Raw genomic sequence first — 72,089 nt, 5'->3', positions numbered from 1 at the left:
TTTCTCACGAGCGTGTGAAGGACTGTTTATTTTCCAGACCATTGGATTATTTTTTTTTCGCTATCACAAGGTATGTCAAGTAAGACACGGTTTTTTTTAAGACACACACTAATGTGGATGTAAGTTTGGAAATGACAGGAGCACCATATTTCTTACAGATGATTATGAAATCGGATGGTCAGCACCTGGTCCTGCTTTAATCAGGTCAGCTACATTCTATACTTATTTGAGGGTGTTATCGGAGAGAGTAAGCAGCACAGCACTTTTCAACTCAGGTGGCAATAGTACATTTGTTGATGTATGTACAACCATGCAACATTTGTATCAGTGCTCCCTTCACACCTCGCCATAGCCTTGTGCCCCAAAACGCTTGTATTGATCATCACGGGTTCAAACTGTGTGATCCTGGACACATCGCCCACCCCTCCTTTGTCCCCGATCTCTGGCAAAGGTGGGAGCGCTTAGAAGCAAGCGTATACCCGTGTTAAGCAGCATATATGGAACTGGGTCGGTACGTTGGCAGCTGCCGCTAGCGCCCCCCTCCAACACCCCCACAGCTCCCCCATCCCAGATGTAAGTCTCCCGCGCCCAGTATTGGCTACTTTACATGTCTCGGCCTGGGAGTTCATTCCGTAGGAACCCGGGCTCACTTAGCTGACGTCTCAGGGCAGGGAAGGATGTGCGCTGCCACGGTGCCACCCACATGTAAGTACGTGCCTGCGGTGGCCCTGTCTTTGCATTCCTATTTGCATTCAGTGCTCTTGTAAGGACATTTCATAATCCCACAATTTAAATCATCCCTCAAGGTGGAGCTTTGTGAGTTTATCAGGAGCCTGGGAAAGGGTACCAGCATGCTACAATAGAAGTCGGACAACTCGGTGGGTCAAGTGCCTGCTACAGAGATCTGAGTAACCTGCAGGGGTAATATTCGAATATAGACAGGGCCAACTTAGATTTCGCAGCACATTTCACTGTTGTAACACATGTGTGCAGCACCAGTACTATGAGCCTCTGGTGCTCAGTGCCACAAAGGCTGAAGCACAGTAACTTTCTAAAGTACAGAAATCCAAGCTTGTGAGCACGATGCTGCGGTCCAGTCCTAGATATTCTTACCAGCCTGCCAGTCCTCTTCAGACTGCAGCTCCTTTCCTCCCCCACTGGAGATCTAATGTAAGTATCGCGCCTGCCGCTGTCCATCGCAGAGTGCAGTAGAGTGCAGCGTGCAGTAGAGTGCAGCGTGCAGTAGAGTGCGGCGTGCAGTAGATTGCGGCGTGCAGTAGATTGCGGCGTGCAGTAGATTGCGGCGTGTAGTAGATTGCGGCATGCAGTAGAGTGCAGAGTGCAGTAGAGTGCAGCATGCAGCGTGCAGTAGAGTGCAGCGTGCAGTAGAGTGCAGAGTGCAGTAGAGTGCAGTAGAGTGCAGCGTGCAGCATGCAGTAGAGTGCAGCGTGCAGTAGAGTGCAGTAGAGTGCAGAGTGCAGTAGAGTGCAGTTGAGTGTAGTTGAGTGCAGTTGAGTGCAGAGTGCAGTGTGCATTAGAGTGCAGAGTGCAGTAGAGTTCAGAGTGCAGTAGAATGCAGTAGAGTGCAGTAGGGTGCAGTAGAGTGCAGTAAAGTGCAGTAGAGTGCAGAGTGCAGCAGAGTGCAGCAGAGTGCAGTGTGCAATAGAGTGCAGAGTGCAGCAGAGTGCAGCAGCGTGCAGTAGAGTGCAGTGTGCAGTAGAGTGCAGCAGAGTGCAGAGTGCAGCAGGGTGCAGTGTGCAGTGTGCAGTAGAGTGCAGTGTGCAGTAGAGTGCAGTAGAGTGCAGAGTGAGTGCAGAATGACTGCAGAGTGAGAGTGAGTGAGTGCAGAGTATGAGTGAGTGCGGAGTGCGTGCAAAATGAGTGCAGAGTGACAGTGAGTGCAGAGTGAGTGCTGAGTGCATAGTGAGTGCAGAGTGAGTGCAGGGGCAGAGTGAGTGCAGTTGCAGAGTGAGTGCAGGGTGAGTGCAGGTGCACAGTCATACAGTTGCAATATTTCAATAGATACATTTAATAATGTCTGATCTTACCTACAACTGTGTCAATGAAAACGTTTTCCTTTTCGAATATCAATAAACAACTTTTACTTGCAAAAAGTGTTTTTTTTTCACAGACTGTAAATCAAAGTTACAAACACATATTTTACGTATAGTGTGTGAGTGTGCAGAGTAAGCAGTATGTGGGATTAGTGTACAGTGAGAGTGAGTGCAGAGTGAGAGTGAGTGCAGAGTGAGTAAGTGTAGAGTGAGTACAGAAAGAGTGAGTGCAGAGTACAGAGTGAGTGCAGATGCAGAGTCAGTGCACAGTGGGTGCAGGTGCAGAGTGAGTGCAGTGTGAGTGCAGAAAGAGTGAGTGCAGAGTACAGAGTGAATGCAGAGTGAGTGCAGAGTGATTGCAGATGCAGAGTCAGTGCACAGTGAGTGCAGGTGCAGAGTGAGTGCAGACTGAATGTGAGTGCAGAGTGAGTGCAGAATAAGTGTGAGTGCAGAGTGTGTGTAGAGTGAGTGCAGGTGCAGAGTGAGTGCAGAGTGAGTGCAGGTGTAGAGTGAGTGCAGAGTGAGTGCAAGTGCAGAATGACTGCAGAGTGAGTGTGACTGCAGAGTGACTGCAGTGAGTGTGACTGCATAGTGACTGCAGAGTGAGTGTGATTGGAGAGTGAGTGTAGAGTGAGTGGAGGTGCAAAGTGAGTGCAGAGTGAGTGCAGGTACAGAGTGAGTGCAGAGTGAGTGCGAGTGCAGAATGACTGCAGAGTGAGTGTGACTGCAGAGTGACTGCAGCGTGAGTGTGACTGCAGAGTGACTGCCGAGTGACTGCAGTGTGAGTGTGACTGCAGAGTAACAGTGACTGCAGAGTGACAGTGACTGCAGTCTGTGAGTCTGCAAGGTAAACAGTATGTGAGTATGTGAGTATGCAGGGTGAACAGTGTGTAAGTGTGCAGGGTGCAAAGTGTGTGAGTGTCCAGGATGAACAGTGTGTGACTATGCAGGATGAACAGTGTGGATGTGCAGAGTGAGCAGTGTATGTGTGTAGGGACACTGTGTGAGTGTGCAGGAGACAAACATTAAAACTAAGTTCACCACACACATACATAGGACCACACACATAAAAACCACACACCACACACACATACACCACACACACATACCACACTCACACACACCACACACACCAGCCTCTCACCACCACACACTCATCACCGCACACTCACCACCACACACTCACCACCACACACTCACCACCACACACTCACCCCCACAGACTCACCCCCACAGACTCACCACTACACACACAACCACACGCCATCAGTGCACGCTTTCACCAAGCACAAACACCACCAGCCATCAATGTACGCTTTCACCAAGCACAAACCACACCATGCGTCAGTGCATACTTCCACCACGCACACAACACCAAATGTCAGTGCATGCTTTCACCAAACACACACACACACCACCAGCTGTCAGTGCACACTTTCACCAGTCACACACAACACCAGCTGTCAGTGCACACTTTCATTAGGCGCACTTGCCACCAGCCGTCAGTGCACCCTTTCACCAAGCACACACATTACCAACTATCTCTGTACACTTAACAGGCACACACACTACCAGCCGTCAGTGCACGCTTCCACCAGGCACACACACCTCCACCCGGCACTGCATGCTTCCACCAAGCACACATACCACCAGCCATCAGTGCACAATTTCTACAGGCACACACACCACCACCCATCAGTGCACACATCAATTGTTAACGCATCTACAATTAACTATTGTAGCAATCGCACTATGCTGCACTTACTTTTAAAAATATTCATCTAAAGCGCAGCATGCACCATTGCTACTAGTCCAATCCAACACACATATTTCCACTACACACCACATGCATACACTCCATAACACATGGCTACAAGACATTGCCATTTACAATGCCATTACCTCCAACTCAAAAAAATCCGAGACCTATTGCATTTCTAATGCTTGTTTATTTTGTTTTCTTTTCAAACATGTGCCTGGCACCTTTAGATTGCAAAATTTTTATTTACGTATTTACATGTTTTCATTTCTATTACAAGTGTTAGCTAAAAATATAGCATCCGTCGTCGGTCCAGGCGAATTGGCTTTGCCAATACTTAACATGAAGCAGGGCAGGTAATCACTGTCTCGTGGTATGTACTGTTGTGTATTTAAAGAGCCAATGCACTGTTGCAGATAAACACTGTCCGCTCCATTAAATGCTGGTGAAGTTCCCCATATATGTCCCCTTAGTCCTGTGCAAAGGAGGTACGCTGATTCTTCTAAAGACTCTACTGAATGACCTTAAAGGGACGATGGGGAAGCGCCTTCACTAGTGCCTTGAAGTGTTAATGCACTTGTGTCTTGATAGTGTTTGCTGAGTGATGTCAGATGGTCCTCTTAAAGTTCTTTTCAGTGTATGGAAGGAGAGGCACACTGTGCCCAAAACAATACTTCTTCTCTTGTGCATAGAAAACCTTTACAACTTTCTGCAGAGTGGTTTGGGTACCATCCACATATGTGCTCACAATGCGAGACTGATTTTATTATTTCAATTTTATTTTTTTATTTGGTAAAATGCATTTTAAACCAATAGACGGATCCTTCAGGCCCTGTCACAGCAAAGCTTCAGAGGAGGGGCCAGGGTCACAGAAGAGGAAAGACTTACAAAATCTTACAGAGAAGACTTGCAGAGTAATTTAGGAGCACATGAGGCGAGTCTTCAGATGTTTCAAGAATATTCTAATGTCTGGCCCCAAGGAAAGGCATAAAGGGAAAAAACTCAAGAGGCAGAAGTGTTAAATGTGCACAGATTTACCCCAGTACAGTTTCCCTCCTCAGGAATACTGTGAGGTGGTAATGAAGGGCCCTACTGCAGCCATGTTGACCAACAGTAATGTGTTAATAATATGAAACTACATTTAAGCACTCTTCAGTGCAACGCATTCTGAGGGAGAAACATTATAAAATCAGGCCGATTGATAGTTGTAAATCCTTTCAGTGGGAATAACAGAGTTTTTAAATGGAAGCTACCAACACTTCGCGGAGAGATTGCGCGCACTTATGAGAGGATGGTTATGTCACCTCACTGTTGTCCTCCATGGATTATTATCTGCACAGTATTGTCCCCACCTCCATGTTCGTGTGGTGATGGATGAACTATAAGAGGTGCTGTCCGGGATTGGATGATGGTCCTTCTTTTCAGGAATGGTTGAGCTTCTTGGTTCAAGAGTAAAATAGTAGACAGACTATAGGAGAAAATGCAACAGTGTACATGAACGTGTGTTGGAATAACTGGAGTTGATGACCTTTAAGGACTGTAATGTATGCAATTTTGATAGTCAGTCTGAGTGCTGGATCTAACTTATCCATGAAAAGACTCAGTGCTACAGAATGATTTGGAGTTTAGGGACGTAGATGTTTTACTTGACAGAAAAATTCTTATTGATTTGCGAGTTGGAGACCATATTGGTTAGGTGCAAGATAACTTGCTGGTGTGAAATGGAGGAGTACTCAGTGCTCCTCCAGACAGGAACATTGGAAAATGTATTGGGGCTTAGGCCATTAGAAGGTAATGGGATGTAACTGGAAGGGCTTAGAAAGATCATAGAGGATGTTTTAAGAGTTGATTGCACTACCTGCAAAGAGGCAGTGCAGGTAGTGAAGGATTTTGAATAATGTGATATGAGATACTACTGAATGAAGATAGTGATGAAATGTAAATAATGCGTTTTTTTATCGCCTGGTAGAAATATTCTGTGTTCTTAAAAATGTTCCAGACAAGACCAAAATGTGTCATGTCCTGTACAGACACCTGATAATGTCGTCATCCTCATATCAATAGTTCATCAGTGAAAAAAGTATAAAAATCTGTTCCTCAGACCATCCAACAGACGACCTCGTGGCAGTGACCCGTTGGGTCACTGGCGCCTGTGTCGTTTCCTTCAGCCTATCTATGCACCTTTGGCTGAAGCTCTAATTCTTTCTGACACTTTAAAATTGTATTTTTCTCTCTCCTCTGCTCTGCCTTTATTCTAAAAAACATTATTGCAATTGCAAAGCAATAACGTTGTTCCACCCACACTTGACAGGTACATTAAGAGCTTTGCAGTCAAGAGTAGGTTTCATCCCCTAAGTAATTTAAATTGTGCCGCCGTAATAATGCTGGCCCCTCACATTAAACTATTCAATCTGCAGGAATTATTCTCTTCATGAAGGCTGGTTTCAAGTTCTTTACATTTTCATAGAATATATTCTGTGTCTTTTCTGAGACTCTAGCTGATTTAAATGTGAATTTTAATGGCTCCTCACTCCAGCTGGCCTATAGTTCTCATCAGAAAGGCTTGATTCTAGGCACTATGTTTTCATTAAAAAAAATGCACTCCAGGTCTTGAGTCTCTGGCACTTTAGAAGCAAGTTCTATTTTATACTCCTGGCAGAGTGAAGCCAGACTGTCTTAAAGAATATTCACTAGAAATGCGTTTTATTGAAATACATGTGTTTTGTGCAATAAAATGTCATCCAACTGTAATCTTTGTTGCTTGTTCCTTATTCCTCAGTGAAGTATTGCGTCGGTGACATGTGCCCACGGCTCGAAACCACAGGGCAGGGTGGTTTATGGTTTGTAACTCGTGACCACACCCCTGAGGGCTTCAATTCACCCTTCATCAACTAGACATGCTTGTGATGCAGGACCTGGTGGAAGAGAGGAGGAATGTGTCAATCTTTATACTACAGTAGATTGCTGGACTAGGTGTAGGAGAGGTATGCAGAAAAAACCAAGCATACAAAGCAGTGTTTTTCCTCGGGGTGGAGAAACCAAAGAAGAGAATGGAATTGTACAGGATGTATCGAAGAAGAAGGATTAGAGGAAAGGTAATGACATTATCGGAAAATGATGCAGCACATAAAATAGGAGACAAGCTATACACCAGCAGATCTGAAATCAAAACTACTGAAGACTATGAAGTTAAGAGCACGGCTGAGCAGCATGGCCCGTATAAGAAGTGGGCAACGATTGGCGGTAATTTTCACTGATCTCGCGGCAAATAATGGAACTGGAGAGGGGTTAAGAAGGATATTATACTCAGTTGCATGAAAAAAATAGAGAAGCTCCAATGGGGAGGATGATGTGATTGAACTGCATAGAGACCAAGTCATAGGGGAATATTGGGAATGAAACGGCAAACGGTGCAGCATATGTAGCAATGGGTGGGGTCGTAGTAGGCATGTAAATGCCTTCAAGTAGTAACAAAATTGAAGAAACAACAAAAGTAATGTGAAGTTGGTCTGGCAAAAGTGGTGAGACGAGGGGCAGAAGGAACGATGGCGGAATGCACTCTAGGAGATAGTGCAAAAGGATTGGTTTCATGGGTAGGAAACAGACTGTAATAAACAGGTGCCCGGTAAAACACACTGGCCTGATTAGTTGGATATACAAAATAGGAACACATAAGAGTGGAATGGATGTGATGAACCAGAAGCAGCAGAGCACTGATCCTATGCAACATATTTAACGAACAAGGACAACTCTTGAAGGTGCAAGTGAGTGATTCAGGGTTGAGGATGATTAATTCTCTGGAAGCATTGTCATTTGGGGTAGGAAAAGTGCAGAACCACTGTGATGTAATGCTACAATATGTACAGGATCTACAAAGACAGAGAGGCATATTTAAGAGGAATGGATAGCTACCTACTGAGAACACACCAACAGGGCAGTTTCATCCCATCTTACACACCTGCAAATATTGCATGCGAGTACAATTTCCTATTTCAAAAACCAGCCCTAGCCAACACAGCTGTGAATAGGTAGAATTCCAGCACCCCAGACACATTCCAAACTAGACAGGATGACACTGTTGGAGATGGACATGAAACAAGAACATCCAAACTATTCTATGATCCATTTCCCATGCAGAAGATTCACTGGCATTCCAGGAATGCCAAGCTGGTCCAGGGTCATTTCAGCCAATGCAATTGCACAGCCCACAGCTGATCAAATTGATTTGAGTTCAAGGGCTAATTTCATAGATCAGATATTGTTAAATTAGATTGTGTGGAAGGCCTTGTTGCTATATACATATATATATATATATATGTGCTTGTGTTGGAAGGAGGTGTTTAGGATGGGAATAGAGTGTTGCTACATGGAGGCTGAAACTTTGCAGAAACCAATGATCTCCCCAGTGGCGGCTCGCATAGGGCGTGCTACGGGGCAATGGGGCGGGGGAGGGAAAGGGTGGGGGTAGTAAACTCAGACATACAACGAAACCGAGGAAAGTATTTATTACTCCGTTCCGTCATATGTCCGAGTTTACTACCTCCCCACCCTGCCCCTCCCTGCCTCGCCTCACTGCCCCGCAGCACGCCCTATGCGAGCCGCCACTGGATCTCCCTGAAAGAGCACTTGGCCTTTTGTTAAAAGATTTTAAACTATGATAATGCAGATATTCCATGCTCAAGGGAAACTCCATCCTAGTGAAAAATTACACACCTATCTGTCTGCTTCTTTTCCAGGGAGAGAAAATCATGCAATTGCTTTTTATTGATCAGAATCTGCATAATGATCAGATCAGGCTGATCATCTCTGAATCCAAGAAAAGTTGTGAAGGAAAGCTGACATGGCGGGTTCTCTGGAGTACTCTTATTTCAGTTTTGTACACCTAATCTGTTCTATGATCATCCTGTTGATCTAAACTCATTTTTATATTGTGCAAACTCCCCGTTCTGCTTTTCTCATTACCATAATGTGGTATGTATTTGGCTTTACTTGTACAGCTCTCTGAGTCCTATGACGAGGCTGCCCTTATTAATACTCTATATAAAAAAAGTAAAGTGAGACGGTTGGATTTACCCGTACACCTAACTTTGGACTTTACATCCACTAATTATGAAACTTTCTCTGAGGACATTTCTTTGATTTGTTCTTTTTATTTTATTTTTTTATATATATAAATCTTTCTGCGCTGTAATCCAACTTCTACTGCTAGGTTCCTAATATTCGTTTTTATGCTAATCTGGTTTGTTTGTATTGCTAAATTGTACATTTGACACTTGTATCGATCACTGGGCTAGGAGATTCTTATGTAAGAAAAGTTGCAACGTTCTACAGAAACTTGGTGACTACCGATGATACAGAAATGGCCAATGGGAGAAGTTGGTACTTGATGATATAGAAAGAGTAATGGGAGAGGTTGGTATCTTTCTAATACTGGTCTTGTTGAATGTGTTTTTGCTCTTTAAAGTTAAGAGACAAGAAACCTAAGTAACTGTCAAAACATTGTAAAATTTACCAAACAGTTAAAAAGGATGAAGGGTAAAAGGCCTTGTTGCGCCCCTTTGAAGAATCCTCAAACTCACTTACCAGGTGTTGGCATAAAAAGGCTCAAAGTCCTTGAAATGTTATGTAGTTCACATAGTTTTAGAAAAACTAGAATTCTCGCCTTTTGTTTGTAACTGTTTCTATGTTTTTGCTTAAGATAGTTTTACAGCACTTAGTGTTTGTTATACACATGTGGTTGTTAAAGACAGACTGAACACCCCATCTCCAGCTGTCTTATCTACTTTCATGGCTGACGTTGAGCAACAAGCTGCCAAACACTTTTACTGACTGTGCTTGAAAGAACAATTCTTGTTGGATAATATATGCCAGGATTATTCATTGCCTTTGGAAGTGTCCATTCTGTAGAACTCAGCAGAATTTCCCACAAGTGTGTGTCGGGTCACATTGCAGGAAAGCCATGGTCATTAATGTTGGATTTCTCTGCACATTCCCAGCAGCTCTGCCCTCGGCTGGGGTCCTGGCTTGAATCCATATTCATTAATCTTGCACCGGACCGCCTCTATCTCCCATATTCGTCTTGAGGATAAATGAAATGTTTGTGTATGTGGACAGCTCTGGCAAGGCCGAATGATCTCACTGGTAGGGCCTATAGAGTGTGGACAGGGGTGTTTCTTCCCAGGGTTTGCAATCAATTGTGGCCCTTTAAAAAGGATGTGGTAGAAAAGATGTCAGTGAAGTCCCAGGGGTGGAAACTAAGAGCATTTGCCAATATTGGTCTTAAAATGTCCCAGCTGTTTTGAGACTCAGTTGGGGCTCGGGCCGTGCAGAACTTTGTGCATACGTATGGATGAAAAGCATAGAGTGCTTCTGTCAGTCAAACCTAGCGGCAAATCTTTCCTACAGAGCAGAGTATTAATCAGATGGAAACAAAGTGTGGGGTACAAACGTGGAGAGGCTGACAAGTAGGATACAGGGGGATGAAACGGGGGGATGTATAAGGCATAGCAAGAGATGGGGATAATGCAATTTTTGTTAGGTGGTAGTTTGATATACTTTGGGGTCACATGCAGATAAGGCATAACTGAAGAGATGGGTTTTCAGTTCCTTTTTTCGAAGTTAAAGGAATATCAATGTTATCCAGTAAAGTATTTTAAGGTGCTCCAGCAGGCCCCCTTTTGGTACTGAATGTGCCAAATTGCGGGTGCTTCAGAAAATGTGTCATTTCCACAGTTCTAGTTGTCCTGCATTGGTGAAGATTGCTTTGCCCCTCTGTTCCCCAGGGCTGCAGTTTTGATAAAACTGTCTTATGTTGCCTTGAATTTTGGTCACTTGGAGTGGTGGTTATTCTGCAGAGTCAGTCTCGTTGTCGATGGCCTCTAGTACTATATCGAATTACAATTCTCAAAAGCTGGGGCGTTTGTAGGTATCCAAGGAATTCCAGCGGCGAGGTTCTTGTGCCTTTATATATTATTCACATGCTTCTTTCTTTTGAAGTTGCTCCTTTATCCATGAATTCCTGGATCTGAAGTTGCATCCTGGGTGACTGCATGAGCTGAACTTCTGAAGATACTTCAAGATTTTGCCAAAACTTTGATATTAATGCCACACAGAGAGCCTGGATATTTTTAAGGCTAGTGTACTGGGTCTCTTATCCTCAGTTCTGTCAGCTATTTGATTGGTTATGGACCCTTTGAATTTTGTGTACCTCCTTCTTGGGGAGTGCCAATGTAGACCATGTTGCAACTTCTGACTTAGACAGGACCAAGGTCTTATACAACGGTGTGAAACGTAATGTCAATGTCTGCTGGCAAGGGACACAACATTTTCAGCATAAACTCCAAGAAGATTATTTTCATGTAAAATCAGTATATTTACATTGATTTTATCTGAATACCCTGAATACTTGCATGCATTTAGGCCTCCTGACTTAACACAGAGTTCCATTCGGGATATGTGCATGCCACTAAACTGTACAATCAATTCCTTTCAACTTCTGGACCATAGAAGCGCATTGTGGAACTAGTCGAGTCCAGTGAGGAAACTGAGCGCTGTTTTATGAGGATGAGGTCAAAGGCAGCCCCTTTCTTACTTCATAAACAGGTATAGCACAATGTATTACCATAGACTTTAATGTATGTATAGCAGCATTTCCCAAATTGCGGTTCGGCCTATTTTTGGTAGTTCACGAAAGTCCAAGCAATAAAAAAAATGCCTTTAAATTCAGTATACATCTTACTACATTTGCTGTGCTTCAAAGGTAATGATCAAATGTCAGGTTATGTCTTCTTACCAAATGCTGCTTATGTTTTTTAACATGGGGATTCGTGTTTACAAACTCCTCTCACTTTGTAGTTAGAGAAAGAAAAGTAAAATGAATTATGTGGACAATTTTGCTGGGGTATGGGGGTGTGAAAGGAAAGGCTGCAATATGTCATTTTTTGAAACACACAACAAAAAGTAAACACCATTAAACAAACCTGTACACATTCAGCAGCTAGGAAAGCAAAAAAATGAAGCTAATTTGTTTTGTAATTCTGAAAAGTGACGGAAGCTAATACCGTGATAGGATTAAAACAAATAAAGAAACTTTACTCAGTAATGTAACAATGATACATATTGACTCAAACCCTATTTCTACACATTATCATTTGTGTGCATTATAGTGTTGTAAGTAAAACTATGTCTGTGCAAATTTAGTGACAATTTAAATGGAAAATTTGCTGTCTGTAAATGAGTGTCCTACCACATTGTGCTTTAGTTATTTAAAAACAAAATAGATCTCCTCATATCCGCTAAAGCTAGGTGGGTCGCAAATGTTTGTCGATCTAAAAATTTGGCATGATTCTAAAAAGTTTGGGAAGCACTGATGTAAAGCGTGACATTAACTCCAACTTCACTGCTCGCAGTCCTCCTCAAGATATTCTCTGTCAGGCCTGGTGCCTGCTGGACTCTGTGCCATTGTCATCTTGTAACCTGGTGTCAGGGTGGTTCATTGAATTAGGAGATGGCCTTTGGCCCCTAGTAAAGCCATCTTCACCAACATAATCAAGTGCTTGAATACAGAATTTTTTAGGTTTTGCCTGGCGAAAAGATGCGCTCTGCGCATCTTTTTCGCGCAGGCGAAATCCTGATGAGAACTGTAGTGTGGCTTTGGGTCGGCCCTCGTCATTCATTGGCTGGCTCCATAAATGGAGCCTAGCCATTGGACGAGGGGCCTGTCCGTCAATGCCGGACCAGATTCGGGGGCGTTCCCGAGATTCTTTGGCTTTTGCCGACGTCACGCGACGTCAGCCGAAAGCCGGGAACGCCCCCGAATCTGGTCCGGCATTGCCGGCACCTGCCTTCCTGGCTCTAAATTTCTGAGCATCTCGTAACCAAAGCCTCCTGTTTCCGTCAGTAGCGGTGCATTCGCCGATATTTCTGAGCATCTCGTAACCAAAGCCTCCTGTTTCCGTCAGTAGCGGTGCATTCGCCGATAATCGCTTCAACGCCTTGTTGGTGGCAGTCTGCGCTATATAATTAGTTGCTGTTACAATACAACACAACAATATTAGTATCCTAGTTTCGGCTAGCCTGAGCTAAGACCATGCACAATGCTTCAATGAGTGGCAGCGGGACACTCTGTGCGAGATGAGTCACGCATTTGTTAACTAACATACCTAATGTTTACGGGTTTAGACTTTCCCTTTGTGATTTCACAATTAAAACCTGGGGCAATGTCGGGCGTGGAGGGTTAAAGTCATCATCTGCAAAATCAAGAACTTGCAGACACGTGCTCTTCTAGGAAGTCTGACTATTAACTACGTTAGCTGTCTGTCTGGACGACCTGCCATCCATTCTTCAAAGACACCCACAGAAACGATGCACCGATAGAGCGGGCTACGGTTTAGCCCCGTTCAGCCGTTGCCTTCCACACAGTGTTCATTCTTTGCCATTGGGGGGAAGGGCTGTCATCAAGGCCGTGGCATTTCGTGGATGGTGACATTTCCATTAGGTTTTGGTGAAGGGGACCGGATTAGTCCTATTTATTGGACTACACATGTATTGTGACTCGGGCCTTGAAATTGAGAGCCAATAAGTGTTGTTTAACTAATTTACTTTGCTGAAACAACGACAACATATTAATTACTCGTTTTTAGTTATTAGCTTTTTTTGTTTGGAAATTGTGTTTTGTTGGAAGGCATCAACATTCATAAAGACCGAGTTCTAGTCACTGATTCCCCTTAACTTGTTTATGGATTTATGGCATTTTTGTTTGCAATGTAAATACTTCCATGTGTATAAACCTTCTTGAAAGTGCAACAAAAACGCTGGCACGTTGTAAAACATATCTACTCTATGCAACATTTGGATGTGCATGCCTTTGAAGTAGACCGTATCAGACTCTGTTTCATAACACTCTTCTTTGAAGGTACACCTTGAATCTGCTAATGCAATCTGTTCAGCAAAGATACCCTACCCTACTTCCAGCCTCCATACTGTTTAGCCAAAAATGTTGCTTTTCTGAGATTTTCTTTCTAGGACAGCTGGGGGCAACACACACAAAGTGGTACAAATATTACCAAATAATTCAGAGTGCAGATTCAGAGTGCAGAGTGCAGATTCAGAGTGCAGAGTGCAGATTCAGAGTGCAGAGTGCAGATTCAGAGTGCAGAGTGCAGAGTGCAGAGTGCAGAGTGCAGATTCAGAGTGCAGATTCAGAGTGCAGAGTGCAGATTCAGAGTGCAGATTCAGAGTGCAGAGTGCAGATTCAGAGTGCAGATTCAGAGTGCAGAGTGCAGATTCAGAGTGCAGATTCAGAGTGCAGATTCAGAGTGCAGAGTGCAGATTCAGAGTGCAGATTCAGAGTGCAGATTCAGAGTGCAGATTCAGAGTGCAGATTCAGAGTGCAGAGTGCAGATTCAGAGTGCAGAGTGCAGATTCAGAGTGCAGATTCAGAGTGCAGATTCAGAGTGCAGATTCAGAGTGCAGATTCAGAGTGCAGATTCAGAGTGCAGATTCAGAGTGCAGATTCAGAGTGCAGAGTCCAGATTCAGAGTGCAGAGTGCAGATTCAGAGTGCAGAGTGCAGATTCAGAGTGCAGATTCAGAGTGCAGAGTGCAGATTCAGAGTGCAGATTCAGAGTGCAGATTCAGAGTGCAGAGTGCAGAGTGCAGAGTGCAGATTCAGAGTGCAGAGTGCAGATTCAGAGTGCAGAGTGCAGATTCAGAGTGCAGAGTGCTGATTCAGAGTGCAGAGTGCTGATTCAGAGTGCAGAGTGCAGATTCAGAGTGCAGATTCAGAGTGCAGATTCAGAGTGCAGAGTCAGAGTGCAGATTCAGAGTGCAGATTCAGAGTCAGAGTGCAGATTCAGAGTGCAGATTCAGAGTGCAGATTCAGAGTGCAGAGTCAGAGTGCAGATTCAGAGTGCAGATTCAGAGTCAGAGTGCAGATTCAGAGTCAGAGTGCAGATTCAGAGTCAGAGTGCAGATTCAGAGTCAGAGTGCAGAGTGCAGAGTGCAGAGTGCAGAGTGCAGAGTGCAGAGTGCAGAGTGCAGATTCAGAGTGCAGATTCAGAGTGCAGATTCAGAGTGCAGAGTGCAGATTCAGAGTGCAGATTCAGAGTTCAGAGTGCAGAGTGCAGATTCAGAGTGCAGATTCAGAGTGCAGAGTGCAGATTCAGAGTGCAGAGTGCAGATTCAGAGTGCAGAGTGCAAAGTGCAGAGTGCAGAGTGCAGAGTGCAGAGTGCAGAGTGCAGAGTGCAGAGTGCAGAGTGCAGAGTGCAGAGTGCAGAGTGCAGAGTGCAGAGTGCAGAGTGCAGAGTGCAGAGTGCAGAGTGCAGAGTGCAGAGTGCAGAGTGCAGAGTGCAGAGTGCAGAGTGCAGAGTGCAGAGTGCAGAGTGCAGAGTGCAGAGTGCAGAGTGCAGAGTGCAGAGTGCAGAGTGCAGAGTGCAGAGTGCAGAGTGCAGAGTGCAGAGTGCAGAGTGCAGAGTGCAGAGTGCAGAGTGCAGATGCAGAGTGCAGATGCAGAGTGCAGATGCAGAGTGCAGATGCAGAGTGCAGATTCAGAGTGCAGATTCAGAGTGCAGAGTGCAGATTCAGAGTGCAGATTCAGAGTGCAGAGTGCAGAATGCAGATTCAGAGTGCAGATTCAGAGTGCAGAGTGCAGATTCAGAGTGCAGAGTGCAGATTCAGAGTGCAGATTCAGAGTGCAGAGTGCAGAATGCAGATTCAGAGTGCAGATTCAGAGTGCAGAATGCAGAATGCAGATTCAGAGTGCAGATTCAGAGTGCAGAATGCAGAATGCAGATTCAGAGTGCAGATTCAGAGTGCATAATGCAGATTCAGAGTGCAGAATGCAGATTCAGAGTGCAGATTCAGAGTGCAGATTCAGAGTGCAGAATGCAGATTCAGAATGCAGATTCAGAGTGCAGATTGTATGGGTGACTCTATGTGTGTGTGGGTGGCTTTGCGTGTGTGGCTCTGTGTGGGTGTAAAATGCAATAGGTCATGCATTTGCGAGCGATTAAGCTATTGGCATTGTAAATGACAAGGCCATTTATTTAACGTTTACGCTATTGGCAATGTAAATGACAATGCCATTTATCTATGATTTTTTTTTTAAAACACCCCAAAAAAAGTCATGAGCAATGCCAATAGCTCTACCTTTAATACTGCCGAGACCATTGCATTGTAAATGCTTGTTTACACTGTCACCCTGCCTCGGAGACACACATTTCTCAGTCAGTCCCTTCAACGCTCAGTTGGAAGTTGCCAAAACCCATTTTTGAACTTTAGACACGCAAATATCCGGTTGTATATTATTAGATATGTTGAGTAGCCCATCGAGTCTGTTTGTGTTTTTCCTTTTGCTTTTCATGTTAAAAATGCGAACTCGAACAGCGGAAAACCCAGAAAAAACGTGAACAGGTGGACTACTCGCTTGTAAAAAGCTTTCTGAACTTCCTAGTCAACTGCTATTAAACGCGTAAAGTGTATACATGTTGTATGTGGTCGTTTTTAGGGTGTGCAGGCAAAAATGGGGTTAAAATTGGGGTCTGCAGTGCTACACGGTGAGCTCTCCTAGATATCAAGTGTGTATGTTACTGTTTTAAACACATTTTTGGTCTGGCAATAATTGTCAGTATGGAACTAATTACGTTCTATCAAGCCCTGTGTGTGGTGAGGAGGGCCCCTCAGTGTTACACATGCTTTTACAGAGGTTTAGGGACCTTGTTGCTTCACTGCTGATTGGGCTCTGAGACGACCATCCTGCCTAGTTGCCTGTTGTGAATGGGTATAAATAATAAACGTCCGATTATGGTGCCGGTTGGACCTATCCCCCCTCAAGAACACAAAGAACCTACTGACATTTTCTACCTGAAATAGACCATCTAATTTGGAAAGACCACCCTGTGTCCTTCCTGATTTTATTTTCACCCAGTCACTAATCTCAAACTTATACTCCTTTCTCTCCATGCTCACATTTGTCCCCTTGCCTCCTACACCATTTCAACCTTTCAGCCATGCAGGGACCAATTTAGTACCAGGTAAGCATCACACATCTATTGAAATGGGGGTCGCAGTGTGTAGGGCTTGCAGTGTGTGTGGGGGGGGGGTCGCAGTGTGTGGGGGGGCTCTGTGTGGGTGTGTGTGGAGGGCTCTGTGTGGGTGTGTGTGGGGGGGCTTTGTGTGGCTGTGTGTGTGGGGGGCTCTGTGTGGGTGTGTGTGTGGGGTGCTCTGTGTGTGTGTGTGGGGGGGGCTCTGTGTGTGTGTGGGGGGGCTCTCTGTGGGTGTTTGTGTGTGTCATTTGCGAGAGATAAAGCTAGTTGCATTGTAAATGACAATGCCATTTATTTATGTTTTAAAAAAAACACATAAATAAAAATAATGTCAAGAGCAATGCCGATAGCTCTAACTTTAACAAAGGCAAAACCATTGCATTGTAAATGCTTGTTCTTTGGTTTGGGGAAGGTCGGTAGTTTCGTAGCAAGATGCATACCTGCTGACATCTGCCATCACATCTGCTCATCTTTGGTGCTACATTGTGTCTCTCAGTGGTACCCTGGCATTCCATGGTAACAATATATTTTTCATTGTAGATATTTGATGTATTCCTTGTGTTGGTCAGTAGCGACAGACAACCAGGTCTCGAGTTGGGGTAACGCGGGTGGACGGCGTCCCCCCACGTATTTTACCGAGAGCTCGATAACTGGAGCAAATGGAGCCACGCATTCACTCTTTGGCCTCTCTGGGGCAAGATCGGAGCCCATTCAGAACCCTGCTCACGCGCTGGCTTCTGTGATACAATCGCATCTAAGGGGTGAGCGAGGGTAAACAATGAGTGTGATGTGCAAGCCACCATTCGCGACGTCACTTCCTGTTGTGACGTCAGCGTCCCCCACTTCTTTTTCTGGGACTTGTGCCCTGCAGAAAACGATGAGTTAGTAGAATAGGCACCTCGACATTTAGGTGCTGCACATTAAAAAAAAATGCGTGTTACAGTTAAGGTTGGACTCCAGAAACAAGCACGTGGTGGGTGACATAGAAACGTTTAATCCATGCAACACCCTGTGTAGCTGACCTAGACAAATGTACATTGTTCAGATCAGAATTGCGATAAAGCTTTTACCAGAATCACACGATATGTTTGCTGAAGTATGGAGCCGAGACAAGATTCAAGTTCTTTTGTTACAAAGTCAATGCAACAATTTCCTTCTGGAGCACTTCTCCCCCTCAACACTCCCTGAAATACTGTAGTTAGTTGTTTGAGGGCGCAGTGCCTGAGAGGGCTCTCCAGGATTTACCCGGGAAGATGGTGTTCCTCTTGAACTCTGCTATTCTCTCAGCCTCCCGCTGTTTTCCATTCTCTCTCTCGCCTTACTGGGCCCCTCTCTGTCTCACAGAGCATAATTAGAGAGTTTTCGCCTCCAATAAGTCAAGGTGTAGTGTTTCCACAGACGCGCAATGACACCATGTCTGCCTCGTGTAACTTGGGGTGTTGCAGACAGCTAAGGCGCCCGAGGACGTCTCCAGGGGCCCCCGGGGGACGCGAGCCGGGCTTCTGTCTGTTCTTTTCAGCGTGTCTCTCGTCCGGGTGTTCTCTCTTGTCACGCAGGGCGCCAAAGTGACAGTTATAAGAGACAGCTCCTTTAGAAAGCAAATACAGAAACGCCGAGATGTGACGGTAATTACTTATCTGGACGCGTGAAGGCCTCTAATGGGGCTGCCAGGCCGCCTGGAAGAGCCATAGAGCCGGCCTTGGTTACCAGAGGAGCCCGGGCCGTTGCTGGGGAGGGCTCCAGATGCAGACACAAAGGGGGGGGGGGGGGGGGTTGCAAGAACACGAGTGCGCTGAGAAACGAGTTTTTTTTAAATTTATTTATTTTCTTTAATGCGATTTTATATAGCGCGAACATTACCCGAAGGTGTCAGAGCGCTCTACATAAGAACCAGTTGCGATACATAAGGATTTAGAATTACATGAGTTACAAAAAAGATACAAACGAAACAAATTGCAAATGTACAAGTAGGTAAGTCACTCAACGAAGAGATAGAAACAGAAACAAATTGCAAATGTACAAGTTGTAAAGTCACTCAAGGAAGAGATACAAAGGGCGCTTTATGAGAAGAATAGGACAGTGTTAAAACTGTAGTGAGACAATAGGTGGGAGGGGAGGTGGTTAGGGAGGGCTTGGTTGGAGTTACTGTAAAGAGAGGGCTCAGGGGCTTCGTGACAGTCGGAACCTCGCTGGGTGGGGAGGTGGAGATGCTTTGGTGATGGAAGGGCGAGATTTTGATCGATACCTTAGCACTATTGATCTAAACCTCGATCTGGTCGACTGAACCTTTGTTGCCTGTCTTTAAGGTAGAAAGTACATCCATTTCCAAGTTAGTTCACCCAATAAAGGACTCTGCTCCCAAAGATCACAAACAACTTCTAGCTTTCAAAAGTTTATTGTAAGGATATGATAAGCTGCAAATACAGGCATCTCAGAATGAGATTCACGAGATACACAGGTCCAATTACATACATGTGCTCTCGGAAAGCCCTCAGACGAGCAACGGAAATCACTAACACAAGTTCTAAGAATAATAAAGCTATCAGCATTGACGCATATCTCTCCTTCATTTAAGTTGGAGGAAAACGCACAGGTTAGGCTGTCCCTACCCTGCTCTAGATGGTATCCCTACTTAACCAAGTCCCAACCTAACAAAGGTGTCAGCAGTGAATGACCCCCAAGGGAAGTCACTCACTCTAAGTCTCTTGGTGAAAACCTATAGTTCTCCAGTCATGACCCCTCTCTGCCTACCCATCCGCTCTCTAAAGGGTCCTCAGGTATCTGCTCTAACCCCACCCAGGGGTGCTGTCCCTAATACAAAACAGTCAACAACATTTGAGACGCCCCTTGCGAGACGCCCCTCACGTGGTGTAGCTTCTGGCTTTTTCCATGATGCTTTGTATTGGGCCTCATACGTTAGAGTTGACCTTGCTTCTCAGACTCTTCTCCGGCCCGCTGATACCCCTTAAACATTCCGGAACCCTCCTCCATGTCTGGGCTGTCTACTGAACAGACCTCTATTCATATTATTTATAATTGGATTCCCCCTTTTCTCTTGCAGACAGCCATCTGTAGCCAAGATCCCAACTCTCATAGACTTCCAAAAAGGCTTGCAACATTTCTTGGCCCAGACATGTACGTGTAAATCAATGTTAAAACATTTCAGGCCTACAATATTTCTCATCATGATTATAGCATTCAACTTCTTCATTAATTAAAGCATGTTAATACTCTTATTCTATTATTCAGTAAACATATTTATAAATCCTGGCCCATTTAATGCAATGACCAAACATTAATACAATCTATGTCGTGAAAAAAAACACCTTCCCTTTCCCTCCAGCTCTGGCCCTGAGGCCTACCACATTCTGCGTTTAACCACCTACCATCTTACATTTTAACAGCTACACGACATGGATTCAGGAATAATCACATCTAATAAAATCATATAGTGTCACACATTTCTGTATTAGTTCCACTTCTACTTAAATCTCTATATTAGCTATACATTTAGAATATAATTGCAGATACTATTAGCACTCATGGCATTTCTCCTCATGATTTGTGCTTACTACAGGTAAGTGTGATGTACTCATACATTTAGGTCAGTTTGCGCTCTCTCAGTTCCCCCCTTTGATGACCTCTCGGGGTCATCACTAACATTTAAACTGCAGTTATTGCTGGCATGATTTGTCTCTGCGCTTCCAGAGCCCTCAGGCTCCTGTACTGATTATCTTGTATGGCAGCCAATCTCTGCAGCTGTTCTCTTTGGGCCCTTTCTGACCTTCTTGCTCTGTACCATTTGAATACCCTCACCAATCCCCACAATATAATCCCACAGATCAATATTATGATGATAGGTTTTAGTATATACCACACAAAGCTTTTGCCTAAGGTGGAAATCCACCCTCCAACTGCACTCATTCCGTGGCCCACCTTTTCCCAGACATTTTCTCTACTCAAGTCTTCGATCTCCTTGTGAATATTAGTTATGTTCCTAATAACTTTCTCAAGGGGCTTCGAATTGTCTGGAATGTAAGTGCAACATTCCTGGACCTTCAAAGCCTTACAGACTCCGCCCTCTTTTGCTAATAGGACATCTAACGCAAGACGGTTCTGAAGAACCATAGCCCTTATCGATTGCATCTCTCCTTCTACCAGCATTAAGGACTGAGCAGTGCTGGCAGACAACCTGTCGACAACTGTTGCCAGTCGTCTAATTTTAACATCATTAAGGATTACTCCCAAAAGAGGGAACATAGCTCCAAAGACATCTCCAACCATTTCTGCATCTCCTACATCTCTCCTTCCCCTCGAAGATGTCTTGCCCTCAATGATCACTAAGTCTTGTGCATGATATATTTTGGGGAAGACAATTGCTAGGTAACATGATCCATACCAGTTGTCAGGTAGTCTCACATAGGCATTTCTTCCACATACAAAATACACATTTGGAATCACTTGCATTCCCTTCAGGAAATCTTTAGTATAGTACTCTATATTGAAAGCATGTTCACAGTCGACTTCTCCAACGTATACATTTTCATAATACGTTTTGGCTCGGTGAAGACATAGCTTTCCTCTCTGCGTTTTATCTAAAGCTATTGGACCACTACTACCCTTTCTCTTGTGTGCCTTCTCTTCCTCGGTCCAATCTGTTTTCCATTGTCCTGATTTTTTCAAAATCTTTTGTCTCCTGTAACGATCATCCACCTGCCCTATGAACTTCTTCTCGACTTCTGACACCTTGCATGTCAGGTTATTTCTACGGGCATGTGAAGTATCTAAGGTAATCCAAGGAATGAAGAACTTGGCCAATCTGTCTTCACTCTTCCAGTAGTCCCATTTGTTCATCTGCTTATAATTTGGGACTTCTGGCAACACTGAATCATAATTGGAGAAATAGTATTCAAAACTATCTCTCTCATAAAATATACTAAGCAATAAGCTACATGTGATGCCATATGTCAGCGGGAGGTGATGATATCGAATGCCTTCATCTACAGACGCCGGCAACTGCATGCAGACGTAACAATCCTTAACCTCCATGGCATCCACGTATTCATATAAGAGTTTAGCATAAGCATTTGACCTAAAGTCTCCTTGGGACTCATCTACGTGTAACCTGCGGGCTTCTGCAGCTAATAACGCTTTCTCTTGAGTGTTTTCCCCTTTTTCACCAGCAACAGTAGATGTAAGCGTTTCTACAGAATTCACATCAGTTACCTTTGCCTCTTCCTCATGTCCCTTTACATAAGAAATTGTTACCACTAAAGCTATTAATATTATCACTCCTACTATTAGTGTACCTATTATACATTTAGCTCTGCGGTTCTGGGTGCCGGCCTCCATTTCGTCAGACAATATGGCTCTCTCTTATCTTAGCAAAAAGTTCTTTTCCTCTCGTTCCTTTACAGTCTCTTTTTAATCCTTTTGTCTTTAGAATCCACACAACTGGAAGCTGACAACCTTCTTCGCAAAAGTCCTTTAACAGTTCAATAAAGACAACCCTAGCCCTTCTCCATCAACTCAAGGGAAGTTCCCTAATATTCTCTGCTTCCTGGGCGCTAGGTAATCTTCTTTTTCTGCTTGCTTTATTTACAAAGTCCTTAACAGTCTACTATCAGGTTTGTGCTTGCAGCTTCAATAGCATAGTTCAGTATTTCCAAACGAAGATTGTGCTCTTCATGTGCTGTTATCGTTGTACCAAAGTCGGGGAATTGCAATTCTGAAAGAAACATGTGTTTTAACTTGCTGAGGCGGGGAGGTCTGGGGAGCATGAATGTTAGTGACCCTTCTTGTTCGACACCGGGTACCAACAGTCGTATTTCCACGGTGATAATGGGCTCAGAACTGGACACCACCACCGCTCGGATCCTCCCTGTCTCCGGTTTCACAGACATTTGTCGCCAGATATGTCCACTCAGGTGTGGAGTATCTTCTGTTAGGCACACGCACTCTTCTTGACCTTCTTCGGTCGGGTGCTTCAGTGCCCTGAGCACCTTCTTCCGGGTCTGAGTCTTCTGATATCGGAGGAAGGGTTACCTCTGGAGTTGACCTCAGGCTAGAGCTCCTTCTTTGCGGCCAATTAGCTTCTCCACGTGCCCTTCTACTCCTTCTCCTTCTTGTCTGTTCTCGCTCTCTGTCAGACCTGTCAGTGTCTGACTCGTACTCCCAGCTACTTTCTCCTTCTGTAGCGTCGTCTGTTTCGCTGTTGTACTGACCGTCCTCAGCTTGGTCAGACTCGTTCCCTGCTTCCGCTGGCACCTCTACAGCTTGGCTAGCCCCCTCTATGGCTTCTCGGTCCTCTGCTGGACGTCTATCCGAGAGAGGAGCTGTTTCTTCCCGAGGTGCTGGAACCCTTCGCGTATGTGACGCGTGGATCCAATTGGGCAGGCCTCCCACCTTCACAGCTGTGTTCGTGATCAGGATGATCTGGAAGGGCCCACGCCAACGAACATCCAGACAGCTTCTTCTCACATGTTTTTTCACCAGGACCCAGTCCCCAGGATACAGGTCATGGCACGGGCCCTGGCACGATGGAACCTCGGCGGCCTGCACCTGAAGGGACACAGAACGAATGGCGTCAGACAGCCCCTTACAATAGTCCAGGATCATATCATCTGTGATATTTAACAGTGCAGCAGTTGGGACAGATGGCAGCCTCATTGCTCTCCCCATTAACACCTCATGTGGTGACAACCCTGTTCTTCTGTCTGGGGTACTACGAAGGCTCATGAGAACCAATGGCAGGGCGTCAGGCCAACTCAGGGTCGTTGAGGAGCAAACTTTTGCTATTCTGGCCTTGATCGTGCCATTGATCTGCTCCACAATCCCTGAGGCTTCTGGTCGGTAACTGCAATGCAACTTCTGATCTATATTTAGTGCTGCACAAATCATCTTCACAAGCTCGCTGTTAAAATGCGTTCCCCTATCTGATTCCAAAAAGGCCGGCACCCCGAAGCGCGGAATGAGTTCCCTAAGCAGTAACTTGGCCACTGTGAGGGTGTCGCACCTACGTGTAGGGTATGCCTCAACCCATCTGGAGAACACACAAACAACCACCAGGACATAGCGGAGGCGGTTGCACCTTGGCATTTCAATGAAATCTATCTGCATTCGGTTGAATGGACCTCCAGACCTTCCTATGTGACTCAGTGTAACTGGTGTTCTTTTTCCTACGTTCAGCTGCTGACAGGTCACACAACGCTGGCACACTGCTTCTGCTGCTATTCTAAACTTAGGATTGTACCAAGTCTGTCTAAACACTCTCAGCATAGCATCTCTCCCTAAGTGTACGGGACCATGTATGAGTCTGGCCATTGGACTCACCATCTCATTGGGCAACACTGCTCTGCCGTCTGCTGAGACCCAAAAATGGGACTCACCCATTACACATCCTGCCTTTTCCCATGTTTCCTTTTCAATATCAGGAGCATTTTCTTGCATGTTTGACAGTTCATCCCAAGTATCAACAGTTTCCAATATCATGGCTAATTCAGTTCTTACATTTATTCCGCCCACTTCCACCTCTGTGAAAGAGTACCCTTGCTCCGCGCAATACCGCGCAACTTCATCTGCATATCTATTGCCTTTCGAAACAAAGTCCTCATTTCTGGTATGTGCGGTGCACTTTACAACTGCGATACCTGCTGGGCATTGCAACGCCTCTAACAACAGGCGCACAAACTCTCCATTGCGAATGGGAGAGCCTGAAGAGGTCATGAACCCTCTTTGAGACCATAACTGCCCGTAATCATGAACTACCCCATAACCATATTGGCTGTCGGTGTATATGGTGACTCGAATTTGATTGCTTGCTAAGCAAGCACGTGTCAAGGCAACAATCTCGGCTACCTGAGCGGAGTGTACTCCTTCCAGGCACCCAGCCTCCACAACTCCAGCAATTGTACAAACAGCATAAGCTGCTCTCAACTGCCCAACTTCGTCTCTTACACATGAGCCATCGACAAAGAAAATTTCGTCTGGGTCGGTCAGTGGCTCATCTACGATGTCGGGTCTGGGTTTGGTGCATAGTTCAGTCACATCGAGGCAGTCATGGTCTGTACATTCATCATCATCCTCGATATCATTTGGGAGTGGCATCAAGGTAGCAGGGTTCAAAACAGAGCATCTCTTGAGGGTCACATTCTCTGCAGCAAGAATAACTTGCTCATATCGCGTGAGCCTGCTGTTGGTCAGATGCTGTGTTTTGGTCCTGGTCATCAACAGTTCAACAGAATGGGGCACGCACACCTCTAACGGGTGCCCCATGACGATATTTTCACATCTCTCAATGCTGACACCCGTTGCAGCAACGGATTTGAGACATCCGGGCAACGCTGCGGCTACTGGGTCTAAAGTAGCCGAGAAATAAGCAACTGGTCTACGGGCATTCCCATGGATTTGGACTAACACAGACAACGCGCAACCTTCTCTCTCACAACAGTAAAGAAAAAATGGTTTATTGTAATCAGGCATTCCCAATGCCGGAGCACGACACAGGTCCTCTCGCAGCTGTAGGAATGCCATCAAACAGTCTTTGTCCCATGGTACCGGATCACTCACCTCCTTGTGCGTCAGTTTTTGCAAGGGCTTTGCTTTCAGTGAAAAGTTCACAATCCACTGTCGGCAATAACCCACCATCCCTAGGAACATCCTGACCTCTCTCTGTGTCTTAGGCGCATTCATTTTCATGATCGCCTCTATCCTGTCTGGTGACACCTTTCGTTTGCCTTTCTCTATTCTGTGTCCCAAGTACTGCACCTCTGTCAGGCAGTACTGCAATTTTCCCGGGGACACCTTGTGCCCATTGGCAGCTAGGTGATTTAACAAAGCAATGGAGTCCTCCCTGCAAGCTTCTTCTGTTTCTGACGCCACGAGGAGGTCGTCTATGTACTGGACCAGAACTGACTTCTGGGGCAGCACTAGACTTTCAAGATTTTTCTTCAAAAGCTGGTTAAAGATCGATGGACTCTCTGTATACCCCTGAGGGATACGACACCATGTTAGGACGCGATTTTCCAGCTTAAATGCGAAAAGAAAATGGCTTTCTTCGTCCAGAGGGATCGAAAAGAAAGCCTGACAAAGATCGATCACAGTGAACCACTCAGCTTGGAATGGAATCTGAAACAGTATCACTGATGGATTCGGTACCACTGGACAACACGAAACGACTATGTTATTAATCTTTCGAAGGTCCTGTACTATCCGAAATTTCCCATTTGGTTTCTGCAGACCCATAATCGGGGAGTTGCATGGACTACCCACGATTTCTTTCAGTATTCCCTGTTTAATCATGGACTCGATCACGGGTTTTATGCCTGCAATCGTTTCTGGAGTCAATTTATATTGGGGTGTTCTTGGGAACTCAGCATGCGGTTTCACTACAATTTTCACTGGGTCCACCCCTTTGACCAATCCAATCTCTTCCCCAGTGAAATCCCATACTTCTGGTGCCACTGTCTCTCTCAAGTCCCAGGGGAGCTCATCTACTGTTAAAGTAGGATACAGCTCCACGCATATTCTTGAGTTTGCAACTTTGAAGTCTGCATCATCATCATTGGTCAATACCTCCACTCCCTGAGGTGTACAATATATAGTACAATTCAATTTACACAACAGGTCTCTTCCTAGCAGACACACAGGACTTGAATCGCAAACCACAAACTGGTGCTCATCGCTGTACTTCCCTATTTTCACCTGCACCGGTTCTGTCAATTGGCTGGTTATTCTCCTGTTTGCGACCCCCACCACCTGTATGGTCTCTCCAGACATGGGCAGGTCTGGAACTGCAGCTGATCTGATCGTGGATCTAGTGGCTCCTGTGTCCACCAGAAATGTCGTAGGGCACCCTGCTACCTCTGCTTCCACATAGGGTCCCCTCTGGTCCACCTCCAAGGCTGCCCCGAGGGTGCAGTCTTCTCTTTCCACTCTCTGTCCGGTTAATGGGTCCACATAATAGCACTCTTCCCCTTCTACAAACAGGGGCATTTGTCTATAGGTCTTACCCATAGTCCCTACTCGAGGAGGTTGCGGGAACTGGGCTCGGGGAGGAGCCCCCCCCCCTTTGAGCACCTTTCCTTGGTATGGCGTCACCCCTCTTGTAGGCGCGCTCTGGACCTCTTCCTCCTCTATCTCTTGCTCTCCTATCTCTACATTGTAGGGGCACTCGCGTTTCCAATGCCCCACCTCGTTACACTGGTGGCACCTAGTCGTTTTCTTCAAAGCAGCTATGTCTGTTCTGGGTCTAAAGGTGGAACTCTCCTCATTACCCTTGTTCTGACTGTACTGCTTCTTTCCTCCTGTACCTGTCCCTTGCTGCTGTTGCTGCTGTCCCCCCTTTCCTGCTGCCTGCATCTGTACCACCATCAACTTTTCTTTTAGTTTCTTAGCCTTGGAGTCTATCTCATCACAGCAGTACCTGGCATATCTCAGTATTTCGTCTAGGGGTTTACTTTGCCAACAAATCGAGTGTTGCTGAATCATTAAACTAATATCCGGCCTCAGTCCCAGGACGAACTTGGACACGAATTGCCCTATGTCTTTTGGATCCATTACATCCAAGCCGCTATACTGTTTAAACGCCTTCAGCAATCTCTCGTAATATTCGTGAACTGTCTCTTTGGGTTCCTGTCTTGTTCGGTCTATTCTGACCCAATCTATGTCTTGCATTGGCACTTTCTCTTTCAGCCAAGTCATCACTCTCTCGAATTTTTCCATCACAATCTCGGACGGCCCATTAGTCTTAGCATCTCTCTCTGGCTCCGTTGTGGGCCACTCAGCGCTAACCTTGCATGCTGTCCACAGATCTCCTGGTACTACAATGTCAAACAGCGTGTTCAGATCTATCCATAGGACCTTTGAGATTTTTACAAATCTCTCCACTTGCTTGTACCACTCCACTGGGTTTTCCCGTAATTTGGGGAAGGAGGTGGTAAAAGCAGCTAAATCTCCCCTACTCCAAGGGACATGTACATAGTTCCCATTTGCGACTTCACGCAAAGGGTAAGCTTCTATTCCCTGCTGTCCTCCTGGTGTCATACCAAGCATGCTTCTCCTGCCGGTCCCTTTCTTGGACCACCTCTCTTCCCACTTATCTAGTGCCCTCCATGTCCTTATTCCAGCGATCAGTTCCCTTATGTGCGTTTTCAGCCCAATCGTTCTCCTCTCATCTAGGTCTCGATCTGTGTAATGTAGCCTGTGGTTACCCTGTAATGCTTTGGTTCTTGACAAGTCCACCATATATTTGCCTGCTAGTTCGACTAACTTCTCATGGACTGCTCTCGCTTTTCGAGTAATGTCCTTTGCCATATACAGTATTTCATCCTGTTCATACATTTCCATTCTTTCTAAAGGCAGGGTACCATCTACCATGTCATCCAGGTCTGACCTTAAGCTGGCGACATCAAGTCTCTTGGCTTTTATCTCAGCTCGCAATATGTCTTTCGAAGGGGGCTCACTGGTCTCCCTACCATCCCAACTTCGAGCTCTGCGTTTGGGCTCGGGAGAGTTAATGGGTGCCCTCCCTTGCTCCCATCTCTCCAGGTCCCATGCTCGGCCATCCGATCTTGGAAGGTGATGGAACACGGGCCTGTTACCCCTACTCTTGCTCTGCCCACTCTCTTCTTCTTCTCTCCTCTCACCGCACACCTCTCTGTTATTTTCCCTCTGGTCGCTACTCTCCCTTTGCCTCGTATCGCTCAGTATCCGATACGATCCTTCCTGGTTCCCCATATTCCCTGGGCTGCGCTCATTTCCGTCATCACAGGGTCTATGGTGCGACCTCTCACAACTCCCATTCAGTTCTCTGGTGCCAGGCACACAGTGTGGACACTTAAAGCTGTTTCTGTACTCTTGCGCTCTCCTCTCCCCTTCACTGAGTATTGGGCACGCCACCCCTCCACTCCCGGGGCCCCCGTTTTCCAAATCTATTCTATTTCCACTCCGGGCCCAATGGGTGACTCCCCTACTATCTTTCTCTCTACAGTCCCACTCCGGGCTGCTCTCCCCAGCCCCGCAGTGAGTCCGAGCTCGGCTGTCCTGACTTTCCCTTTCAGCTTCCGCAGCTATGATGTTCTTTTGAGCCTTCACTGCCTCATCCCACTGCTTCATGTACTCATTTAGCTCTTGAAAGGATTTTCGTCCAGATCCCCTCAGATCCACTGGCCATCTAGGGCCCCCAGGATCTCCTCCTGGGTCCCCTGCTGTGTGCATCGGGGTGCTCCACTCTCTCGGTATCGGCATCTGACTTGGGGAATTGATCGTATCGTTCCTTCTTGCCTTCTCTGCTCTTTCTCTGTCCTTCCGTACCCGTTCTTCCCCTCTTGCTCTCTCTTGGTCATATATCGATATTATAGGACCTATGGTAACAGGTACCTGTAGTGCATCTGGTAATGCGTAGGATGTGGCGCTTTCCGTTTCCGGCGCTCTTTGTACCACAAACCTCCCGACTACCTGTTGCACCTGACTAGGCTGGGACAGCTCTTTCTTTGCCTCAGGATCCCACTCTGAACTGGGAAGCGGTCTATGCTCTCCTGCATTGCCCCCCTTTTTTCCTTCTGTATGCTCGACCTCTCCCCCTGCTCTATTATACGGGGGTGGCCTGTCTGTCAACAATCTGTTTATCAGGCTGTCCTCTGTTTCGCTCTCATCATCTTCTTCTAGGGGGCTTTTATTTACGGGCACCTCTAACACTGGATACAGTTTATTTACTTCCATGTTATGCACTCTCCATCTTTTAGCATCCGCATCCCACCTGGCATCCTGTACTGCCCTTACCGATCGTTTCACCCTTTCTTGTCGTCTGTTCATATTCTTTTCATGCGCTGCCCTAATCCATGCATCAAGAGCTTCAAACTGGGTCGGTCTAGGCAAGGGTCTCATTGAGGTCATGACTGATTTTAATCGATGTAACACCTCTAATCTGAACGTCCCGTACTTCGGGAACGTCAGTTCCTCATTTCCTTCAGTAATCTTACTCCACTCTGATATCCACAGGATCGTATGCAGCCCAACATTCACTGCCATGTAACGAGCTGGCGTACCCTCCGGCGGGGCTTCTTCTCCTTCATACGATCCCCGCTTCTCTTTTTTAAACACCGCTCTAAGCCATTTAAAACACTTCATAATTATGCGCACAATATCCAGCCTCGCTACTCTGTTTACTTCCTGATGACAATCCACCAATCCTGTCGCGGCTTTGCTAACTTGGCCTATCGCAGCGCGGTCTTTCTCCGGTCGGCCAATCACGTCGCGACCCTGTCTGACGTCTTTGCTAGCTGGCCTATCACAGCGCGGTCTTTCTCCGGTCGGCCAATCACGTCGCGACACTTTCTGACGTCACTTTTCTCCGCTTCGCAGCAGCACCCCTCCTTTCTCAACTCGTCTCCCGGTTATGCATGCGTCCCATTCATACACCGAAAAATGACTACTTCCGACCAAGCGGTCACTTCTCTCGACTGTACGTCCACAGTCTATATGTAATTGTCAACACAACTGACGAGATGTCTATCGTCTCTCTGATAGGTTGCTTACACACACAGTAACTTCCGACCAGCGTCCGTTACTCACGCACTCACTCTTACGTTCCCCCTATCTCGGTCTTTCGGGTGATCAATGGTACCTCATGACCCCCTTCACACTAGTTGACAATTACTCTGGGTGTCCGATACACCCGAACCACTTAAGCTCTCCTTGAACTTAAGATTTCCACCGGTTGCGCGCGCTCACAACCTGTTCCACAGTCACTCTACAGACATTCAACTCCGCCAGACATTACAACATAGATACAATACAAAACACCGCAATCTAACACGCATAACCCTTTATACTCACTCTCGACCGATACTGCTGCCTTTTCTGTCTCACGTCATCCGGATCTTCTTCAGCGGGCTGTTCTTCCGATCATCGATCTCTAGGGGCCTTGGGGTAAGCTAACCTGGCCTAGGTCACCGTCCTCAAGAAGGCAACCATCCTCTATAGCTACCAACTGGAAGGGCGAGATTTTGATCGATACCTTAGCACTATTGATCTAAACCTCGATCTGGTCGACTGAACCTTTGTTGCCTGTCTTTAAGGTAGAAAGTACATCCATTTCCAAGTTAGTTCACCCAATAAAGGACTCTGCTCCCAAAGATCACAAACAACTTCTAGCTTTCAAAAGTTTATTGTAAGGATATGATAAGCTGCAAATACAGGCATCTCAGAATGAGATTCACGAGATACACAGGTCCAATTACATACATGTGCTCTCGGAAAGCCCTCAGACGAGCAACGGAAATCACTAACACAAGTTCTAAGAATAATAAAGCTATCAGCATTGACGCATATCTCTCCTTCATTTAAGTTGGAGGAAAACGCACAGGTTAGGCTGTCCCTACCCTGCTCTAGATGGTATCCCTACTTAACCAAGTCCCAACCTAACAAAGGTGTCAGCAGTGAATGACCCCCAAGGGAAGTCACTCACTCTAAGTCTCTTGGTGAAAACCTATAGTTCTCCAGTCATGACCCCTCTCTGCCTACCCATCCGCTCTCTAAAGGGTCCTCAGGTATCTGCTCTAACCCCACCCAGGGGTGCTGTCCCTAATACAAAACAGTCAACAACATTTGAGACGCCCCTTGCGAGACGCCCCTCACGTGGTGTAGCTTCTGGCTTTTTCCATGATGCTTTGTATTGGGCCTCATACGTTAGAGTTGACCTTGCTTCTCAGACTCTTCTCCGGCCCGCTGATACCCCTTAAACATTCCGGAACCCTCCTCCATGTCTGGGCTGTCTACTGAACAGACCTCTATTCATATTATTTATAATTGGATTCCCCCTTTTCTCTTGCAGACAGCCATCTGTAGCCAAGATCCCAACTCTCATAGACTTCCAAAAAGGCTTGCAACATTTCTTGGCCCAGACATGTACGTGTAAATCAATGTTAAAACATTTCAGGCCTACAATATTTCTCATCATGATTATAGCATTCAACTTCTTCATTAATTAAAGCATGTTAATACTCTTATTCTATTATTCAGTAAACATATTTATAAATCCTGGCCCATTTAATGCAATGACCAAACATTAATACAATCTATGTCGTGAAAAAAAACACCTTCCCTTTCCCTCCAGCTCTGGCCCTGAGGCCTACCACATTCTGCGTTTAACCACCTACCATCTTACATTTTAACAGCTACACGACATGGATTCAGGAATAATCACATCTAATAAAATCATATAGTGTCACACATTTCTGTATTAGTTCCACTTCTACTTAAATCTCTATATTAGCTATACATTTAGAATATAATTGCAGATACTATTAGCACTCATGGCATTTCTCCTCATGATTTGTGCTTACTACAGGTAAGTGTGATGTACTCATACATTTAGGTCAGTTTGCGCTCTCTCAGTGATATAGTGCTTAGAAACGGAGGGTGAGACGCTGCAACAAATGAGTTGCGATGTTCAAATATAATCACAGAATAATACGCGAGACACAAACACCTATTTTGTATTTTTTTTAATGGGCATATTGTGGAGTATGATGTGAGGAAAAGGCCCCCCTGAGGGGCCGCATCCTGGACACGGCCTGCTTCTGGGCAAGGTCTCAGCTCAACCGTGCAGCAGGTGCTGGGGTCTGATGCGGTGGGCCCGATGCACCCAGATTGTGGCTGTTTTACTGTCAAGCCAGTAGATAGGTATGACCCATTTACCTTACCTGCTCCAGGGCCTCTGGCGCCATTGGTCCACTCTAGCTTCTTGGTGCGTGGTGGCTAAGAAGCTCTTTGTGGACGCCGATCGCTTCTGAGTAACCTTCTCTGGTATTCTAGAATTAAAGTTGAGTTTTCTGCTCAAACAAACGCCTCCCTTTTCTTTGTGTTGTGTAAAACACGCTATTAGAATAGCCCCAGTCGTGATGCCTAGTTAATCCAATACTCCAAGAGATGCTCCACAGCGCAGCTAGAAGATGCTGCAGGTGGTACCCGGGATCAGCCAGGTCTGACGGACTGCACCTCCTGGATGGCTGAATGCTGCAGCCTGCAGAGATTAGTTGTCTGTCTGGTGAAGAATCTGTAACTTTTAGAGACAGTGCAGTGGGAATAACTAGAGGCCTCGCCTGATGTCAGCAGGGAGAAGGAAATTAGTGTTCAAGGTGTCAGAGAGGAAGCAAGCAGTCTTGTCATGATTGTTCCGTCATCGACACACAGGCAGCTCGCGTGAAGAGTACAGGGCTAGAGCGATGCGTGTTTTCTGCCTCCTGTAAATTTCATAAACACAGATTGTGAAAGTCCAACTTAGGCTATCACTATGGCCAAATCTCGACTGCAACACAGATGCAAGAATAAAACCCCAAACTCCAGGAGAGGAAGAACTTGGTAGAGACTTTGAAGTGGACAACAGGTGCAAATAGATATAAAAAGCTGGCCTGCAAGAGAGACCTGTCCCTGAGGGAACATAGGTCCTAACCAAAGAAGCTGCCTTCAGGTCAAACACCCATTGGTCTGGTTGGGTGCTGACGCTCATTGCATCGGTGTCTGAGGGGTTGATTTAAAGCCTGTTTAGGTGCATTCAAAATGGCCCCTGTTCAGGCAAGAGCAAAGTATGGATGCAGAAGGACCCAAAGCCTGGCAAGCAGGATGAGATGGGTCTTAGCAGACTAGAGCTTGCCACCTTGTTTCTTTGGCTACTGAAAGGCCTGCGTGGTTGAGGCCTTTCTGTAAAATAAATGGTTGAGGCCTTTCTGTAAAATAAGTGGTTGAGGCCTTTCTGTAAAATAAGTGGTTGAGGCCTTTCTGTAAAATAAATGGCTGAGGCCTTTCTGTAAAATAAGTGGTTGAGGTCTTTCTGTAAAATAGGTGGTTGAGGTCTTTCTGTAAAATGAGTGGTTGAGGTTTTTCTGTACAATAAGTGGTTGAGGTCTTTTTGTAAAATAAGTGGTTGAGGTCTTTCTGTACAATGAGTGGTTGAGGTCTTTCTGTAAAATGAGTGGTTGAGGTCTTTCTGTACAATGAGTGGTTGAGGTCTTTCTGTACAATGAGTGGATGAGGTCTTTCTGTAAAATGAGTGATTGAGGTCTTTCTGTACAATGAGTGGATGAGGTCTTTCTGTAAAATAAGTGGTTGAGGTTTTTCTGTACAATGAGTGGTTGAGGTCTTTCTGTACAATGAGTGGTTGAGGTATTTCTGTACAATGAGTGGTTGAGGTCTTTCTGTACAATGAGTGGTTGAGGTCTTTTTGTAAAATGAGTGGTTGAGGTCTTTCTGTACAATGAGTGGTTGAGGTATTTCTGTACAATGAGTGGTTGATGTCTTTCTGTAAAATAAGTGGTTGAGGTCTTTCTGTAAAATGAGTGGTTAAGGTCTTTCTGTAAAATGAGTGGTTGAGGTCTTTCTGTACAATGAGTGGTTGAGGTCTTTCTGTAAAATGAGTGGTTGAGCTCTTTCTGTACAATGAGTGGTTGAGGTCTTTCTGTACAATGAGTGGTTGAGGTCTTTCTGTAAAATGAGTGGTTGAGGTCTTTCTGTACAATGAGTGGTTGAGGTATTTCTGTACAATGAGTGGTTGAGGTCTTTCTGTACAATGAGTGGTTGAGGTCTTTCTGTAAAATAAGTGGTTGAGGTATTTCTGTAAAATGAGTGGTTGAGGTCTTTCTGTACAATGAGTGGTTGAGGTCTTTCTGTACAATAAGTGGTTGAGGTTTTTCTGTACAATGAGTGGTTGCGGTCTTTCTGTACAACGAGTGGTTGAGGTCTTTCTGTACAATGAGTGGTTGAGGTCTTTCTGTAAAATGAGTGGTTGAGGTCTTTCTGTACAACGAGTGGTTGATGTCTTTCTGTAAAATAAGTGGTTGAGGTCTTTCTGTACAATGAGTGGTTGAGGTCTTTCTGTAAAATGAGTGATTGAGGTCTTTCTGTACAATGAGTGGTTGAGGTCTTTCTGTACAATGAGTGGTAAGGTCTTTCTGTGCAATGAGTGGATGAGGTCTTTCTGTACAATGAGTGGTTGAGGTCTTTCTGTACAATGAGTGATTGAGGTCTTTCTGTACAATGAGTGGTTGAGGTCTTTCTGTACAATGAGTGGTTGAGGTCTTTCTGTGCAATGAGTGGATGAGGTCTTTCTGTAAAATGAGTGGCTGAGATCTTTCTGTACAATGAGTGGACGAGGTCTTTCTGTAAAAAAAATGGTTGAGGTCTTTCTGTAAAATGAGTGGTTGAGGTCTTTCTGTACAATGAGTGGTTGAGGCCTTTCTGTAAAATAAATGGTTGAGGCCTTTCTGTAAAATAAATGGTTGAGGCCTTTCTGTAAAATAAGTGGTTGAGGCCTTTCTGTAAAATACGTGGTTGAGGTCTTTCTGTAAAATGAGTGGTTGAGGTCTTTCTGTACAATGAGTGGTTGAGGTCTTTCTGTACAATGAGTGGATGAGGTCTTTCTGTAAAATGAGTGATTGAGGTCTTTCTGTACAATGAGTGGATGAGGTCTTTTTGTAAAATAAGTGGTTGAGGTCTTTCTGTAAAATGAGTGGCTGAGGTCTTTCTGTACAATGAGTGGTTGAGGTATTTCTGTACAATAAGTGGTTGAGGTCTTTCTGTAAAATAAGTGGTTGAGGTCTTTCTGTACAATGAGTGGTTGAGGTCTTTCTGTACAATGAGTGGTTGAGGTCTTTTTGTAAAATGAGTGGTTGAGGTCTTTCTGTACAATGAGTGGTTGAGGTCTTTCTGTACAATGAGTGGTTGATGTCTTTCTGTAAAATAAGTGGTTGAGGTCTTTCTGTAAAATGAGTGGTTGAGGTCTTTCTGTAAAATGAGTGGTTGAGGTCTTTCTGTAAAATGAGTGGTTGAGGTCTTTCTGTACAATGAGTGGTTGAGGTCTTTCTGTAAAATGAGTGGTTGAGGTCTTTCTGTACAATGAGTGGTTGAGGTCTTTCTGTACAATGAGTGTCTGAGGTCTTTCTGTACAATAAGTGGTTGAGGTTTTTCTGTACAATGAGTGGTTGAGGTCTTTCTGTACAATGAGTGGTTGAGGTCTTTCTGTAAAATGAGTGGTTGAGGTCTTTCTGTACAATGAGTGGTTGAGGTCTTTCTGTACAACGAGTGGTTGATGTCTTTCTGTAAAATAAGTGGTTGAGGTCTTTCTGTAAAATGAGTGGTTGAGGTCTTTCTGTACAATGAGTGGTTGATGTATTTCTGTAAAATAAGTGGTTCAGGTCTTTCTGTAAAATGAGTGGTTGAGGTCTTTTTGTACAATGAGTGGTTGAGGTATTTCTGTAAAATAAGTGGTTGAGGTCTTTCTGTAAAATGAGTGGTTGAGGTCTTTCTGTACAATGAGTGGTTGAGGTCTTTCTGTACAATGAGTGGTTGAAGTCTTTCTGTACAATGAGTGGTTGAGGTCTTTCTGTAAAACGAGTGGTTGAGGTCTTTCTGTACAATGAGTGATTGAGGTCTTTCTGTAAAATAAGTGGTTGAGGTCTTTTTGTAAAATAAGTGGTTGAGGTCTTTCTGTAAAATAAGTGGTTGAGGTCTTTCTGTAAAATAAGTGGTTGAGGTCTTTCTGTAAAATGAGTGGTTGAGGTCTTTCTGTAAAATGAGTGGATGAGGTCTTTCTGTAAACATTTTGAAATACGAAATTTCTATAATTTAGGCTGCAAGTGTAAATTCTATTGTCACACTGATGCGTAATTTACACATCTGGCTGTCTCCTTGTGATGTAGCTCCTTCCTTGAAATTTTTGTGTTTAATTAAGGTGAAGCACACTATTATCAAGTTGTGTAAGACGAACCGTTCCCATCGTCCACCCTCCAGTGAATCTTTGTGAAGTGTGCTTTCATTTAACAAACGTTTGTTTCAAATTGCTAATGGTCATCATTTGGCTTCGCTTTTGACAAACATCTACAGAGCTCACTCAATAGGAGCTGCTCCTGGAAACATCTCTGTGTCCAAGTGGCTTCTGGAGCGCATCCAAGACATGTCCAGGCTGCTGTTCTTTTGTGCGACAGCGTGGGAGGCCAGCTGATGCCGGACTCTAAGACTCTGCCTCGGGGTCCAATCCCTTGCATCATGGGAGGTGGCCACAAATGGCATTTGTTGACGGATGTAAGTTCTCGAGACCACAGGCTAACAGGAAATGCAAAATTCCGACACTGTACTTCACTTCAGAGCAAGAAAAAGTTTTCAAGACTTATGGCTTTGATTTATTCCGCTGCTAGGGTCTGCAGTGTGCATCTGGTCAATGCTCCCTTGTTACTTTCCAGTATTCTTAGCACTAATGATGTTCACTTTTTAAGGCTGAGACTCGCTCTGCAGTACAACTTTTCAGTAGAGGTTCTTGTTCTCGTCAACCTCATCGATGTCTGTGTTTGTGAGCAAACCACCCCAGTTTCTTAAGTGTTGGTTCTAGTAGGGTTAGCACTTGCGGTTAACTGCATCTGTCTTTTTGAGATATTGTTCGAGACTTCTTTTCAGAACCAAATCTCTCTGCCCTTCCTTTGTCTTTAAAGAACATTTGCAAAATAGCAATGTGCTAGGATCTCCATTAACCTGGTACTTTCTCCTGCTCAGAAGCCCCACATAGCTCCCTTAACTTTCAAAACCTGCTGTGCTGTATTCACTGACATTTTGATAGCAACAAGGCATGTGCAGGTGCCTCTAGAGGGAACACACCCATAGGTGCTTTGCACACTTAGAGATGTCTGTGTGGTCTGGTGACTCGCTGCATTCATTCCAGGGATTTGTGTTTGACCTCAGGGTTACAGGTCCAAATCTCAGCAGGTCCACTCATCCTTTTCATGTCAATAAAACGGTTACCATTAAGTTGGGTAATAATAAACATGAGTTATTCCATTGTGGCGGTGGAGGCGGCTTCCTTGTGCTGGGGACAACTTGATTTACCCACCCACATACCCTTCAATTTTATGTGGGTGATGTCTGCCTCTAAACAGCAGAGGGGAGAGAATCTACTTCCACGATTGCTTCTAAACAGCAGATGGGAAACAGCAGATGGGACCTCCGCCTCCTGCTTCGTAGAGCAGCACTCAGGGAGGGGGCAGCAATCCTGATTCGGATAGAGGATGAACACACCAGCGGGAGCTCGGGCTCATGGTTCACCGGCGTAGGGCATGGGCTGTAGCTCCTGGTCACACTACTTGTAGCTCGAGACAGCCTGGTGTTGGAAGGGCGGGACCAGGGGACGTGGGCAACGGCACAGTGAGTTGGAACCCCCCCCAGAGATACAGGGGTTGCATCTGTGTGGTCCATGTGGGATGAAGGATTGCCTAGACCTCGATGTTGGAGTGTTCCCATTGGAGACCTCGTTGTAAATAATTTGTGTGTTTGCCTTGGATCTTAGGACATGCATTAGTTCTCTTACTTTGTGGTATTGTGGATTTTAATGATGTAGTTATGAATGCTTGCTGTGTTGTGTTTATCTTGCTTGACACTTTATGAAGTTCATATTATGTTGTGTTTTACATTCTTTGTAATAAAACATGACTGCTATGCACAATCAGTTTGTTGACTCTTCAGTGTCTCATTTGGGTTTGTGGGTGCGCTGCCCAGATTGGGGTCTCCGGGTCCTATTGGAAGATGTTTCCTTCAAAACACACCTGTAGAGAAAAGCTTCCAATCTCAGTTGGATAAAATATCGTCCATAAAGCGCAGTTATTCCTTATGGTAAAGGAGCGCTTTATAAAGGCAGGAGAAAATAAATTAGGTGGGTGACACGCGTCGGATCAGGGGTGTTGCAGTATGGATGCATCTGGGACAGTGTACCAAGTCCCCGTTCTCTAGTAGACGCCAGCACACTTGGTTGTGTCTATCGATGGTATAGAGCCAAAGAGATTTAATAAAAGCCTAGCAGTCAACCTTCTGCAATGCTCCATAGCATTGGCGAAGCAAATGTGTCTGGCCCTGGCAGGCTTGTGTGGTGATTATATATTCTTAATCTTTTGTCTTATTTTAATCGTCAGAATGTGCAACAAGAAAAGAAGAAGAGAAAAAGAACATGATGCCTGCTAGACGTTGCAGCCATATGTCTGCAATTCAAATGTCAATTTAAATAAATAATAAAATGAATCGTTTTTAGTTTTACTACACATCAAAAGGAAATCTGATCCTTCTTGACTCAAGGAAAAGATGCCGTTGGCTTTGAATTACTGTCACCTGAAGACAGATCAAAAATACAAGGACGACTAAAAAAACTTAAAAAGAGCCAATGAAAGGAAAAACCCATTGACAAAGTAATTAGATTTTGGCCCGCCAGCGCTGCATAGAAGTGCACTTCTTTTTAGGTAGATGTACATATATGATTAGGTCAAAGGCCATTGCTTAGTGAAAGCGAACCAATGTGAGCTGACCCAATGCCCCCATATATAAGCTGTGGTGTGCAGAATTGTAATGTCGAAGACAGTTGAAAAGACTAGTAAATGGAGAGAGCTGACCCAATGCAGCTCTGTGTATGCATAAATGGTTGTATTTTTATTAGATTTTTTACATGGGGTTGGCGAGAGAGCTGAAGCTGGTTCTAGGGCAGTCCTAGAGAACACTCCAGCGCGCGGCCTGCTGGTCCATAGATTGCACTCATTAGCACAGAGGGTGAACCTGGTTAGATGGAATTGGTCTGATCCCATATCCCGCTTCATTCCTTCCTGCTACATCGCGGCATGCTGGTTTCAAGGGCAACCCTACACTTTTGCCGCCATGGATTCGAATGCAAACACGTCCAGCTCTACCTTATATCCTTCCGCGGTCGGTAAATGAAGTGCGACCTTATATCCTTCCGCGGTCGGTAAATGAAATGCGTGTGAGGTTACTAATAATAACACTCGTTACTTATATTACAGCATACAGCGCCAAGACGCCTACGGGTATAAGCAGCGCTTTAGAAATGTTAAAAATAAATAAATAAATAAATAAATATTAGAAAAGGTAGAATTGCGGTATGAAGCAGCTGTTGCAACATTATTATTTCTGCTGGTTCCCTCTATTTCTGTTTGAAGTTCAGCGCTGTTCCTCTGCGCACTCTGCAGTCCCTTCAGATAGTTTTCAGATGGTCTTGTTCACAGTAAAGTTGCATTTTTACATATCCTATGCAAGTACATGATTGTAAAGGACATCTTTGGGGTTTTAACATTTTTATGATGTTTGCGTGCGGTCTTTTTGCTTCATTTGGAGCAACAGAGGAAGATGCCACATGTAACTTTGCCCATGCTTAGGGTGACAAGATGGCTCCATGTCCCTGGGATTCCTCTTATCCAATCCTGAACTTTGCTTATACATATAATTGTCATTAGGATGTTGGTCTTATTGGTTAAATGCAAATGAATCAAGACTACATCTCCAAGAGTGTGAACTAGTAATAAAAACATGGTGAGGCATTATTTTGGCATTGCTATTTACTATTAAAACTCATCATTTACTGGACGCAAATCTTAAAGGTGCCTGGTCTTGAGGTACTAAAGCTGCAAGTAGACCCATCCTATAAAACCAAAGATTGCATATTTTTAGTTTTATATTTGCAACAGTGATGGCCCACTTCCTGAGAGTGCTATGGCAACAGAGCTAGGCAGGTGTATGGATTATAAAGACCTGCCACTCGGTGTTCACCTGTGCTCTTGTGTGGTATCATTGGGATGTGGACCCCCCAGACACATCCACTGTGACTACCGAGCAAGGGCGGTGTTGGTGGATTGAGCACTCCATATACTTTAAAGTGCGACCATGTCCCTGAGAAGATTTGATTTCATTAGTAAGTCAAGAGGAGGTGAGTATAGGAACTTGGAAAACCAGAGCAGCCCTGAGTTTCATTTTTATCAACGAGGTGGCAAGAGAGTGACCAGTGGGAGTGTTAATGTACATTACGCAACCATTTTTTCTGCTACCTGCTGATTTGCACCCTTTATCCAGGAAAGGTGTGTCAGTGACCTGAGCACCAAGGGCCCGGCCCACAGGGGACCAAAGTTTTCCTCATTGTGAACTCTGTTGCCTGCTTATGTTGAATCCCATTACTTGTAGTTGATTTGAGTAAGTATCTCCTTCTAGTCATGGTGGTTCTGATACGTCTCCAAGAGGTGGGACAATATTATATTGAGCATCTTAGGAACGCGTTTCGGCTGTATTCACAGCCTTTGTCGGACTAACAACAAATGACAGATAAATGAAAACATTACAAAACGCAAGAAGAAATACTAAAAGATATGTGACTTTTTATAATTATGTAATTGATATCACCTGTTGGGAAGGTTTGAATACGGAGAGAAACATCAACTTTTTTAGGCTGACAAAGGCTGTGAATACAGCTGAAACGCGTTCCTAAAATGCTAATGCTGTCTGTTATTAAAATGGTATTTCTTAAAGGATTGGAGTGCAGGCTTTTCTCTTAATGAGGAGGAATGAGTGTTTGGAGTTGTAAAGAGGCTTGTGTGGCATTCGCCTCTAACCTAGCACCACCGGCGATCAGGATGCATGCCAGGCAAACCACACACCCAGAGTGTTACATTTATATATATATATATATATATATATATATATATATATATATATTACCTACTGGCGATAGCCAGTAGGTATATATAGTTAGGACCTAGTTACCATAGGAAATTCCGAACATTCTATTGGGAATAACTTTGACGCCGATTGAGGGATCTGCCTGTAATTTTCCTTAAATTTGCCTCGCTCTGCTCCTTCCCTGAAAGTTTCGGGGGGATTCGTCAAGCGGAGGCCGAGAAAAAAGGGGGGTCCCAAAACGTGTTTTCCCCATGTTAATTTCCATAGGAACATTCTGACACGGCTACAGCTCGAACGGCTGAACGGAATTACACCAGATTTGGCAAAATGGTAGGGACTGGTATTCAGCAGTGCCTTTTGTATGTTTGGTGCAAATCCCTCCAGTAGTTCTTGAGAAAATTGAATTTGAAAATTTTCAAATGGCATTTTCTATGGGACCTTTAGACACGGCTACAGCCCGAACGGCTGAACGGAATTACACCAAACTTGGCAAAATGGTAGGGAAGGTATGCAGGAGTGCCTTTTCTATATTTGGCGAAAATCCCTCCAGTACTTGTTGAGAAAATTGAATTTGAGCAAATTATATATCTATATGCGCTCAACATTCTATTGGGAATAACTTTGGCGCAGATTGAGGAATCTGCGTGTAATTTTCCAGAATTTTGGCCAGCTCCGCTCCTTCCCTGAAAGTTTCGGGGGGATTCGTCAAGCGGGGCCGAAAAGGGGGTCCCAAAACGTGTTTTCCCCATGTTAATTTCCATAGGGACCTTTAGACACGGCTACAGCCCGAACGGCTGAATGGAATTACACCAAACTTGGCAAAATGGTAGGGCCTGGTATGCAGATGTGCCTGTGCTATGTTTGGTGAAAATCCCTCCAGTAGTTCTTAAGAAAATTGAATTTGAAATTTTTCAAATGGCATTTTCTATGGGACCTTTAGACACGTCTACAGCCCGAACAGCTGAACGGAATTACACCAAACTTGGCAAAATGGTAGGGACAGGTATGCAGTAGTGTCTTTTCTATATTTGGTGAAAATCCCTCCAGTAGTTGTTGAGAAAATTGAATTTGAGCAAATTATATATCTATATGCGCTCACCATACGCGCACCGTACGCATACGGTACGCGTACCGTACGCGTACGTGCGGTTATCCTTACGTGCGCGAGCGAGTTTCTGATTGGCTGGCAGTCGACTGTCAACATTCCAAACTGTCCAAACCAGGAAGTGTTGGCCACCATCTTGTTTTTCAGGAGAACTGAGGCACGAGAGACCCCAAAACAAGAGTGGAAAACACAAAAAGGGGGCAGGGTACAGACCCCCCAAACCTCTAGCCCTTCTCAGGGGGTCCCAGAAGGACCCCGAAGGGCAAAAAAAAAAAAATGGAAAAAATCACGGGGTACACGCACCGTACGCGATTTCAAAAACAAAGTTTTTGCACTTGGTGGTCCTTCTGGGACCCCCTGAGAAGGGCTAGGGGGTCAGGAGGTCTCAACCCTGCCACCTTTTCGCGTTTTCCACTCTTGTTTTGTGCTCTCTTGTGCCTCACTTCTCCTGAGAAACAAGATGGCTGCTCAGGTGGTCCCAGAAGGATAATAACATATTTAAACGTTATCCGCTAAGAATTAGCATTTAGAAAACCTTTGAAATGTATTGAAAAAAACTATAGGATTCATGCCTGATATAGTTATGAATTAGCATTTAAAAAACCTTGCAAATTCACAAAAAAAACCATAGGTTTCAGGCCTTATATAGTTAGGAATTAGCATTTAAAAAACCTTGCAAATTCACTTAAAAACCATAGGTTTCAGGTCTTATATAGTTAGGAATTAGCATTTAAACAACCTTGCAAATTCACTTAAAAAACCATAGGTTTCAGGCCTTATATAGTTAGGAATTAGCATTTTAAAAACCTTGCATATTCACTTAAAAAACCATAGGTTTCAGGCCTTATATAGTTAGAAATTAGCATTAAAAAAACCATTGAAATTGCTCCTATATAGTTAGTTGGACTAACTATATTTCGCGCACCCGCAATCCACTGCTGATGATGTCACATATTACATCATTCATAACATGGTCAGTGACATCACTGATGACATATGTGACATCATCAGCAGTGGATTGCGGGTGCGCGAAATAAAGTTAGTCCAACTAACTATATAGGAGCAATTTCAATGTTTTTTTTTTAATGCTAATTCCTAACTCATAAAGCTACTGATCAACACATGCAGCAGCTTAAACAACAACAGACATACTGATGCACACATTCAGACAGTTTAGTCACTAACCCATGCATTTAGTAAGACACATTTAATCACTCACTCATACAGTCAGTCACGTACCTACTAAATCCTTCATCCAGATACTTATACACCCACTCATTCTTCAATATGTAAAACATATTTAAACTTTACAGAAACACACAGTCACTGGATGATGTCATCAGTGATGTCATCAGTGATGTCATTTGAGATGTCATCAGTGATGTCACTGACCATGTTATAAATGATTTAATATGTGACATCATCAGCAGTGGATTGCGGGTGCGCGAAATATAGTTAGTCCAACTAACTATATAGGAGCAATTTCAATGGTTTTTTAATGCTAATTTCTAACTATATAAGGCCTGAAACCTATGGTTTTTTAAGTGAATTTGCAAGGTTTTTAAAATGCTAATTCCTAACTATATAAGGCCTGAAACCTATGGTTTTTTAAGTGAATTTGCAAGGTTGTTTAAATGCTAATTCCTAACTATATAAGACCTGAAACCTATGGTTTTTTAAGTGAATATATATATATATAAGCACCTCCTTTACGAGAAAAGAGTGGAAGGCAAGGCGGGGGAACATTAAGGAGGCCACTTTATTTAAAAAAGATACACATGGCAGGCAAATGCATTTCGGCTGTTGAGCCTTCTTCAGTGCCCGGTAAGTATAGCAGGAGGCGTGCCCAATCCCCAAGGAAGTATGTCCCGCTCTTTGCTGATTGGTTGGAACCATATCACACCCCCTCCAAATGGAAACACCGCCCTTACTGCTGCCCATTGTGTAGTAACGGACTGAAAGTCCCAGAATGCACTATTCCGGTGCTGGGCGATGCTGGGCCCGGCGAGTCAAGGAGATGGACACGGCCAATATCCTGATGTGTCCAACTGAGCAAAAGTACCCCCTCGAGTCCCCTCACCGCACCAACCTTCTTTCCGAGAGTCAATTAGGCGAGGGCCCCAATGTCAGCGCATCAGGCCCGGTGTGAGGCAGAAAGGCCTCGGCATCGCTTCTCTTCTCCCCGGAGTATGAAGGTGGGCTCTGGACGATCCGATACCTCGGAGAACACCACAGGAGCAGCCGCCCACACCAATGAGCACCAGAGTCAACTTGCGATGCGGGGGCTTCCAAAAGCGTGTCACTGGCCATCACGCTGAAATATCCACGAGCACCTCCTTTACGAGAAAAGAGATATAATTTTTATAGTAGTACATTTAAAATAACCCCCAAACATTAAGTTAATGTAAAATATATTATTTATTAAGTGTTACATTATATATATATATATATATTATGGCGGACGCGCTGGCACGAAACTAAATAAAATTACTTTCTGCACCAGCAACCTCTGGGTCTACTCTTCGCCATTGGACGTTTGACAGCGCTTGCTGGTAGTGTGGCGATCTTCTTGAATATATATATATATATATATATATATATATATATATATATATATATATATATATATATAAATATATATATATATATATATATATATATATATATATATATATATATATATATTGTCTAAACAAATAACAGTATCTGTACGCTCTCAGGAACACCACAACAATCCAAGAGTGTTAATTCTTCACACGTGATCAAGGCAAGTCGCCGAAACGCGTTGTGTGAATAAACCGAAGAATTAACACTCTTGGTTTGTTGTGGTGTTCCTGAGAGCGTACAGATACTGTTATTTGCTTAGACTTAATACTTACCGGCGCGCTTCACCGGAGAGTACGCCACTTTCCTACGGGTCACAGCGTTGCAGGAGAAGCAGCTTTGTTTTGGATATATATATATATATATATATATATATATATATATATATATATATGTATATATATATATATATATGTGTAAACACACACACATAAATAAGTATATATATAGTATTAAATATTAACTACATTCATTTAATTTACATTATATTAATGTTCTAAAATAAAATAACTGAGATTTACAATTTTAAATTAAATACATGTTTTTGTAGTTTTTTTAGCAATATTAGTGTGAAACTATTTACTTGTATCAATACTTTTGTACTTATCATAATATGTATAGGGGACACAATATTTTTATAATTGATATTTATGACACAACATTTCTGTATTGAGATATTGTTGTGCTCGATATAGTGTCAGTGATCAAACAAAAAAATGAGAGTTCCCTTTTTGTTTTGTTTTTTTGCCCTTTTAGATTGAGATTTGGTTAGATGGATTTAGCCTTGTGTAAAGCTTTCTAAAGAACTCTGACAGGTCTGTAGAGAAATGATCCTTGCACACCATGCAAAGATAAATTGCTCTGTCTTGTAGCCTTGCAGAACAAAGGCTTCTGCATGGGCTGGTCCCTGACCACATGTTTCTGCTAAATCTAATTACAGTAATTTAGAGGAGAGAAGGGAGGAGGTTCTTGAAATGAGGAACAGTTGACGGGTCTGGGGATTAGTGTGAGCCGCAGATGAGTGATACAACTTTAGAGATGAAAGGAAGCTCATGGATCATCCTGTCCAGAGCCTGCTATAGGGCAAGTCCATTGAGTCTGTAATGTGCTCACTGATTTATCAATGTCCTTCTCTATTCTTGGAGCTTTGCTTCCTTTCTCAGTTTAGTCTGGAAATTTTACAACAGACCATTCCAAAACAACTCCGTAAACTCTTTGGGCAATGAAAGCTTCAAAATAGTCTGTTTGTGTGACACACCATAATGGAAACTGATACTGAACATACACAACCAACCAGGCTCACTATGCAACAACCAGAAACAACCCAACGTACTATGCAACAACAAGAAACAAGACAATTCACTATGCAAATGTCAGAAATCTATGCTTCTGAGTATGGCTCTTCTCAAAGGCACCAACGCATTCTGAAGCTGCACATGGAAGGCAGAGTGTCACATGCATGGATCTCCAGCCTATTCCTATCCAGAAAACTAGAAAGTCGAACAAAAACCTGAAGCTTTAAAGGACGGGTTAATGTTTCAGCTGGCAATGTCCGTCCCATTTTATCCCCAGTTCCACAATCCAAACTATGACATGTAAACCTATTTTAGAAATGTGTATAGCACAAAACTAACCAAAAAGCAGTGGATGGACACCACCATATATCTATATGCTATTCCATCCACAAGAGGCTCGAAGCCTCTTTTTGATCCCTAACGCCTTATGCAACAAATACACGTATACATTAAACTAATGAGTATGAATTTAATATTTACATAGTGTTTAACAGAGCCACACCTTCAACTTCCTGGGCACAGCAGACGATCATGGATAGTTTGAATCCAGTTGACTGCAAGAATTGCTCCACAGTCTAGCATCCCTTCCTTCCTCTCCTTGAGAGAGGTGCTCAATTGAAAGTCACTCTGAAGAGCAAAGCGATAGTTCACACAGGAGGTGTTGGTTCAAGCTGTACCACATGGCAGTGGTCCTGTGGATCCGCAGTGGTCTACCTCCATGCTTTTGTCTCTTTAAATTTTCTGGAAGACCAGGGCAGACAGGAGGCCGATGCCAGGTTCCTACTTGGAATTTAGTTTTTTTATATTCTCAATGTGGTCTGTCCCGCCAGTAGGCTTTGTGCATGCCTCAATCAATAGAATGATTTCAGTGATGGATTTATGTTATCTTGTTTGTTCACACTGAGGCCCATTCTTGGTGTTTGGTTGTGCTCCCTCTGAAGTTTGTTGGTGAATGGCATTAGGGTAACTAGTGAAAAGAGCCTTGCAGTAGACCAAACAGGCTATGCCCCAGGCCCATGCCCGTTCTGTTGCACTCCTGCATTCACTAGTAGAGGTGGCGAAGACACTTTATGACACTTGCAAACCATTCTGATGTTCTCTGTGTGTATCGTTTTGCATCTGTAAGAGCATCTTGTGTTACTGTAATGTATCAAAATGGAACAAGTTCATTTTGTAAACCAAAAGTGAGAGGGAGAACACCTGTGGACCCTCAGATGACACTGTGTGGGTGGACAGTTAGAAAAACAAAACAGATTTGTTAACTACATTTGATGAGGAAGGATCGATCCAGACCTGATGGTTTTGCCCACTCTTTTCCATAGAATGGCATGGTCCACCATGTCCTCAGCTGCAGAGGGGTTAGGAATTATCGAGGCGTCGTGTTGGCCTCCATTCAGAATGAGGAGACCCTCACTAGTGTGTGCAAGTAGTCTACGGTGACGGAACCAGCTTGACTTTAAATCAACGTCAAATTACATCAGCTAACGTTTAGGATATTAGAAGGTCCTACAAACTTTCAAACTTATTTCAGGTTCAAGATTCAAGGACAAGTTTCCATGCCCCATTAGAGCTGAGCCTTTCTTTGATTTTCTCTATTGACTTGTGGCTGGGAAGGCTTTGTGAATTAACCCTGTATGTTGAGTTCCAGTGAGAAAAGCCTGCTGACTGATACTGAAGGCTATGCTGACATGGTGCCATTTTGGTGAGTTTTAGGTGATGTTTTTGTTGAGAGCTAAATAAGAATATGTGAAAGGGTTGCCAAACGTTTTATTTTCTGCTTGAGACCTGCCAGGCTTAGATTTTCAGACAACATCACATTGTATTCTGGGTCTAGTAATTTCATACTTACCATTGTAAATATGAAATCAAAAATTTCAAGTAGGAAAGTTCTGTGGACTAAAATGCCAGGAGTGGCAAAAGGAGGGAGAGACCTTGGGCCCACTTAAAGGTTCCTACTGAAGCAGATTGTCTTTTTAGTTGCTTGAGAGGTAAGAGGGAGAAAACAATCACAATGAAATCTCATTTCAGTATAACCAATTTGGTTACACAATTACTACTCAACAACTAATATTTTGGATTAGTACATTTTCAATTATAAATTCAGAAACAGATTGATGTAAATCAGTCTCAGCATTATAGTATAGAAATATAGGACAAACAGAAGGAGTCCAAATCTCCTACAGAGATTTACCCTATATAACAAAAAGCATACAACTTATTCGATTATGACGATGCAAGCAATAAGAAAACAGAATTTAATGTTAAATTGCATCAAATGATTTTCAAAGCTAAGCATGAGCATACTATCTTTCCCTTCAGTGCCTTAAAAGGGACACCCCTAAACTTAGAAACATAAGTAAAATGATAAATAGAAAGGTGTCAGCTGTCAGTCTTCAGTAGAAGAAACCCCAACCAAGAGTCAAGTAGCATGAAACCACACAAAGCAGAAGTAGATGTCTGCACCTCATGAAGTCCTGAGACGTCTCTGACCCTGACTACTTTACAGCATAAGACTTTATTTGCATTCAAGGTAAATCATATGATCAGCTCCAGTAACTTTCCACGATTCCAGCACAAATTGGTTTCTGGCACCACCTTTTCCACATCGATAAATTGCTACTTCATTCGTCCTTGGCCATTCTTCTCCTCTTCCATGGGAACTTGCCTCCTTACCCGTTACGGTGTTTCTCCTTGCCAAGATCCATCTTCTCATACCTTTCTATCTAACTAAAACACAAACCCTCTTGTACCAAATAATGAAGGCTTGTCCGCTCCTGTAGTGGTAACAAAAATGCAACCAAACGCATTCTGCATTGAAGGTTACATACAAATAAATGTTAGACTTGAACGTGAGCTTGTGTTAAAACTATGCCTGAGTCCGCAAAATCATGTTTACTTAATGGCACACAGGATTACAAATACATGTACATTTCTAAACATATAGTATATGCAAATTTCTTATTGAATTAATAAAATACAAAAGATTACCGAAAGATCTCATTTCAAAATACACCAGCATGAATAGAATTTCTTGCTATATGCATGAACGTCTAAACTCTAGTCTGCACATACATATCATACTATTATTAACTTTACAATGAGACTTGTTATAAGCTTAGTTTTCTCTCAGAGTATTAACATATATAAGTATTACAGGAATTTCTATTAGTCACAGTTCTATGCACACCATTTATAAATCTCATTCGTTTTTAATGTGGAGTACTTTAAGTATGCAATACCCCAACTTTTCTTAGTATCATTAATCACATAGAATATATTTGAGTGCTGGCTACACATGATTATAATGCACTCCTACAGTATTTCAGAGTGGAATCACAATTACGCTGCTCCAAAAGTCACACGTGACACAAAGTCATATGGCAGCTGTTTTTGTGCTGAGTCGAATGGCACTCTAGAGCATACTTTGGGTTAGGGCAGTGTGAAGCTGTGTGTGGTTTTATTTCTGGACTGGGGATACAAAATTGACGTTTTTCACGTTATGTTCTTCTGTGTTGCACGAGTTTCATTAATTAGACCCCCAGAGACTTTGTAAATTGTTTTCCTCTGCAATGTTTTATGCAAAGCAACTGACTTGCACTGCTGTAGGAAAGTTCCCAGTGCTCATGACTTATCCCATCTCAGTCATGAGTGGTCATGCACTTCTGATTCTTTGGACTCTGGGTGCTTCATTTTTATTATGAAATATTGACATTTTTAATAACTAGAATGCAACCAATAATATTAGGATTGATGATGCTACTCCCACACAGGAGTATCATCATTGTAGTATCACTGCCTGCCTCACACAAACTGCCAACCGCCTGTGCTATATGAACTTAGGTGAGGTTAAGTGTCTGAATGGTTTTGGTTCCAAACTACTTTACAATAGGAGTGTACAAAGCTTCACCAGCAATTTCATATTCACATGACTGTGCTGCTGTTGGTACCCCAGCTCCCCGATGCAAGAGAGGGTGATTCTAAAAAACCAAGGGCCCGGATCATAGACTGCATTTTGTAGTACATAAAGTAGTATTACAATAGCTCTTCTTAATAAAAAATTCAAGTCAAAAACATATGAGTGGAAATCTCCACCTCTACCTATCTTCCCTTTGGGGAGATCTGCACACATGTTTACTACATAGCAGTAAATGTGGGAGGGACTGGAGGAGTGGCTGGAATATGTGGAATACCTACAATAAAATGGGAGGGGTTTAGGGGAAAGTAAGGATTGGTTTAGAGAGGTGTCAGCTACCATACCACCTACACAAAAGAGTATTATATCGTATTGCAACATTTATACATGCTTACTACCCCAATGTGGGGTGCTGAAGCATTTTCCTACAAGGGCAGCACTTTAAACCGTGTAGGGTGTGTGGATGGTAGTGTGTTGCCTTTGTTTTGATTCATGGTATGAAATGGTTCCATGTTATGCTTGATGATCACCTGGATGCAGTTATCCTGTTACAGGACACTTCGAAATGTGATGAATGAAGAAATAAGAGAGAGAGATAAGCAGTTTATAGTTTTTCAGTAAGCTGGCATCTATGAGCAGCTCTGCAAGTCCGTGTATGTCATTTTTTAAAGTCATAGTCCACTTAGCGGGTTACTTCACAGGTTGTTTATTCTTAGATAGTTTGACTAAAGTTTATGATCCGGAGAATAGGCATAGGTTGGAGGGAGAGAAGGTGGAGAAATCTGGTAGGACAGACTTTGTTAATATCATCACATTTATGAATGTCATTTTGAGATGCCAAGAAGCAGTCATTGTACGAACTTGTTGGGACTTGCAGTGGTGGACTTAATTAAAGTCCTCTATTGGCCAGCGACATGTGGCAGATATCTTCAGTTATTCCATGCCTGTTCTGTTTTTGATCAGTGATTCATTGCTTTGGAGTAATACACTGCTGGGGCGACTAACATGTTTTGTCTTATGTGAATGTTAAAGTGTCAAGCCTATAAGTGAATTATTATGGAGCCTATATGAACTACAATTTACTGCCCAGTCGCTGAGTGCTATGGTATTATGCAATGTTTACAACCCCTGACGAGGCATTGAAGCGATCCTGAATCCAAAATTAGGGGTTAATCCAGTTGTTATTGCCATTTACTAGTTTTTTTGTGGTGATTTAAATTATTAGGAGTTACGTGTGATAGTTAGTGAGGGGAAGATATGTGAGTTCATTCAGATGGTTGGTGGGATTATTAGATGAGATACAGTAGATTTGTTATTGTTAGGTTATATTTATGACTTAAATAAGGAGAACCATTATTTTTTTTAGGATTAAAGTTAGGGCAATTGGCAGAAATACAATAATAAACATTAAGGCAAACATGCATGTGACTTTAAGTTGGTAGTGCTCCGGAAAAGGATGCTTGCAGAGGATACAAAGTAAGAGGTGGGAGTTTTTTTATGCAGGGTTTTTGGAATATAAAGGAGGCTTTATTTTTAGATAGCATCCAATCTGAAGATGCCAAACTGTAAAAAAGAAACATTGCTATTCACAAACGCACTTCTAAAGTTGCCACAGTTCTAAAGGTTACATAACAAGAGTAAATGTGCCATACTTATTATCAGTGATTTAATTATACAATTTAATAAACTTGATTTAAAAATGTAATTAAATGTGTTAACCTGTGAAGTTATTTCAATTATTAATTCAACACATAACTTATATAAAGATGTAATTGATAATAAATAAATAAATTACTGTTGGGATTTTTAAAAATCATTAAGAAATATCATCAATAAATTAAATATATTTGAATTATCTAATAATTTAATGAGTTAATGTGCAGTAATAATATTTAATTTTTTGTTCCTTGTTAATCATTATTTTATATTTATATTTTAGTAAAACCGTTTTATATTTTGTTTTTAAATGATAAACTTTAGTAATTTTCCCTACACTTTCCCATAGGGAGATCTCCACCACTCTGGTGGTGATATCCATCTATGTGGGAAGAATTTCTAGTAGTAACTTTACACTTGTAAAATCAGTCCTAAATGTTTCTTCTCACTGAACTGAGGGGAGTGGAGACATGCAAGTGCACACTTAGGTACAATTAGTGAATGGCACAAAAGTGTATATTTACTCCTAGGAGCAGGAGTAATTTACCTTTTTAAGGGTTCTTCCTCTGTGTTTAGTTTATGTTTGCGTTGACACAATCAGGTGGCATTCATGGATGTAAGGTTCCTCAAGGGCAATTATTGGAAAGTCGGATTGTGTAGGGAGGCTGGGTCTCTTAAGTAGAAGACCTTTTTGGTACAGACCATGTTAAACCGAATGAGTTGCTGTGATGGGAGCCAATGGAGCTATAACAATATACCAGAGGTAACATATCTTGTTTTCTGAGATTCACGCGTGTTCTCACTGCCCAATACTGAAGGCAATTTTATATTTGTGGCTTAGGCAAGCATGCATATATGTTTCAATAATTAAACCTCAACGAAAACCTAGCTTATATTCTGTAGCAGAGGTCAAACTCTTCCAAGCAGGGAACCTATTTAGAGAGCATTTGTGGGCACAGAGTTTACATGGAGAATGAAGGAATGAAGGATAAGCGCCCTGAGACCTTTCTGGTGATTTGTTGCGCTATATAAAAGCTTTTGACATTTGACACGGATATGCTGGTTTCAAGTAAAACTTGTAGTTTTTTTTATTTTTGTGTTGATGTTGAGCTTAGCTCTGAAAATGAGGTAAAATAAACAGCGGTGTTGGGTTCACTGCCTGCATTGAGTAAATTTGTTTCCTCATACCAGCAGAGGAAGCATTTTTTCATCCAAGATGATATCAAGTTACTAAGGGATGTAACTTTGGTTGTCAGAACCACACTCCAAGTGGATAAGGATGTCTTCGATCCATACCTGCAATGGAAGGTGGTAGAGATCAGTGTTCTGGTTAGGAGGGAGCAAGAACAACTTGAACTGGAATGGGTATGAGCAGGATCCCTTGGGTACCCCCATACAAACGTTTCCAGCTGCATTTAATTAAGCCAGTCCTATTTGTTGGCTCTGGTTCCAGAGGAATGAGCTAAGTCAATTCACATCTGAACCTGAGATTTCTGTTTTCTTCTACAGTGGAGTTAATGGAATTTGGTGGTCCATCATGTCATAGGTAGCATAAAGTTTGTCAAGGATCAATAGCACTGAATGGTTCTCATTTAGTACAGCTAGGAGGTCCTAGTAGTTATTTGCAAACACAGACTCTGTCTCTTTCAAAGGTATGCAACTTGACAGTTCATGGAGTAGGATGTTGTCTTCCATGTATTTCTAGAGTTACTTTGTAACCTCCTGCTCCATACCTTTTCTTACAAACAGCTGGGCAAGTACGGATCAATGTAGAAAGCAGATGTTGCTCAAGGTTGTGACATCAAGGGCCTGGAGACATCTATGAGAGATGTCTGTCAACACATTCATGATAGCACTTCCTTTCTGATATTTGCTCAGTATCATGGAAACTGTTAATAGTGAACTTACCAGATATAAGTAAGCCCTGCTACTTTTTAATTAATAGGAGAACATACACTAAAAGGAAAACCTGCTGTGTTTTGATCTAAATGTAAAACAGATTTGCATTTTAAAGATTTATTATAGCATGTATTCATAGATATTGTTTTTGGTATAACTTTTTATGATGCATGCTTTGACATTAGTTCTTTCCTTCCCTTTGCGAAGCTATGGTGTTTCAGGGTTTGGTGGTTCCTGTGACATGGCTAAAACATTGGAGTCTGTGAGCATAAGGAGGTCTCTTGGGGGCATGTAAGCAGACTTTGTGATAAAGCACACCAAAGAAGCCAATAGAGTGCTCAGAACAATAGTAACACATTGTAAAGAAACAAGGGTACCCAAGTAAGGTCTGCCAGGGACCTTGGGAATTAAGCTATTTTTAAGAACAGTGGTACCTAGAGAAACAACAGTAAAAAAAAGGGGAACATGAATATAGAAACAGTCAGCACTATATTTGTATAACTTTTCCTGCCAGACAGAGGTCAGATATTTAATATTTTAAATTCAAATAGGAACAATACAGACAAAACGATTTGTAAGTGGGACACAAGCCTACATCCAACTAAACCAAAAGGGACAAACAATGAAGAACACAAAAGGCTCAGGCAAAACTGTAGGTTTGTTAAACACACAATTTTAAATGTAACAAACAAATTGAAAGGGAACACCTTTACACATTAAATGACAATTTAGAGCAGTGTATAAGGTGTATCGGGTGTCAACGGCGTTTCGATCCATATATACAATAAATGGATCATCATCAGGACATTTAGAATAAGCATGCCTGTGTGCAATTGCCTGTAATAAATGTTGGCAACTCCCGCATGGATAGAAACAAATATGGAACTGAGGGCACGAATGGTCAACAGCCAGACCAAGAAAAATACAATCCGAAGTGTAGGGGACCTGGACCGCTTAGAGCGTCAAAGGTAATGGCGCGGTATTAGTGAGACCCATCCAGTGATGGGAAGGAGAAGACGCGATGGCTTGAGTATCCCAATGGCTTCATAAATCAGTGCCCTAATATTTGTGCATCTTAACCATAGATACAGGATCACAAATAGCCATGCTGTACAGTGATGTTAGTGCTCAATGACCGTAGGCATATAGTTAAAGTATTATAATGCTGTTATTTTTTTGTGTGTGCATTTGGCATAAAGTCTTTCCAGCTACGGCAAAGAACTTCCCGGCACGTGCGAGCTCCATGGGTACCGTCGTAGTATATATGAAGCCACTTTAAAATACTTGCACCTCACACTGCTCTTCTCCTCCCTGCTGTCCTTCCTTGTGCCTCACATTGCTCTTCTCCTCCCTATGTCCTTGTGCCTCACACTGCTCTTCTCCTCCCCGCTGTCCTTCCTTGTGCCTCACATTGCTCTTCTCCTCCCTATGTCCTTGTGCCTCACACTGATCTTCTCCTCCTCACTCTCCTTCCTTGTGCTTCACGCTTCTTTTCTCCTCCTCACTCAACGCCCTTGTGTCTGATGCTTCTCTTCTCCTCACACTCTTCTTACTTATACATCATGCTGCTTTTCTCTTCCTCACAATCCTTTCTTGTGTCTCTGGCTGCTCTTCTCCTCACTCCCCGTCCTTGTGCCTCATGCTGCACTTCTCCTCCTTACTCTTTGTTTGTGCCTCATGCTGATCTTCTCCTCCTCACTCTCCATTCTTCTGTCTCATGCTCCTCTTCTCACTCCTTGTTTGTGCCTCATACTGCTCATCTCACTCTCCTCCCTTGTGCCTCATGCTGCTCTTCTCCTCACTCTCCTTCCTTGTGCCTCACGCTGCTCTTCTCCTCCTCGCTCTCTTTCCTTGTGCCTCATGCTGCTCTTCTCCTCACTCTCCTTCCTTGTGCCTCACGCTGCTCTTCTCCTCACTCTACGTCCTTATGCCTCACACTCCTCCTCTCCTCCTCACTCTCTTTCCTTGTGCCTCATTCTGCTCTTCTCCTCTCCACTCTCATTCCTTATGCTTCATGCTGCTCCACAACTAACAATTCCCATCCAACCCACATAACTCCACTATACACCACATACATAAGTGTGAAGTAGTGTGGCTCACTGGTTAGAGGCGGCAGACCCGAGAGCAGAGGACGGCCCAGGACCAGGGTTCGATTCCCGGCGCGGCAGGTTTCTGGACCAGGGTCAGCGGACTCGATAATTCTCTCGCCTCGGTGCCCACTCTGATCAGCGATCACACTCGGCAACTCTGGGCATTAGCTTGCCTCATCTTCACTAACGGCCCCACCAGACCGCCGGGGATGCCTGGTCTCACCCTGGAGATACCCATTAAGGGACCATCTCTCAGGGAAGCCAGGAAGGGTTTCGCAGCGGTCGAAGCGCCTTGGGACCCTACGGGTAAGTAGTGCGCTATATAAATGCCTATACATACATACATACATACATACATACATACATCCATAATACATGGGTAAAAGACATTGCCATTTACAATGCCAAAAGCTTGAAATCAAACAAATGTGAGACCTGTTTAATGAAGCTGATAGTTGCATGCCTACACCCTGACTGGGGAGATCTACTGTGATGATGTGGTAATATACGGAGGTGAGTGTGAGGGGTGAAGGTGTCGTTTTATGAGAACGTACAAGAGGATAAGTGTATTGAACAGCAGAGGGAGCTGCAAAATAAAAGGAATGATTCGATTGATTACCGATATGCTTATTCGAACATTTATTCTTGTGTCCCCACTCAGGAAACAGGCACCCCACTGTCTACCTGAAAGACATTTTTCTCATAGGGCCCACGCCCATTTCGTCTATAAAAGCCCATCTCCACACCGAATGCCCTGTGTTTGGCTGCTAAAATAGCCACATTTGAGTGGGTGGGAGCATTGTAAAGAGAGGGACAAGAGTGAATATTTAGAGTAGTGGGATTACCAATAAGTAATTGAAACATTACCTCCTCATCACTCATCCCAGTGCTTACATTAGGAGCCACCAAACTGAGTACATGCGGCAGCAAACGCCCGCCATGGAAGCCAGCCAGAGAGGACAAACTCTAGACACAGAGGAAGGACTAAACCCAGAAGGCCGACAGAGCCCCAAGCACTAGTGGCACAGCAAGATGACAAGCACTAGAATCTCTAAAGGCAGAAAGCACTACTAGTGCTCCCAGAGTAACAGCAAGAGGGGATTTATTCAAAAGATGACCACCTCAAGGCAACGGATGAGCTGAGGAAGCCAAAGGAATTCAGCATTCTAGAAACCCATCGTGCATAACCAATTATGCCATGCAAAACATCCAGAATGTTCCTTAAGGGAGAAGTAGCTGGAAGACCAGGGAACTAGGCCATCCACAATAAACAGCACAGCAGGCGCACTATAAATGAGATCACTTGGAAAGATAAGGACAAACTACTACACTAACAGGGATATAAAAGCTAAACACAAATGCCACCAAGCAGTCAGATACATCAGGTCAAAACCCCTAATACAAACCCAACACCAAACAACCTGAGAAACTGAGATTCTCAGAAACACATGTCCCATGCCACACTCAGAACAGGGTATTAAAAAGCACACTAGCTCAAGCAATCTACAAAGGCAACCAAAGGGAAAAACTACAAACAGCCATGTTTTAGCCATGTTGTACACCAGTGTGGCTGCTGTTCAGCGTGGCAAAAAGTTTGTGTCATATAGGAGAGTGTCACAGAGTGGAGGAAAGTGTATGAAAGATGAGGGACATGAAGTGGAGTAGAGTGTTGGAGTCTGGACGCGAGGTGGCGTAGAGTGGAGTGGCATAGAAGGGAAAGCCCTAGAGAGGATTGAAGTGGTTTAAAGTGGTGTAGAGTGTCATGGAGTCATGTAGAGTGGCATAATGTAGTGTAGAGTGTCACAGTGGAGTGGAATGGAGTGGCATGGAGTAGAGTGGACTAACGTGTCAGAGTGGTTGAGAGTGTCGTAAAGTGGAGTAGCATAGAATGGAGTAGTGTTGTAGAGTGGAACAAAGTGTTGTAGATTAAAGTGGCTTGAAGTTTTGTGGCGTGTAGTGTCGTAGAGTGTAGTACAGTGTCTGTGTAGAGTGGAGTTGTAGAGAGAAGTGGCATGGAGTGGCACAGAGTGGCATAGAGTAAAGCAGAGTGGCGTAGAATATAGTGTTGTGCAGTGTCGTAGAGTGGTGTGGAGTAAAGTGTTGTGGAATAGTGTCGTGGAATGGCATAGAGTGGAAGGGCATAGCGTGAAGTGGCGAAGCATGAAGCGGTGTAGAGTAGAGCATTGTAGAGTGGCGTGGAGTAGAGTGACAGTGAGTGTCCTAGAGTGGAGTGGTGAAGAGTGGGGTATGCATGGTCTGCTAGCACACAGCCATTACATGCAAAACATTTTATATTGAAATTACCATTACATTTGCACCGACATACAGTGTTACTAATAAAACTATCGCGTGCATACATGATAGTGTGTGAAAATCAGCATCACCCAGTATTTTGATTTGTTTTGATAGTAATAAAATATTTTTTATCAGAATTACAAAAAGATGTGCTTTATTTGTGCTTTCCTAATTCTGATATATTCTGAATTATTTTCACAGTTCATTTACTGGCTTCTAAGTTTTGTTGTATGCTAGAGAAAAATAGCATCTACTGGCTTTCCATTCACACCTATAGTACCCAGCAAGATTGGCACATACATCTTCTTACGTTGCTTTCATAGAGTCAGAGAAAGAAAAGTAAACACCAAACCCCTGGAAGATAGAGCCTAACATTTGACCTCTGTCTTTGAATTCACAGCAAAAGTGACAAGATAAAAGTTAAAATCTTATTTGAAGCCCTGTTTGTTGGTCATTCACTTCTGAACTCCAGCATGATTACTTCCAGTGCATATGGCATGGGCTTGAACTTGAGAAAGAGGATTGTTTACGTTATGCTTTTAGTAAAGAGCACTAACCAAAATAAACCTCATAGACAGAACATTGTTCCTCGAAGGCATGCGAGATTGATGAACTGGTAGTGGCAGAGATACCGTAGAATCTGTCATGGAGAAAGATAGGAGGCGGAAAAACGTGTCAAAGAAATACAGCACGTTTACTGCTGTGAAGTAGCATGCAAGGAAGACAACTGTAAATATATCTACTTTCCAGAAAGCGAGCACTAGTGGAAGAATACAAAGAGCCAGACAGAGAAGCGTTAAACAGGCCAAGCTCGACGGGAGGGACAAACACATGTAGGCTAGCCTACCATAAACAAAGCCAGAAAATAGAAAGCAAGCCAATGTAAGTTACAAAACACAAAGCCAATGGTAAGCAATGAGTGGAACGCATTCCTAGGGCTGCTTTCAGCAAGGACGATCAAGAAACTGAAGCAGGATGACAGAACTAAATACCCCCTAGCAGTGAGCATAGGAAGCCTTGTGTAAAAGGGATGCAACACAAAAGAATGCTAATGAGCACATTAGTCTGCATCAGGACATAAATATCATATACAGTCCCTTCTTCAATCCTAGCCAGGGTTCCTGGATTTATGTGGCAGGGTAGTGCAAGATAAGGCAAATTGTGCAGCACAATGCAACACATTTTGCGATATTCTTAGTTCATTACTTTGTCATTTTTACACTTCTAAATGCTGTCTGGGCACTGGTTGAACCTCATTAGTACCAGTTCAACTCTTGATAACAGCAAGAAGCAACACAAAGGTGACCAGTCAACCTTTGCAAGGGTCCTTCTACTGTGCGGCAACAAATGTTGCTGTGTCTATACTAACTTTTGAACTGTTTCATCTAGAAACAACTGTTTTGTTTAAATCTGCAGCAGATTATTGATTAAGTAGTAAATACTGCAAATCTATAATTTTGCGGAAAAAAAGCCATGGTCACACAGTCACATAATTCCAGTGGCCCTGATCAATGCCACAGCAGAAAGCACATGATTACCAAAGAAACAATTCTACCCACCGGAAGAAAGCAAACCAATGCAGAGAAAGGGGAACCTCACTAAACATCAACCTGGGAACTAAAGACAGCACATAGAGGGAGGTGAAGCATGCCAAGAGGAGGTTTAACCAATTCCAGACACAGATCAGGGCACATGGAAATGTGCTAGCTGACCTTTTGGCTTTATCAATACTTGTTGCCCATGCTCCATCAAATTGGCAGAGATCAAAAATGTGTGTTGCTAATCATAAGTCGCATCAGCAAAAAAAAAGAGAAACTGAAATCTGGTCCCAGGACAATGGTGTACATATGTCTCAATGCACCTGCTTGTATACTTCATGATGTTGTGGCCAATTTGGCTTTTCATGGGTGTGTATGAATCATGACGGGGTGGCCATTTTGACTTTTACATTTATCCTTCAAGATGGCAGACTCCATCTTCAAGCAGTAAATGGAAAAAAACATGCATGAAAGAACATTTAGAGAATTTCCTTGTAGAAAATTGCAATTACTAGACCCACCTAAAAAGTATTTTTTTAAATGTAATTAAATAAATATATATATTCTCTGCAAAAACAAAGGTTTTAGGGACTTTATAGCTAGGTTTGGATTTTACAAGCACAAAACCGTTGAAAACCTTTGTTTTTTTCAGTGAATTTCTAAGCCTTTTTAAATTCTATTTCCTAACTATTATGTGCCTGTAACCTTTGTTTTTTTTCGAGGAATTTCTATTTTTTTTGTTCTGTTCTTCCATAACTGTAACGTCCCTGTAACCTTTGTTTTTTTAGTGACTTTTGAAGGTTTTTTAATTTTGTTTCCTAACTGTAACCTGTAACCTTTGAGAGTGGGTGTGTGAATGGCTGTATAGGTCAGTGAGTAGTTGTGAGAGTAGCTCTATGGGTCGGTGAGTAGGTGTGAGAGTGGCCGCATGGGTGTATGAGTAGGTGTGTGAGTAGGTCTGAGGGTGGGTGAGTGAATTTGTGAGTCTGGGAGTGATTGTATGAGTGGTGGAATGTATCTGTGAGTGGATGTGTGAGTAGCTGAGTGGGTGTGTAAGTAGCTGTATGGATCTGTAAGTGGGTATATGGGAGTGGGTGTATGGGGGTGTGTGAGTGGTTTTGTGGGTGTGTGAGTGGGTATTTGAGTGGCTGTATGGGTCTGTGAGTGGGTGTGTGAGTAGTTATAAGGGTGTGAGTAGGTGTGTGAGTGACTATGGTACTGTGAGTGACTATGGGTATGGAAGGGCGAGATTTTGATCGATACTTTACCACTATTGATCTAAACCTCGATCTGGTCGACTGAACCTTTGTTGCCTGTCTTTGAGGAAAGAAAGTGCACCTCTCTGCAAGTTAGTTCACCCAATAAAGGACTCTGCTCCCAAAGATCACAAACAACTTCTAGCTTTCAAAAGTTTATTGTAAGGATATGATAAGTTGCAAATACAGGCATCTCAGAATGAGATTCACGAGATACACAGGTCCAATTACATACATGTGCTCTCGGAAAGCCCTCAGACGAGCAACGGAAATCACTAACACAAGTTCTAAGAATAATAAAGCTATCAGCATTGACGCATATCTCTCCTTCATTTAAGTTGGAGGAAAACGCACAGGTTAGGCTGTCCCTACCCTGCTCTAGATGGTATCCCTACTTAACCAAGTCCCAACCTAACAAAGGTGTCAGCAGTGAATGACCCCCAAGGGAAGTCACTCACTCTAAGTCTCTTGGTGAAAACCTATAGTTCTCCAGTCATGACCCCTCTCTGCCTACCCATCCGCTCTCTAAAGGGTCCTCAGGTATCTGCTCTAACTCCACCCAGGGGTGCTGTCCCTAATACAAAACAGTCAACAACATTTGAGACGCCCCTTGCGAGACGCCCCTCACGTGGTGTAGCTTCTGGCTTTTTCCATGATGCTTTGTATTGGGCCTCATACGTTAGAGTTGACCTTGCTTCTCAGACTCTTCTCCGGCCCGCTGATACCCCTTAAACATTCCGGAACCCTCCTCCATGTCTGGGCCGTCTACTGAACAGACCTCTATTCATTCATTTATAATTGGATCCCCCCTTTTCCTTTGCAGACAGATATCTGCAGCCAAGAACCCAACTCTCATAGACTTCCAAAAAGGCTTGCAACATTTCTCAGCCCAGACATGTACGTGTAAATCAATGTTAAAACATTTCAGGCCTACAATATTTCTCATCATGATTATAGCATTCAACTTCTTCATTAATTAAAGCATGTTAATACTCTTATTCTATTATTCAGTAAACATCTCTATAAATCATGGCCCATTTAATGCAATGACCAAAACATTAATACAATCTGTGTCGTGAAAAGAAACACCTTCCCTTTTAGCTCTGGCCCTGAGGCCTACCACATTCTGCGTTTAACCACATACCATCTTACATTTTAACAGCTACACGACATGGATTCAGAAATAATCACATCTACTAAAATCATATAGTGTCACACATTTCTGTATTAGTTCCACTTCTACTTAAATCTCTACATTAGCTATACATTCAGAATATAATTACAGATACTATTAGCACTCATGGCATTTCTCCTCATGATTTGTGCTTACTACAGGTAAGTGTGATGTACTCATACATTTAGGTCAGTTTGCGCTCTCTCAGTTCCCCCCTTTGATGACCTCTCGGGGTCATCACTAACATTTAAACTGCAGTTATTGCTGGCATGATTTGTCTCTGCGCTTCCAGAGCCCTCAGGCTCCTGTACTGATTATCTTGTATGGCAGCCAATCTCTGCAGCTGTTCTCTTTGGGCCCTTTCTGACCTTCTTGCTCTGTACCATTTGAATACCCTCACCAATCCCCACAATATAATCCCACAGATCAATATTATGATGATAGGTTTTAGTATATACCACACAAAGCTTTTGCCTATGGTGGAAATCCACCCTCCAACTTCACTCATTCCGTGGCCCACCTTTTCCCAGACATTTTCTCTACTCAAGTCTTCGATCTCCTTGTGAATATTAGTTATGTTCCTAATAACTTTCCCAAGGGGCTTCGAATTGTCTGGAATGTAAGTACAACATTCCTGGACCTTCAAAGCCTTACAGACTCCGCCCTCTTTTGCTAGTAGGACATCTAACGCAAGACGGTTCTGAAGAACCATAGCCCTTATCGATTGCATCTCTCCTTCTACCAGCATTAAGGACTGAGCAGTGCTGGCAGACAACCTGTCGACAACTGTTGCCAGTCGTCTAATTTTAACATCATTAAGGATTACTCCCAAAAGAGGGAACATAGCTCCAAAGACATCTCCAACCATTTCTGCATCTCCTATATCTCTCCTTCCCCTCGATGATGTCTTGCCCTCAATGATCACTAAGTCTTGTGCATGATATATTTTGGGGAAGACAATTGCTAAGTAACATGATCCATACCAATTGTCAGGTAGTCTCACGTAGGCATTTCTTCCACATACAAAATACACATTTGGAATCACTTGCATTCCCTTCAGGAAATCCTTAGTATAGTACTCTATATTGAAAGCATGTTCACAGTCGACTTCTCCCACGTATACATTTTCATAATACGTTTTGGCTCGGTGAAGACATAGCTTTCCTCTCTGCGTCTTATCTAAAGCTATTGGACCACTACTACCCTTTCTCTTGTGTGCCTTCTCTTCCTCGGTCCAATCTGTTTTCCATTGTCCTGATTTTTTCAAAATCTTTTGCCTCCTGTAACGATCATCCACCTGCCCTATGAACTTCTTCTCGACTTCTGACACCTTGCATGTCAGGTTATTTCTACGGGCATGTGAAGTATCTAAGGTAATCCAAGGAATGAAGAACTTGGCCAATCTGTCTTCACTCTTCCAGTAATCCCATTTGTTCATCTGCTTATAATTTGGGACTTCTGGCAACACTGAATCATAATTGGAGAAATAGTATTCAAAACTATCTCTCTCATAAAATATACTAAGCAATAAGCTACATGTAATGCCATATGTCAGCGGGAGGTGATGATATCGAATGCCTTCATCTACAGACACCGGCAACTGCATGCAGACGTAACAATCCTTAACCTCCATGGCATCCACGTATTCATATAAGAGTTTAGCATAAGCATTTGACCTAAAGTCTCCTTGGGACTCATCTACGTGTAACCTGCGGGCTTCTGCAGCTAATAACGCTTTCTCTTGAGTGTTTTCCCTTTTCTCACCAGCAACAGTAGGTGTAAGCGTTTCTACAGAATTCACATCAGTTACCTTTGCCTCTTCCTCATGTCCCTTTACATAAGAAATTGTTACCACTAAAGCTATTAATATTATCACTCCTACTATTAGTGTACCTATTATACATTTAGCTCTGCGGTTCTGGGTGCCGGCTTCCATTTCGTCAGACAATATGGCTCTCTCTTATCTTGGCAAAAAGTTCTTTTCTTCTCGTTCCTTTACAGTCTCTTTTTAATCCTTTTATCTTTAGAATCCATACAACTGGAAGCTGACAACCTTTTTCGCAAAAGTCCTTTAACAGTTCAATAAAGACAACCCTAGCCCTTCTCCATCAACTCAAGGGAAGTTCCCTAATATTCTCTGCTTCCTGGGCGCTAGGTAATCTTCTTTTTCTGCTTGCTTTATTTACAAAGTCCTTTAACAGTCTACTATCAGGTTTGTGCCTGTAGCTTCAATAGCATAGTTCAGTATTTCCAAACGAAGATTGTGCTCTTCATGTGCTGTTATCGTTGTACCAAAGTCGGGGAATTGCAATTCTGAAAGAAACATGTGTTTTAACTTGCTGAGGCGGGGAGGTCTGGGGAGCATGAATGTTAGTGACCCTTCTTGTTCGACTCCGGGTACCAACAGTCGTATTTCCACGGTGACAATGGGCTCAGAACTGGACACCACCACCGCTCGGATCCTCCCTGTCTCCGGTTTCACAGACATTTGTCGCCAGATATGTCCACTCAGGTGTGGAGTATCTTCTGTTAGGCACACGCACTCTTCTTGACCTTCTTCGGTCCGGTGCTTCAGCGCCCTGAGCACCTTCTTCCGGGTCTGAGTCTTCTGATATCGGAGGAAGGGTTACCTCTGGAGTTGACCTCAGGCTAGAGCTCCTTCTTTGCGGCCAATTAGCTTCTCCACGTGCCCTTCTACTCCTTCTCCTTCTTGTCTGTTCTCGCTCTCTGTCAGACCTGTCAGTGTCTGACTCGTACTCCCAGCTACTTTCTCCTTCTGCAGCGTCTTCCGTTTCGCTGTTGTACTGACCGTCCTCAGCTTGGTCAGACTCATTCCCTGCTTCCGCTGGCACCTCTACAGCTTGGCTAGCCCCCTCTATGGCTTCTCGGTCCTCTTCTGGACGTCTATCCGAGAGAGGAGCTGTTTCTTCCCGAGGTGCTGGGACCCTTCGCGTATGTGACGCGTGGATCCAATTGGGCAGGCCTCCCACCTTCACAGCTGTGTTCGTGATCAGGATGATCTGGAAGGGCCCACGCCAACGAATATCCAAGCAGCTTCTTCTCACATGTTTTTTCACCAGGACCCAGTCCCCAGGGTACAGGTCATGGCACGGGCCCTGGCACGATGGAACCTCGGCAGCCTGCACCTGAAGGGACACAGAACGAATGGCGTCAGACAGCCCCTTACAATAGTCCAGGATCATATCATCTGTGATATTTAACAGTGCAGTAGTTGGGACAGATGGCAGCCTCATTGCTCTCCCCATTAACACCTCATGTGGTGATAACCCCGTTCTTCTGTCTGGGGTACTACGAAGGCTCATGAGAACCAATGGCAGGGCGTCAGGCCAACTCAGGGTCGTTGAGGAACAAACTTTGGCTATTCTGGCCTTGATCGTGCCATTGATCTGCTCCACAATTCCTGAGGCTTCTGGTCGGTAACTGCAATGCAACTTCTGATCGATATTCAGAGCTGCACAAATCATTTTCACAAGCTCGCTGTTAAAATGTGTTCCCCTATCTGATTCCAAAAAGGCCGGCACCCCGAAGCGCGGAATGAGTTCCCTAAGCAGTAACTTGGCCACTGTGAGGGTGTCGCACCTACGTGTAGGGTATGCCTCAACCCATCTGGAGAACACACAAACAACCACCAGGACATAGCGGAGGCGGTTGCACCTTGGCATTTCAATGAAATCTATCTGCATTCTATTGAATGGACCTCCAGACCTTCCTATGTGGCTCAGTGCAACTGGTGTTCTTTTTCCTACGTTCAGCTGCTGGCAGGTCACACAACGCTGGCACACTGCTTCTGCTGCTATTCTAAACTTAGGATTGTACCAAGTCTGTCTAAACACTCTCAGCATAGCATCTCTCCCTAAGTGTACGGGACCATGTATGAGTCTAGCCATTGGACTCACCATCTCATTGGGCAACACTGCTCTGCCGTCTGCTGAGACCCAAAAATGGGACTCACCCATTACACATCCTGCCTTTTCCCATGTTTCTTTTTCAATATCAGGAGCATTTTCTTGCATGTTTGACAGTTCATCCCAAGTATCAACAGTTTCCAGTATCATGGCTAATTCAGTCCTTACATTTATTCCACCCACTTCCACCTCTGTGAAAGAGTACCCTTGTTCCGCGCAATACCGCGCAACTTCATCAGCATATCTATTGCCTTTCGAAACGAAGTCCTCATTTCTGGTATGTGCGGTGCACTTTACAACTGCGATACCTGCTGGGCATTGCAACGCCTCTAACAACAGGCGCACAAACTCTCCATTGCGAATGGGAGAGCCTGAAGAGGTCATGAACCCTCTTTGAGACCATAACTGCCCGTAATCATGAACTACCCCATAACCATATTGGCTGTCGGTGTATATGGTGACTCGAATTTGATTGCTGGCCAAGCACGCACGTGTCAAGGCAACAATCTCGGCTACCTGAGCGGAGTGTACTCCTTCCAGGCACCCAGCTTCCACAACTCCAGCAATTGTACAAACAGCATAAGCTGCTCTCAACTGCCCAACTTCGTCTCTTACACATGAGCCATCGACAAAGAAAATTTCATCTGGGTCAGTCAGTGGCTCATCTACGATGTCGGGTCTGGGTTTGGTGCATAGTTCAGTCACATCGAGGCAGTCATGGTCTGTACATTCATCATCATCCTCGATATCATTTGGGAGTGGCATCAAGGTAGCAGGGTTCAAAACAGAGCATCTCTTGAGGGTCACATTCTCTGCAGCAAGAATAACTTGCTCATATCGCGTGAGCCTGCTGTTGGTCAGATGCTGTGTTTTGGTCCTGGTCATCAACAGTTCAACAGAATGGGGCACGCACACCTCTAACGGGTGCCCCATGACGATATTTTCACATCTCTCAATGCTGACACCCGTTGCAGCAACGGATTTGAGACATCCGGGCAACGCTGCGGCTACTGGGTCTAAAGTAGCCGAGAAATAAGCAACTGGTCTACGGGCATTCCCATGGATTTGGACTAACACAGACAACGCGCAACCTTCTCTCTCACAACAGTAAAGAAAAAATGGTTTATTGTAATCAGGCATTCCCAATGCCGGAGCACGACACAGGTCCTCTCGCAGCTGTAGGAATGCCATCAAACAGTCTTTGTCCCATGGTACCGGATCGCTCACCTCCTTGTGCGTCAGTTTTTGCAAGGGCTTTGCTTTCAGTGAAAAGTTCACGATCCACTGTCGGCAATAACCCACCATCCCTAGGAACATCCTGACCTCTCTCTGTGTCTTAGGCGCATTCATTTTCATGATCGCCTCTATCCTGTCTGGTGACACCTTTCGTTTGCCTTTCTCTATTCTGTGTCCCAAGTACTGCACTTCTGTCAGGCAGTACTGCAATTTTCCCGGGGACACCTTGTGCCCATTGGCAGCTAGGTGATTTAACAAAGCAATGGAGTCCTCCCTGCAAGCTTCTTCTGTTTCTGACGCCACGAGGAGGTCGTCTATGTACTGGACCAGAACTGACTTCTGGGGCAGCACTAGACTTTCAAGATTTTTCTTCAAAAGCTGGTTAAAGATCGATGGGCTCTCTGTATACCCCTGAGGGATACGACACCATGTTAGGACGCGATTTTCCAGCTTAAATGCGAAAAGAAAATGGCTTTCTTCGTCCAGAGGGATCGAAAAGAAAGCCTGACAAAGATCGATCACAGTGAACCACTCAGCTTGGAATGGAATCTGAAACAGTATCACTGATGGATTCGGTACCACTGGACAACACGAAACGACTATGTTATTAATCTTTCGAAGGTCCTGCACTATCCGAAATTTCCCATTTGGTTTCTGCAGACCCATAATCGGGGAGTTGCATGGACTACCCACGATTTCTTTCAGTATTCCCTGTTTAATCATGGACTCGATCACGGGTTTTATGCCTGCAATCGTTTCTGGAGTCAATTTATATTGGGGTGTTCTTGGGAACTCAGCATGCGGTTTCACTACAATTTTCACTGGGTCCACCCCTTTGACCAATCCAATCTCTTCCCCAGTGAAATCCCATACTTCTGGTGCCACTGTCTCTCTCAAGTCCCAGGGGAGCTCATCTACTGTCAAAGTAGGGTACAGCTCCACGCATATTCTTGAGTTTGCAACTTTGAAATCTGCGTCATCATCATTGGTCAATACCTCCACTCCCTGAGGTGTACAGTATATAGTACAATTCAATTTACACAACAGGTCTCTCCCTAGCAGACACACAGGACTTGAATCGCAAACCACAAACTGGTGCTCATCGCTGTACTTCCCTATTTTCACCTGTACCGGTTCTGTCAATTGGCTGGTTATTCTCCTGTTTGCGACCCCCACCACCTGTATGGTCTCTCCAGACATGGGCAGGTCTGGAACTGCAGCTGATCTGATCGTGGATCTAGTGGCTCCTGTGTCCACCAGAAATGTCGTAGGGCACCCTGCTACTTCTGCTTCCACATAGGGTCCCCTCTGGTCCACCTCCAAGGCTGCCCCGAGTGTGCAGTCTTCTCTTTCCACTCTCTGTCCGGTTAATGGGTCCACATAATAGCACTCTTCCCCTTCTACAAACAGGGGCATTTGTCTATAGGTCTTACCCATAGTCCCTACTCGAGGAGGTTGCGGGAACTGGGCTCGGGGAGGAGCCCCCCCCCCTTTGAGCACCTTTCCTTGGTATGGCGTCACCCCTCTTGTAGGCGCGCTCTGGACCTCTTCCTCCTCTATCTCTTGTTCTCCTATCTCTACATTGTAGGGACACTCGCGTTTCCAATGCCCCACCTCGTTACACTGGTGGCACCTAGTCGTTTTCTTCAATGCAGCTATATCTATTCTGGGTCTAAAGGTGGAACTCTCCTCATTGCCCTTGTTCTGACTGTACTGCTTCTTTCCTCCTGTACCTGTTCCTTGCTGCTGTTGCTGTTGTCCCCCCTTCCCTGCTGCCTGCATCTGTACCACCATCAACTTTTCTTTTAGTTTCTTAGCCTTGGAGTCTATCTCATCACAGCAGTACCTGGCATATCTCAGTATTTCGTCTAGGGGTTTACTTTGCCAACAAATCGAGTGTTGCTGAATCATTAAACTAATATCCGGTCTCAGTCCCAGGACGAACTTGGACACAAATTGCCCTATGTCTTTTGGATCCATTACATCCAAGCCGCTATACTGTTTAAACGCCTTCAGCAATCTCTCGTAATATTCGTGGACTGTCTCTTTGGGTTCCTGTCTTGTTCGGTCTATTCTGACCCAATCTATGTCTTGCATTGGCACTTTCTCTTTCAGCCAAGTCATCACTCTCTCGAATTTTGCCATCACAATCTCGGACGGCCCATTAGTCTTAGCATCTCTCTCTGGCTCCGTTGTGGGCCACTCAGCGCTAACCTTGCATGCTGTCCACAGATCTCCTGGTACTACAATGTCAAACAGCGTGTTCAGATCTATCCATAGGACCTTTGAGATTTTTACAAATCTCTCCACTTGCTTGTACCACTCCACTGGGTTTTCCCGCAATTTGGGGAAAGAGGTGGTAAAAGCAGCTAAATCTCCCCTACTCCAAGGGACATGTACATAGTTCCCATTTGCGACTTCACGCAAAGGGTAAGCTTCTATTCCCTGCTGTCCTCCTGGTGTCATACCAAGCGTGCTTCTCCTGCCGGTCCCTTTCTTGGACCACCTCTCTTCCCACTTATCTAGTGCCCTCCATGTCCTTATTCCAGCGATCAGTTCCCTTATGTGCGTTTTCAGCCCAATCGTTCTCCTCTCATCTAGGTCTCGATCTGTATAATGTAGCCTGTGGTTACCCTGTAATGCTTTGGTTCTTGACAAGTCCACCATATATTTGCCTGCTAGTTCGACTAACTTCTCATGGACTGCTCTCGCTTTTCGAGTAATGTCCTTTGCCATATACAGTATTTCATCCTGTTCATACATTTCCATTCTTTCTAAAGGCAGGGTACCATCTACCATATCATCCAGGTCTGACCTTAAACTGGCGACATCGAGTCTCTTGGCTTTTATCTCAGCTCGCAATATGTCTTTCGAAGGGGGCTCACTGGTCTCCCTACCATCCCAACTTCGAGCTCTACGTTTGGGCTCGGGAGAGTTAATGGGTGCCCTCCCTTGCTCCCATCTCTCCAGGTCCCATGCTCGGCCATCCGATCTTGGAAGGTGATGGAACACGGGCCTGTTACCCCTACTCTTGCTCTGCCCACTCTCTTCTTCTTCTCTCCTCTCACCGCACACCTCTCTGTTATTTTCCCTCTGGTCGCTACTCTCCCTTTGCCTAGTATCTCTCAGTATCTGATACGATCCTTCCTGATTCCCCATATTCCCTGGGCTGCGCTCATTTCCGTCATCACAGGGACTATGGTGCGACCTCTCACAACTCCCATTCAGTTCTCTGGTGCCGGGCACACAGTGTGGACACTTAAAGCTGTTTCTGTACTCTTGCGCTCTCCTCTCCCCTTCACTGAGTATTGGGCGCGCCACCCCTCCACTCCCGGGGCCCCCGTTTTCCAGGTCTGTTCTATCTCCTCTCCGGGCCCAATGGGTGACTCCCCTACTATCTCTCTCTCTACAGTCCCACTCCGGGCTGCTCTCCCCAGCCCCGCAGTGAGTCCGAGCTCGGCTGTCCTGACTTTCCCTTTCAGCTTCCGCAGCTATGATGCTCTTTTGAGCCTCCACTGCCTCATCCCACTGTTTCATGTACTCATTTAGCTCTTGAAAGGATTTTCGTCCAGATCCACTGGCCATCTAGGGCCCCCAGGATCTCCTCCTGGGTCCCCTGCTGTGTGCACCGGGGTGCTCCACTCTCTCGGTATCGGCATCTGACTTGGGGAATTGATCGTATCGTTCCTCCTTGCCTTCTCTGCTCTTTCTCTGTCCTTCCGTACCCGTTCTTCCCCTCTTGCTCTTTCTTGGTCATATATCGATATTATAGGACCTATGGTAACAGGTACCTGTAGTGCATCTGGTAATCTGTAGGATGTGGCGCACTCCGTTTCCGGCGCTCTTTGTACCACAAACCTCCCGACTACCTGTTGCACCTGACTAGGCTGGGACAGCTCTTTCTTTGCCTCAGGATCCCACTCTGAACTGGGAAGCGGTCTATGCTCTCCTGCATTGCCCCCCTTTCCTCCTTCAGTATTCTCGACCTCTCCCCCTGCTCTATTATACGGGGGTGGCCTGTCTGTCAGTAATCTGTTTATCAGGCTGTCCTCTGTTTCGCTCTCATCATCTTCTTCTAGGGGGCTTTTATTTACGGGCACCTCTAACACTGGGTACAGTTTATTTACTTCCATGTTATGCACTCTCCATCTTTTAGCATCCGCATCCCACCTAGCATCCTGCACTGCCCTTACCGATCGTTTCACCCTTTCTTGTCGTCTGTTCATATTCTTTTCATGCGCTGCCCTAATCCATGCATCAAGAGCTTCAAACTGGGTCGGTCTAGGCAAGGGTCTCATTGAGGTCATGACTGATTTTAATCGATGTAACACCTCTAATCTGAACGTCCCGTACTTCGGGAACGTCAGTTCCTCATTTCCTTCAGTAATCTTACTCCACTCTGATATCCAAAGGATCGTATGCAGCCCAACATTCACTGCCATGTAACGAGCTGGCGTACCCTCCGGCGGGGCTTCTTCCCCTTCATACGATCCCCTCTTCTCTTTTTTTAACACCGCTCTCAGCCATTTAAAACACTTCATAATTATGCGCACAATATCCAGCCTCGCTACTCTGTTTACTTCCTGATGACAATCCACCAATCCTGTCGCGGCTTTGCTAACTTGGCCTATCGCAGCGCGGTCTTTCTCCGGTCGGCCAATCACGTCGCGACCCTTTCTGACGTCTTTTCTAGCTGGCCTATCACGGCGCGGTCTTTCTTCGGTCGGCCAATCACGTCGCGACACTTTCTGACGTCACTTTTC

Source organism: Lissotriton helveticus, chromosome 5_1 (genome assembly GCF_964261635.1).
Source record: "Lissotriton helveticus chromosome 5_1, aLisHel1.1, whole genome shotgun sequence".
Lineage (NCBI taxonomy): Eukaryota > Metazoa > Chordata > Amphibia > Caudata > Salamandridae > Lissotriton > Lissotriton helveticus.
This window is presented reverse-complemented; position numbering follows the sequence as displayed.